Here is a 65,832-nt window from a genome sequence, read left to right as displayed (position 1 = left end):
GAGGGTACTGGGGACGGAACAAAGCCACTCCCAGAACTGAGTAATAAAGGCCGCTTATCCCAGTGGGGAAATGCCCGGGCAGTTACTTTGACCTTCGCAGACATGCCGTGGCGGGATATGTCAGCCGTCGGCTTGTTTCCCCTGGTATCGACAATGAATATTGCGCGCGTAAACGTTAACATTCAAAGATTGAGTAATGGTATAACGTCTATAGCGTTCGCCCTTTACTTTTCAACAACAAAGCGCACAAATTTTTTTGCGCAAAAAAAATAAATAAGAAATCGTTGTCTCTATTTTTTCTTTTTTGATATACGGAAATCTGTCCCCCCCTTAAAACCACGCTCTGGGACCGCCACTGTCTGTTCACTGCAGGCCTTGCACGAGCGCTCCATCCCGCGGCACTGCCCGCACTTCGTTGTCTTCTACGTAGCACAAATTCGTTCATTCGCTCCAATTCGAGTGCAGTAAACATTCTTTAGTTATTGCTTTTGCCAGAACTCCTAATCACCTCGGCTAAAGTTCATGGCATCGATGAATCTCGACAGCCTCTGAATGTTCTTCGCCCTTTCCTTCCAGGGCCGCTTCCTGCACATCTGCCTGCATCCCGTGTCACAGCGGAGCCTCACGTGGACGCCGTCGGCAACGCCTTGGACGCAACCGACAGGAAACCCGCCTCGGAGGAGGACGAAATCCATGGAGGGTTCGACTCTGTCTCCGATTGAAAAGGTCTACATGGGAACGGCAGCACTTATTTAATGCTTCAGCAGCTCCAGTTCTTTTGTTTTTCTGCAGTTCTTACTAGTATTGTAACCATCTTTTTATTTGGGCAATACAAGTTTTAGGAAGCTCTTATTTCCATTCAAGCTTTAAGGCATCCTGTTTCTTGCTGACATTTAATCCTTAGCCATTGGAGTACATGTACAGATACTATTTTTGATAATGCTTCTGTCATTACTGGCAAGCCTGTTATTGGACTCCAAAGGTGGATTGCGGTGAATCATGATGTGTGCATGCTACGGCTGTAATGCGATTTTCATTTTTATGCGTCGAACTTTTTAATAAATATTTGTACTTGGTGTGCTGTATCCATGCACTTTACGAAAAAGGCTCGTTATCCTCTTTTCGACCACACCAACTGCGGAACTGCGATTCGAAACTATGCAACCCCACGTGGCCACTTCGTGGAAGTTGCCAGATGGTGGCGCCACCTATGAACGAGAGAGCCAGCTATCGGTGGTGCCCTATAACTTTTTGTTTAATGTGTTGTTACTGATTTTTAATCCTGTAGGCCCATTTGCGAGGCCTTATAGCAGGGGGGACCAACACAATTTGTACACTCAGTCCGAAGCTACAACCAGGCAAGCAGCATAAAACGCAATCACACGGCGGCAAGAACAGAAACATGATCAGATCAGAGTTACAAATGAACTGTTAGACTATGTTGAATAGGGGTAAACATTTGTTTATTTATTCAAAATACCTTACAGGACCCAGAAGGGCATCGATTGAGGGGGGCAAAAGGACGAATTAAGTACTATAGGAACAATTAGTTAAATCAGGGTCCATGCGGGCCCTTGAAAACCTTGAAAACCCTTGAATTTTGGTGTGGTGAGGGAGATGGCCGTGGAAAAACACTAGTATACTTAAGAATTTTTTTTTGCACAAGTTATCTTGTTGGAGATAACTTTACCGGAGCTCCACCTCTGTGACTTTCATCGCCGAAGCGAAAGGAGACACTGCAGACCCGGTTCAGGCACGGAACCTGATGCTCCGCAAGCGTAGGGAGCCTACACAGTTGCGACGCAAGTTGTTCACCGGCACACAGCAAGCACGCATGCGTCGCTCCGCTAACGCAACGCACGATTCACCTAAAGCCGTTCTGTGAAATTTTCTGTCCACCATAAAAAACAAACGAAGTTATAGAGGCTTCAGCGTCACCCACAGCTGTGCCTCCATGCAGGAAATTTTCCTTCATACGGGCAACAGTGATCGAGCACCGCTTGGCTTGCTACACATACATAAAGTTAGCACCAGAAAATTGGAAACAGCTTTGTTATTAGAATGATTTCGAGCAAAGACTGAGCATGGTGGCTCAGGTGCCAATCTCTTTGAAATGACGCTGCACACAGGCACGTCTGGTGACGGACTACGCGGCTGCTTGGCCGCCGTAGTCGTTCCTAGGCCTAGCCTGTTTCGCACTGAAACCGCAGGCAACGGCGCGTCTAAAGCGGATAGAGCTGAATGAAAGGTCTGCTTTTGGTACGGCTAGATGCCAGAACCATCAGCGTGTAACAAAATAGAGATGTGGTCGAGTTCTACGACGCTTTCAGCGCCAAAGCTTGCATACGCAGAACAGATGTGAGGTGCAGCTGCGGGTAGAAATGGCAGAAATTTGTTGGTAATACAGTTACCGCTCTTAGCAGCAACTCTTTATTGCTAAAAGGCCCTCAAGAGAGGTTTATTTTTCGCGTTAAAAGTCTCTTGTGCAAGAAATGCTAGATACGCGAGATGTAAGAAATGTTTCTTGAATAAAATTCTGTGTTGCTAAATTCTTGATAGACATAGTTGGGGGTCCTTGGAAGTCCTTGAAGATCCTTGAATTTCATGGCTGAAAACCGGTATGAACCATGTAAATACAACTTGCAATATGTGGGGACGCTTGGAATCATATTTGCTAGCACTAAGTGAACACACGAGACAAGAACACAAATGCGCAGGACAGACGCTAGATCTGTCCTGTCCCTAGCGTCTGTTCTGTGTATTTGTGCTCTTGTCTCGTGCGTTCACTAAGCGCTAGCAAATATGATTCCAAACGTTTTCCAACTAGCCAAGTTTCCGCCTTAATATGTGGGGACGTTCTTTACTCGTCCCTTGTGGTTACCTTCCCCGCAATGCACCCTCAAGTCATCCCTCGTAGTGCGCTTCCCCGCAATGCACCCGGTTTAGCCGCGTTAGTTACTTTAACTGACAAGGGAGGGCGCCCGCGTCGCAGCGACGCTAAGGCCTCTCAATGAAGCAAAAGTAGCGCAAAAGCTTTGAACTTTCCGACACTCCTCCTCTCCTAGCGCGCCGCCGGATAATCGAGCCTCCCATTAGCTGAGGCGCCGTGGTCACGTGTTAGCGCGCGCTTTTGGGCTCAGCAGCAGACGCCGGCGCCATTATTGCCGGTAGGAATACCTCTTTAAACGCCGCTAATTTCAAACAGCTTTCACCGAATAACGCGCTAAGCCAGTAAGCCTAGCTTACTAATTTTTTCTGCTTTTTATTTTTTTTTTCAGAACAGCCACGCGCACATGACCCCGTGTGTACCTTCTGGTTGTGTAAAATGGTGGCACTAACGCAGGATAGAGGTGTCGTTCACGCAGTTCATCTCATTGGTTTACAAAGGGGCTACGCGAGCTATAGGCGACAGCAACAAGGGTGTTCTCGCGTGCTCCCAAGTCAATAGCACACGTCTGTCCATTACTTACTCCTCTGCCTTGTTGTTTACTTTCCTTTACAAAAGCAGTTTATGGGTGTGCTCAGATGACGACGGCAGTCATGACCCCATGACCTTTTGTAGCGAAAGGTCCACTACTATAGCTGGCACGCAATTCGCCGCGAGCCTCCGCATGACCTTGAAACGACCTTGAAATAACTCATGGCTGGCGTTGCTATACGCTGTAGTTCAGAAAAAAACTTGTATCACAAGAGGCGGTAACATGTTTTGTGATTTCGGAAAAATCCACGTTTGAATCCACGCAGAACATTCCTCGGATGTTTGTAGAATGACATTTTTCTGAGTAATTATGTGAAAACTTTTCTGTGTGACGCAGCAGAGAAAAAAATTTATGCCTTTTGTAACTTCGCAGTGAAAATCACAAGCATTCTTTAAAAAGTTATGCGTTAAGACCAGTTTTAAGGATGAAATGGCACACTAAGGTGTATAAACTTCAGGGCAAAAATTTTACTCATTTCATATCGTTCCTTGGAGGGACGATCAGTAATCTTACGCAATACGCAAAATCATTTGGTTTACCCACAACGGTTACGTTGATTCCTTAAGTCTAAGGTGAGGCTTCACCCATGCGACAGGATTTTTCTATATGGTCGGATACAATTCAAGGACGCAGCAGCTTATCTCCGTCAAAGAACCCCCCCTTCCAGCCAATGGCGTCGGCTGATTCTCATGAGCATGCTAGCACGACAATGTAGGAAGTGGCAGATGCAAGGGGACAGTTTCTTCCCTCCATGGTAGGAGTACATAATTAAATAGTTTTAAGGCGCAAAAAAACGGACAAGACACATAGGTAGGTGACAGGACGAAGCGCTTCGTCCTGTCTGTCTTGCCTGTTTTTTGCGCCTTAAAACTATTTAATTATGAACCAAAACCAACTAGCCCAGCAGCAAGTGCTCTTAGAATGGTAGGCGTAACTCCTCTCCCTGCATTGCCACGTTGCTCCCTGCATTGTCAGGCTAGCAGGCTCATGAGAATCGGCCGACGCCATTGGCTGGAAGGAGGTATGGACCACGTGCGGGTCGAGCTGCTCCCGGAGACAGCGTCACTTATTGTTTTTTTTTTCCTTTTGCTTCGTGTGCCCGCTGAACAGTATACAGGTATGTAGGCGCAGCGTATGGCATTAAACTTAGTTGTAGCCAGTGCTTTGTGGTGTTCTTCTATCGTGCTTGTCCTTTTTTGCGCGCTGTGCAATTAGAAGCATGATATACCAACTAGCCGAACAATTCGTTTTTCTCAAAGGAGATCATCCAGCCAATGGCGTTGAGAGATTTCAGTGAGGCTGCGCTAATCCGACAAAGCCGTTGTTATTCCCCAACACCTGCCGTTACCTGCGATTTCACGCTATAGTCGGATAGAACCCAAGAGCAAAGGGGCAGACGCCGTCCAAAAGAACCCCACCAGCTCTTTCATGACGATGCAGTTAATCCAGTTAAACCGTACATGAGGGAAGACAACAGCCACTGAAACCAAAGTGTAAATCTCTCCTTTCCTTTATATGCTCAGCCGAATAAGCCGCGGTTATTTCCCATTCATATGGGCATTAACCGCTGCTTGTCTTCGATGTAGCTTTGGACTGAGTGCACACATTGTCTATGCCCACTTGCTATAGGGCCTCGTGAAGAGCCCTGCAGGATTAAACATAACTAAAATCAAATAAAACAAAACGTTGTAGGTCATATTCAAGCAAACTTTGCGCAGAATAAGAGAAACACGTACACACACACGAGCGCTACAGGCCCAACGTTCTGCTCCACTAAGTTGTAGGTCACCATCGAAACCTGGCTGTCTTACTCATAAGTGACTTTACCATGTGGTAACCTCCACGAAACGGCCACGTGGGATAGTAGAGTTTGGAATGGAAATTCGGCACTTGGTGTAGTCGAGAAGGTATGCCTCCCATCATCACCTTTTTTTTTCGGTCTGGGAGACGATAAAGAGTCTTTGCAAACGGATACAGCACACCGAGTACAAATACTTATTCAAAAGTTCACGGCATAAAATTAAAATCTTATTACAGCCGTAGCATGCACACATCAGACCTGATTCACTGCAATCCACCTTTGGAGCCCAATCGCAGCCTTTCCAGTAACGACCGAGGCATTGTCAAAAATAGTATCTGTACATGTGCTCCAAATAGTAAAGGTTTAACTGTGCATGTCAGGAAAAAGAGTGCCTTAAAGCTTGAATAGAAATTAAAGCTTCCCGATACTTGTTTTTTTTTTTTCAAATACAACATTGGTTACAATACCAGCAACAACAAGAGAAAAACAAGAATCTGGAGCAGCTGAAGCATTAAATAAGTGCAGTCGTTCTCATGTGCATCTTTTCCAATCGGAGAATACAGTCCTACTCTCCACGATTTTCGTTTCCCTCCGACACGGGTTTCCTGCCTGTTGTGGCCAAGGCGGTGCCGACGGCGTCCGTGCGCGGCTCTGTTGTGACACGGGATGCGGGCAGGTGACCAGGAAGCAGCCCTGGAAGGAGAGACGAAAAGCATTCAGGGGGCTGCGGAGATTTGCCAATGCCATAAACTATAGGCGAGGTGATTAGTACACTTCTGGAAAGAAGAGGTCGGGGGCCTATTGCGACCCGCATGGTGCTGCTCTCAGTCAAAGAAGAAAACGCCGAAAATGTGAATGTAAAGAATAGGTGCAAGCATAAAAAAAAAATAAAAATGCTTCGGAATATGCGCGCTTGTAGAACAGCTTTTCACGCAAGCCAAGAGCTGATGCTTCTGAACAATGAGAGCTGCGCGCCATCTCGCCAAGAGCTTAACAAGTTCTACCCACAAAGAAACATCGATGCATAACGAGTCGCAGTAGAATTGACGGAAAGGTTTCTCATATATGCAGCTTGGTTGGCTCCATTCCAATCCCTTTAAATCCGCGTGCATAAGGAATCCACGCTGAACACAGTGCAAAGCCCACATCGCGGAGTACCAGCAACGGCGCCAAGCGTTGTACAAATCGAGTGTGTGCAGGCCGCCAGCACTCAGGTTTAGCTGTAATGTACTTAACGTTGCTCGGTGCAGAAACCGTTTTGCGATGTCGCCACTCTCGACCCATTTCGCTTTCTTAATTTCGACGTCTACAGGAATCCGTTCTGTCTTTGCTGACATTGATCTTTGTGTGTAGCGGTAATATGCGCACCAGTTTTTGGCAGGATCAATTATATCGCGGACCACGGAAGCACGACTGACAGTTGACACGAAGATTTTGTTCTTGTGAACAGAAGGTTTATAATTTTGTTTTGGGGAAAAAAATCGCTGCAGCAGCGTGCAACGAAACTCTGTGGTGTTCTGAGAAATTTTAATGTCAATAGTACTTCCTCATCAGTACTTTATGTCATCAGTACACATACTATATAGAGATGCAAGACAAGGCCCACCTCTTGTCATGAACCCGTGGTGCATGATGGCCTCGACGCTGGGCCGCCTTGCGGGTTCCGGTTGGAGAATCCACCGGATGAGGGCGCTCGCGTCGGTGGACACGGTCGAGGGGATCGTGTATTCGTTCCTCTTGATTCTGGCGTAAATCATCGCCTTCGACGACGAACTGAAAGGGGGACGCCCCACCAGCAGATTGTACCTGCGGAGAGCAGTTCGCGGCCTGTCAGTGTCCGCACCGTCCGGCATCTCAGCACGTCACAGCTCGAAGGAGTGCGGGCACAGCAATGCCACAGGAGACCCCTGCCAGCTAATATCCCCATGAAATGGTAACCTAAGTGCGGGAAAACGACGCTCGTGATGCACCTAGGTGCCTGGATTTGAACGCGAAATGGATTATCTCATTGTTTCTTAACATGAAGAGGGACCGTACAGTGATCTTTATGAACAATATTTTCTCTGCGCCATCCGTAAGTTGCTTGCTGGAAGATACGCATACCCGGTTGCGTACCTGGGAATCACGGCAGACACTTTTCAAACCAATTTTCTCGACACATGAACGTCGCTTTCCGTGTGGTGGCCGGCGTCTACTATTCCCGACATCATATGCACGACAGCAGAAGGACTTTGCAGACGACTGCCCGCCAAGTTGGCGGTAATGAGGGTTGCAAAGAAGAGTTTGGGGTTTACTATAATTAGCGCCCTATTTACTGATTCTTAGCTTTACTCGCAAACGAAAATTAAAGCATTACGAAAGCTCAAAACAAATAAAAAAATAAGAGTCATGATATCTACCGCATATATGAGCAAGTGTTTTATCCCGATAAAAGCATACCTGTCAACATCGTTGAATGAACAAGCATAATTCTCCTCTGCGGGGTACGGTACCTGACTAGCTGAAATACGAAAATTATGGCGCCTGAAATTTTTATCACTGAATCGGCAGTTTATATATAGCGTCTATAGCTCATTCGTAAAATTCACATCTATTTCACTAGACGGGACGCGACTGGGAGCAGCGCGCTACGAAGTTTGAGCAAAACCAATCACCACCTTCAACTCTGGCCCTACTTGCTTTGCCAGCTCGAGATATAAGTAAATGCCACCTGTATGATACCTGACTGATAATACCTGTGTTATAATACCTGTATGATAATACCTGTATGACAGGTATTACGAGCTGTCGTTGTTAGCATTAACGTTGTTACGAGTTTCAAACATATCTGCACAATCAAGGGATACTTACATTATACATCCGACGGACCTGATGTCCACTTCGTGGCTGTAGCCCATCTTGGTCAGCATCTCGGGAGCCATGTAGTTGGCGGTGCCGCAGATGGACCTCTTGAGTTGCCCCTCGTGGTGGAGGCGGGTGGCGACCCCAAAGTCGGCCACCTTGAGTTGCCAGCCCCTGGTGAGGAGCAGGTTTCCGACCTTCAGGTCTCGGTGGATGACCTTCTCCTGCACCAGGTACTGGCAGGCGAGGAGCAGCTGGCGCATCAAGTACTGCACCTCTGCCTCGGTGAGGGTCCTGCGGTGCTGGAGGACATCCTCCAGAGACTGCGAAATAAATGCGCTAATGAAGCCTGCCGACGACCCACGAAGGTGAGACACGCTTAAGTACATGGCAGAGAAAATGGGCATTCCTTCAGGTTTTAGACTGGGGCATGCCCACTTTAGCACACTTGTTCAAATCACGCCAGTCTGAAGAAACCTTGATTGGAGTATTCGTTTTTGGTGGTACAAAATTCAATGTCCACACGAGGACACCACAGTAATAAATGACAGTTTTAGAAACAACAAAGCCAGTTTGCAGTCTTTAGCTTGGTTCGGTTTTGGGGAGTTTAACGTCCCAATGCGGCTCAGGCTATGAGGGACGCTGCAGTGAAAGGCTCCGGAAATTTCGACCACCTGGAGTTCTTTAACGTGCACTGACATAGCACAGTACGCGGGCCTCTAGAAATTCGCCTCCATCGAAATTCGACCGCCGCGGCCGGGATCGAACCCGCGTCGTTCGGGTCAGCCGTCGAGCGCCATAACCACTGAGCCACCGTGGCGGCTGCAGTCCTTGGCTGCGCCCTAAATTATGCTTCCAGAACGCAATGTGGCCGTTCTCACTGAATTTGCCGTGACAAATACAGGCCCAAATACATACTGGCATAACATAATTTCACACAAGCGGTTTGGATGATTGAATACCCTTAATATCCTATCATCAGGCCTTCAAAAGTAAGCAAGTCAAGTGCCGACAGTTGTGTAAGAGCCGAGAAGTAAAAAAAAAAACGACGCCACATTTTTGATTTAATGTTGATTTTTGCTTTGTACAAGGTTATTATAATACGCTGACACTGCCATGCCAGCTTCACGCACTGGACATTTCCCTTCGGTCAATAATGAATGAATGAATGAATGAATGAATGAATGAATGAATGAATGAATGAATGAATGAATGAATGAATGAATGAAGTGTACTCTTACCAGCAGCCTCGTGTGAGCAGTGCTGGACAGAATCCTACTATCATAGCATGTCCAACATATCTCGGACAAAAATTTTGATAATTAGAAAATTTTAAGACACTGTTGTGCAAATACTGTTGGCAATATTCATTCCTCTGATATGCAGCAATATATTTCTTCCAAAGTGTCTCCACGATCGCACCGAACAGTTAAGACTGCCTTGGAAAAGCAACGGGGAACGTTTTTGCCGATAGGAAAAATGTTAATAGCCAAAAAAAATTCAAGAGTGCCGACGGGAATTCTGCGGTTGTATTGATTGTTGTCGCAGGGCAGTGGAGTGGCGCTTAAACGCTGCCCCATTGCTCCCGGAGTTGTATGAAGACTCATGGGGACTTATGATGTGAACTCGAGAATTGCCAACTCCGCAAATCTGAGCATTAACCCATTAAGGTTATCGTGTCATACCCTTAAAGCGGAGCAGTCTCCCGTCCAGTTTTAATGGGAAAGCATTGCTAATCCCTCTGCGAGAACACCCCGCGGCCTGTTTTGTAGTGCGTGTACTCGCACGTGGCAGTAAAAAATCCCAGTGATGGCCAGAAAACAGGCTGGCGTCACGAAAAGGACGTATGATGTACACATCAATCCGAACGTCGCAATTTCAGGCAGTCATATACACGTCGCTCGTCTATATGTGCTGCCCTCTGGACGATCTCTTTGTGAGCGCCAGTTTTCCCGACAACAATAGTACCAAAATTGTGACGCAACCGTTTTTCGTACAGCGTTCCAGGAGGCGTCAGATTTGTCGTCGCGTATAGCTTACATGCGCTAGTCAAGTTGAAGGCTAGCTCTCGCGAAAGGAATTCGAACCAACGACATATGCGCCTTCAATTGTTTGGCTTCCCAGACCTTCTACCGCTGTCCTTGAGACGCGGTTGAGGTGTCCACCGAAGTGTGACTGTTGTTGCGCAATTACATTTCCTCAAAAACCAATTTACGTATACCCGCGGCGGTATATCTGTGGTTAGGGCGGTCGGCTATTGAGCCGGAGTTCCAGTATTCGAACCCGGCCACTGCGGCCGCGTTTCCATGTATGCCAAACGCAAAATGCGCCCGTGTGTAGTGCGATGTCAGATCCCGGTAAAGACCATCACGTGTCCGAAATTTTTTCGGAGCTCTCCACGACGGCACCTCTTTCTCCCATTGTTCTTTGCCTCTCTCCTTCATCCGTTCCCTCAAGGCGCGGTCCAGGTGTCCACAGGGGTGTGAGACGATTACTGCGCCATCTCTTTTCCTCAAACACAAATTCTCAATTTTGATTTTCTTATCATAATTTTGTTCCAAACGTTTGTCGTACAGCGTCCCAGGTGGTGTCATACGCGCGCGCGTTTGCGTGGGTGGCAGTAGCATCCAGGAACAGTAATGCCTTCGCATTACCACACGTATGCAGTCTTACGTGTCTCTGCCCAATTTCGTTGTCCCTGGTTTCATTATGTTTGATACACACTGACTAGGCCGTACGGTTAACATTTTGCTGTCCTGTCCAACTACTGTAGTGACGCAACTCTGACTGCACTGGTATTCTGAGCAGTAAACTAACCTTGTGGAACTCAGTGGCTGTGGTGCTCGGCTGCTGATCCGAAAGAAACAAATTCTATCCCAGCCGCTGCGGTCCGATTTCGACGGGGGCGAAATTCGAGATGTCAGTGTGCTGTGAGTAGTCAGGAAACGTTAGAGAATCCAAGATGGCCGAAATTTTTCCGGAGTACTCCAGTATGGCGTTCCTCTAAGCCTGAGTTGTTTTGGGACGTCAAGCACCGTTGAACAAAATAAAAGCGAACCTTGATAACCTTAGCAGCATCTTACAATGAACGCGAAGAAAATCAGTGAAAATGGGAACAACCTAGAGCATGAACGTTGACGCACCTGCATTGTGCACAGCTCCAAGATGAGGTATACGTTCTTGTCATCAGAGTGGTTGTGGAAACCAACCACGTGTTTGTGACGCAGGCTTTTGTGGATGTTGATTTCCTCTTCAAGCTGCAGAGAACAATTGAATAAATAACCTCGGAAAGGTTTTACTAGGCAGAAACAAATGTGCAGAAAGTGCTGGGCTAAGCTACTGCTGATTATTATTAAGAAATCCGTAAGGATGATTAAGGTAACCGGTCACTAGAACAGGATCTTGCAATACCGTATAGGTATCTGATTCTATTTGTGTTAAAGGAATGAAGTGCATATTTTGTCTCCTGCTTGTGACCCTCCTCTACAGACAAATAGTTTCATGGAAATTTAGAGAAGCATTAAAATGACGTGGAGAAATTGAAGTTGGCCTGTCTGGTTACGTTAGCGTTACGTTACGTTACGTTACTTTCTACGAAAACTGAGGTTAGATAAGCATTAGAAAAGACCAGAAACCGACCCAAAGGGTTCGTATTCTACACACTATCCATTTCTAATGAATTTGGTCCAGTCGTATCGGTCACTGTCGTTCGTTCTTGCTGCTAAGTCTTTCAATCGTCCCTGGGACATGACCTCACTCAACTCCCTCGAGTGGGCTCCAAGTAAAAACAGCAGATCGGTCGCTGTAGCGTCGTCGGAGTGTAACGTCCAGGAAAGGATGGCCGCTTTGGCAAGGTGTTGCATAGATCTCTCCGAGAGCAGCCTCTAGGACCTGGAAAGGTTCATGGGCGAACGCCACCTGCCATGGCCAAAGACGTCCAGCTGGGACCTGCTCGAGGTTCTGCTCGACCTCTCCGGAAATTGGAACATGCACCTGTGGTTCCAGGTGACCTTCGAGCTTGCCGCAAGCCGGAGAGGAGAGCCAGTTATGAAGATTAGTCACAGCGCCGCCTTCCTCGCTTGGGTCGATTCCATGAGGACGTTCGCCCTTCAGGGGGCTGGGGAGACGCGGTCGTTGCGGTACCCGCAATACGTCCTGAAGATGCTGCGCCTCTTTGGCACTCCCGAGTCGCGGGTTGGTGAGCTACAGACCAGAATCCAGACGATGGACCTGCTCACGCTAGAAGCGCTGGGGCCGGCCCTCACAGAGAGTGAACCGAGAGTTCTGCGGGTTGCAATTCGAAATATGACCAACACCGCGACTCCCGGAATCGCCGCCGGACGCTTGCTGCTGTTGCTCAATGAACACTTCATCTGGGCGCGGCGTTTCACTGCGGACGACATCGTGCAAGTTGAGATCCCCAGCCTCCTCAGGTGCATCGTTTACCTGCTGCGACTCAAGTCCGAGACGCGGGAGGCGCTGACCACAAGTCTGGGCCTCCACTTGGCGACCGAGCTGGGCTGGATGGCTGACGGGAAATAGCGGGCGCCACGTTGGATGTGATGGGCCTGCCATCATCAGCGCACACGCACCGCTGTCTTATGCAGGCGGAAATCGCTTTAGTCGTTGCCTGGCTGAGCCTCTTTTCTAGGCATCGGGGATCGGAAGCGCTTGTCCAGAACGTGCGCGATGTCCTCGCTGACGTAGTTGCACGTCACTCCCAAACCACGCTCGAGTTTCGGGTCAAGTGAGACACCAGCGTATGGAACAAAGAGAACTATTTGACCGACGTGCTCGGGAGACCTACTGCCAGGTCGAGTTTTTTCACCTACTGGCTGAACCATCAACGCGGCTTGGCGATTCGAGACGGAAGGTCTCGCAAATGTCGTCAAGCCTGGACACCATCTGAGCCGGCGATGGAGCTTCCAAGCACCACTCTATATTGCCGAAGACTACCTCGTGTTCCCCCTCTACCATCCGGACCTGCCTCCGGCCGTCACCTACGGTTGAGCCGGACGCCTCATCGCTGACAAAGTGCTGAGAGGACTGTTCCACGACCAACTTTACAACCAGCAGAAAGGAAGCAGTCACAGTGGTGGCAACGCAAGCGCAGCGAGATCATCACTGCCACAGTTATCTCCCTATCAGTTAGACATCAAGGCACTCCTAGCTGCCCTGAGTGCCCACAGACTTGCCTTTATTCGACGCTCGAAAGGCGACCTCCCGGAAACGCCGAGCCTCGCCGATGACAGGCTGTTCTTCGTTGCCTCCTGCTATGCGCTTTGTTCGGGCGCTAACTACGTGGACGAACTATATGGAGACGCAAGTCGCCGTTGCAACGCGCCCGTTATTGTGCTGCCGGAGTTCGCGGCGGCCTTTCATTGCAAAATGCCGGTTCTCGAATAAGGGATTCGAGACACGGCTTTCTGTCCCCTTCCGCTTCAAACTATAGTAACCGTATTTAGGCCTACCGTGCCAGTCTTGATACATTGGGAACATTTATTTTGCCCGACATGTGGCAATGCGATGTGCAGTTATTTTAGGCACGTTTGTGCACGCCATAAACCATCTGCGTCGAGGACGACTAAAAATGTTTCGTTTAAAGGCTGGTCGTTTTTTTGTGAGCAAAATCGTGTGACTGCATGGAAGTACTCCGTCAGCTATGTTACGACGTGACAGGCGCAACTTACGTACCAGATAGCTAGTGTGTGTACATAATTACGCATGCCCACAGTACCGTTAGATATGACATTCAAGCCTAATTCGATTTTCAAACGAGCACAAATTCTCTTTAGGAAACATGGATGCAGCCCCGGAATACAATTCTGTTAGACATTCGACCGTAGAGGTAACACATAGATCGTTATGTAAATAAGTCACCTCTCATGAGTGAAATCCCTTTCAAATTTCACACATACAACCTGGGCCTTCTTGGCCAAACGTTTTACTACAGATGAATTGCCGGTAATAACCCTACTTCTGTAGTCATGATAGGTTTCTGAAGGCTTTTAAAATGCGCCGGAACAGATGCCTGCACCCAGGCCTAAAATATTTGGATAAACGCTTGTAATTTGCTCGGCTCTCATCATGTACCGCGTGACGCAGAACACTCAAAATCACCGCAGGAATTCTGAGTATTTGGCGTCCATGGGAAATGAATGGGCTGTACCAAATATATATAGGTTTAGTGCAGGAGGAATTAAATAGCTCACCAACCCTAACCACTGCCAATTCTCAGCCCCATACAAGACTTCACCAACGGACCCAACCCAGCCGAAGAGGATAGGCAACAGTGTCAGTAGGGCCGGACCTCACGCTGATCAAAGTTACTGGGTACATTAGATAGCAAAACCTAGAGGAGATACTCGGAAGAGACCACAGTATCGTAGAAACCGAGCCAACCACAGCCCGGACATATTTCAAAGAACGCAAGATACGAACCATTGATTGCGAAAAGCGAAAAGAAATTGCGCGAGAAAGGCAGCGAGTACGAGTCAGAGGTAGGTTGAGCAAAACCAAAAATTGGCAGTGGTTTAGCTCTGGTTAAACCTGGAGGAATGCGAAAGCAACGAGGAGAGAGAGAGTGAGGCGATGGAGAGCGCGCGGCAGCGGCGGCGGCACGCTAGCTATGCGCCGCTACTGCGCATGCGCAACTGGCGGCCGCGCGCCAGCAGTGCGCCGTGTGACGTCACTGCTCCTCGCGCATGCGCAGTTCGGCCTTTCGTCAGCTCCGGCGACTCGCGTGGTGTTGCTTTTAACCCAAAAACACTTCAGGGATGGGTCCGACAGCTTTCAACAGATGTTCGGGAGACATCCAGTCATAGAAACGTCATCGGAACATCCAGGTATTTATTTACTTATTTACATACCCTAAAGGCCCTTTTCGGGCATTACATCGGGGGGTGTACATTCACAAGAAAACGATAGTATTCTACACTTAAATATACAAACACAAAAGAAATCCAAAAACACAGACATAATGGATAGAGAAAATTCGAATGTAATGGTACACAGGAATGGAGCCTTCCTGCTCAGAATTTATTTGTAAAAAACGCTTTAGTTATTGCACAAATGCGTCATGGTCTAATGTGAAAGCAATGGCACCTGGTAGCTTGTTTCAATGATTTATGGCGAGGAACAATGGTGAATGACTAAGAGAGGTGGGTGCGTGCAAACAGTGGTTCAATTTTGAGAGCAGCGGGGAAAAATACGGTGGGCGGGTCTGATATGGGATGAAGTGTATGAAGAGTGGCTGTGATACAAACTGTGAAAATGTGATAATAATGCTGGTATTCTTCGCTTTTCAAGTGATGGTAGCTTTAGCAACGCTTTGATGGCCGTTATACTAGAATGGCGTGAACAGCCCCTCGTTATAATTCTCGCTGCTTTATTCTGTATCAACTCGGGTTTCTTAATTAAGTACATTTGATGCGGGTTGCAAATTGCAGATGCGTATTTTTGAGCGGACAAAAGTAGTGTCAGCTATAAGCTTCGTGGCTGGGTTAGCTTGGTGCAAGTGACTCCCGATGATACCAAGTGCTTTAGATGATTTAATAACAATTGCATCGATATGATTGTTCCATGTTAGATCAGACGAAAGAATAACATCTGTGTATTTAACTGTGGAGAAATTCTCAATGGGAATACTATTCACGGAATAAAAGGGATTTTGAAGCTTACTATCGGCGTTGAATAATTTAGTCTTTGTTTTAGAGACGTTGATTTGCATTTGCCACTGTTGACACCAAGAGGTGATTCTCTCATGATCTGTCTGCAAAGAGTTACTGCCGTCAGGGTTGGTAATTAATCTGTCTGTAAATAACATAGCCGTCGTCAAATAATCTAGTAGTAGAGGTAAAAAGGTCACCTTTATCGTTAATGTAGACCAGGAACAGAATTGGCCCAAGCACCGAGCCTTGCGGCACGCCAGATTTTACCACGGTTGGGGAAGAGCAATACCCATTTACACAGACGTATTGATAACGATTGGTAAGAAAGTTAGTGATCCAGGTAATGATATGCCTGTTAAGGTTGAGAGAATTTAGTTTCAGTAGTAAACTAGAATGGGGTACCTTATAAAACGCTTTCGTGAAAGAAAGAATTATAGCGACAGTTCTTAAATTAGCGTGGACGGCATGGTGAAGGCCGGCTATTAATTCAGACAACTGTGTCTCACACGAACGACTATGTAAACCATGCTGATTAAGGGTAAAGTTTTTTCCCGTGTAAGTATTCATTATTGGAGCTCATATGATATGTTCTAATAGCTTGCACGGTATACTGGTCAAGGAGATCGGTCTGTAATTTGTTTGCATATAATGGTCGTCACCCGGTGTCATGAGATTGATGGAACAAGGCGGTAAAAATGTGAGATATAGCCGGTTTTGTTAGGTTTAGTAGTTTAGGGCATATAGCGTCAGGACCAGGCGACGAGTTAGTTTGCAATCTGTCAATAGCTTTTTCTATCCTTTCAGGAGAGATTGTAAGACTGTCCATGGTGGCACTAACAGAAGGGAAGTTGAGATCAGGGGTATTTGCACCTCCTCAGTGAATGCGGAAGTAGAGAATAAATTAAATTGTTTGGTTGCCTGCGATAGCGAAAGGCGCTCGTCGTGCTTTATAATTGATATAGAATTTCTAGCTAAAGACTTGGAGTTTATTACCTTCAAAACTTCTTGATATTATTTTTTAGTAGGCCCGACATATCGTGATTAAAAAATTTGCCTTTAGCCGCTTCAGTCTCTTTTTTGCATACTGCTGCATGTTTCCTGTACAGCTCCCACCCTTATAAAAATGGATATTGAATTTCTGATATAATTGTGATATCATCCTGATGAGTTATCAGAAATTAATCACAAAAGCAACACCTGTTGTGTTTTTGCATCAGACTGACATCATAAATTCTTGATGAGTTTTAACATTAACTTTTTTGCATCAGATGCACATCATAAATTCTTGATGAATTTCAACATCAAGTTTATTTTCATCAGATTGTCATCATAATACCTGATGAACTTTTGCATCAGTCTCACATCACAAATCCTCAAGTTTTGAGCTTCTCTGGAAAAATTCTCAGAATAATTTTTGATGCATTATGGCATAACAGTATGGTCCCCGCACTGTGTCTGAACTCTTGCGCTGTCTAATTTGTGTGTGCTTTTTTTTACACATCTAGGTAAGCCCAATGCATCACAATAAGTGCATATCTTTGGCTAATTCTGACTCCATGGCACATGCAATGGCCGGTGAGGCACCATTTCCACAGGGCCATAGTAATGCCCAAGTGTTGCAAAATGTCTATGCATATTAATGAACCCCAAGTAGCAGATACTGAACTGAAGTTATCCATTCTGGTGTTTTTTAACCCTAACTGCAAACATATACTTTACTGCAAACACATACTTTATCGATGTTTGTAAACCGTACCTCTAAATATTTGCAAATCTGTGTGAAACGGGCACATCCTAGTTCGAGAAAAAAAGGGCATGGCATGGTGCATTTATATACTTTTATTGATGGCAATCAGTGTGTGTAAAAAGAATTTATACATGTAATTAATGTCCTACAGCTAAAGACGCATTTGACAAAAAGGTTTACAAACAAGAGGTACTATGAAAACAAGCGGCATACCATAGCAAAAATTTATGAAATTCTATTACAAGGAAACAACAAAGCACCATACTCCCATTACAAAACTCTACATACACAAACCCACATTGGCATGACCATCTAATGCACAGTACGTATCCATGCCATAAATTTTGGGCACCTACATATTAGTTTGATACAAATCTAGCAACATGGTACCCCATGCAGAGAAGATCCTACGAGCAAGATGAGGGTGACGCACTCAAGCATGAAATTATTTTGCTCTCTAAACAATGGTGCATGATCACTTTAGAAAATGATGGCACGATGAATATATGCCAACTTGCATGTTCGAAGCATACAAAAAAAATTGTAAAGCTTTGCAATAGGCTTCATATTGTTTGTCATATGGATCACTAGGCAAGCATTACATTGTATGCCATATACTCTACAAAAATTATTTTGTAGCTACTGTGACATCAATAACTTTAATAAAATTTTTATTGCTACCTAATAAATCTGTGTACGCACAAAAATGCTATCATAAGCACTCTAAACATGAATGATTTCTCTGCAAGTAATTGATAACCATGTTCAATAAGTGTGGAAATCAGGACCACTCATATGTAAAGCACAGCAAAGCAATAAAAGCAAATGGAATTGCAGAACACAAATTTACTCTGCAAAAACAGTGTTAACTTTACCCTGTTGAGAGGTTATTACACTAACAAAAATATCCATCAGTGCTATATTAAATTTGGTTGCTACATAACCACTCAATTTCTACACACAAAAACACCATGATAAGCACTGTAAACATGAATGATCTCTCTACATGTAGCTGATAGTAATGTTGAGCAAGGGTGAAAATCAAGACTATACACACATAAAGCACTGCAGCAATAAAAGCAAGTATCCTTGCATAATAAAGTTTGCATTTATAAACTACATAATACTAATTTCACGCTACTGAGCATGAGTGAGAGCATGGGGTGACACTAGTGCAAAGTTCAATGTGCGCAAAACTAAAACTTGGTCTCCTTCAGTACCAGAAGACACTTTGCGTGAAAGCATGAAACATATGTAAAGCATGAAGCATGAAACATAAACATAACACTAAAAGTGCAAGAAACATTACTGCATGTCAAGGCAGTGAAACGTTCATGAAATGAGCTCATGTGTGAAAGCGCATTGAAAAGAACAACCTGAACATTAATTTGACTCTAAAACACACTGTTCAGGAACCGCAGCCAAGACTGTTTTTCCCGAACAGCATAGGACAATACACTTCCTTACATCCAAGGCACTCACAGTAGCAAACTCATCTCTTTCCTGAACACTTACAAACTGAACAGAGCCACAGTCAGCAATGCAAGATAGAAACACATTGAGAATGCTAAACTTCCTGATTCTAAATTGTACATGGTCATTTTTCATACAACACCGTTGAGCACAGGTTGTCAGGATATCAGTCACACGCCCAAACACGTTTCCATCAGCAAGAACATAGGAATTCTTTCTTTTTGATTTGTCCATTGACTGTACACAATATGTAAAAGTACCAACTGTAGCTTTTTTGTATTTCACAGTGCGCCCTTCACGGCTCCCCTTTCCATAGAGGATTATGCCGCCGCACTGTGAACTAGCCTTGCGTAAGTTGTATCCTTTCAGCAAAGATCTAACAAAATGCCTAAGTTCACTATTTTTCCAATTCATTGTCTTCGACAAGATCTGTGGAAGGCTTTGCATTATACAGAATTTTTCTACGATCTGTAAATGAGCATATCTTGTGCCGCTAACAAAACGCACGAGTTTCCCATTGACGGATTCAAATGGGTAAGCGGAGAAACCCCAAAGGGGTCCCCACTGCATCACGTGATCCACCATGTGGATAAGGATGTGGGCATTATATGTCATAGCATGAATTCCATACAGTTCTTCATATTCTTGTAAAAAGTCTACCATAGCTTTCTTCACAACCTCAATCTTCTCCATTGGTATGCATGACTGCAAACAAAAGTGCATTATTTTTACGAACTTAACCCAGTTCTTGTAATAAACATTGGGCAAAAACTCCTTCAGGACGACAGGGGAAAAATAGAGCATCCACTCTCTCCACTCAGACGCCTTCCAGAATTTCATGTCAGAAAGGGACCGTGGGAGCCTACTCATCTCCCATATTGGAGTTAGCTGCCTTAGCTTGGCATTAATCTGTGGCAGATAACATCCAATGCTGTATTCCGACCGTCTCTTATGCCCAAACCACATAAATGCTGTGGTTCTGACAAAACCGTTGCACACAGTGTGCATATAATCAACAACAAATGATGAAGGGAAGCTGAAAAATGCCATTAAAAAAAGAATATTAGGGCCTTTCACGCCTTTGTAAGGCTCACCCCTCTTCTGTGCCTCTTCGGCCTGCTTTTCGAAGCGTTCTTTACTTCTTAATTTTGCAGCAGGCTTCTGCATTCGGTACACACGAGTGTGACCTCGACCTTTATCAATAACCTCTCCACACTGCTCACACCAAGCACACCCATGAGCACCATTGAATTGGTGCATATTCATCACCATGCAGCGGGCTACAGTGTCCACACTACATGGCCCAGGATAGACACGACATACCTTGTCCACTCCAGCCGGAGTCGTCCAAGGTATGCCCTCTGAACAAAGCGTATTCATTGTTTGCACAAAGGGCCCAAGAAAGCTGTTCATATTTGGTTTTTTACTTCCGAACCAAAGACCAAAAAGCAGCAATTTCTGAACCCTTAATTTGTATGGCAGCTCATTTATCTGGAGCAGTAACGGCCACACACTGTGTCCTGACGATTCAAACAATGGCACGCCATCAGTATTCCAGGTAACTGACACATCATCATCAGTTATTGGCAAACTGCTGTATCCAGCACTTTGGGTGATGTCACCCACATCATACCGAGGACCTGTGCGGTTCTGTGCAAGCTTGCCGCTCAAGAGCAACTCTCTAATCTGTGACTCAATGTCCACAGTAATGAAGAAGGATCCTGATGCCAGAAGGTCGGCACACTTGTATGCTGAAGAACATTTGTGGCACTTGAAATTTTCTGCTGCGCACGGAAGTACAGCCAGGTACTCGGCGCAATTGCTGCAATACAGATGTGTCGTGCGCTTGCACTCTGACAGAGAGGTGAAATGTTTGAAAAAAAGATACTTAGACCTAGGAAAAATTGCACTCTCTGGCATGTGTGCATCAAGAACTTTGAGGAGGCTGTCTGTTGCTTCTTTTGATGCATGATGTCGCAATATGTGGGCCATCACCATCACAAGGCTTTGGCCCTTTGACAGCTTCGCTCCAAGGGAGAGTGGCTCTTCCTGAAAAAAGTTAGGATAACGGGTGAAAAATGAATACCCTTTAGTCACTTGGTGCACTGCAGCAATAATTTGAACATGCTTGATGTTATAAAGTACAGCAGTGCCAAAGCACCTAACATTTCAACAATAACCTCACCTTAGAACCAAGGTGATTCAAGAGAGCCAATATGGTCAAATCTTGTCCCACAGGCAAATTTACCGACATGTGATAGTAAGTCACAGGTACATATTACATAGTCACTGCACTTTTCCAAACATTTGTTGCAACAATGTCCCAGGGCATTGACACCAGCATTGAAGAATTCTGCATGCAGCCCCTAAAGCCATTCTTTGGTGGCTTGCTGAATTCTGTACTGGGCACCTGCGAAATATGTCAACGACACTGGTGCTATTTTTTCTATTTATGTATGAAATTCTAGCAGATTCAGTATCACATATGTAATTTGTTCTGCTGCTTTCAGAACAGAAATCAATTCTAGGTTAGCTGTACAGGCTATATGAGTAGTGGCAATTAACGCTACTGTTAATGCTTTATTCCAGGCCTTTTTTTTAAATTTTTATGGTTTGCCAGCTTCCTTAGTTCCACCATGCCACTTGTTGGCCTCTTTCAGGTGTTGTAAATCATTTTCGGATGCTTCAGCGAACATGATCATGGGACGAGGGGGGGAGGGGGGGGGGGGGGGGCAAAGCTTGGGGGCTTGCTTTGATTTTCTATCGCACACACTGACCACGGCGCCAAAGGAGACAGAACGCGTGCATCCCGTCGCGGCTTACTGCACACATATCAAACGCGCCTCCGATGCGTACAATTGGTTAGTTGTTTGGGGAGCGGCCAAGACAAAGGCGGTGATTTGCTGGCACAATTCTCGAAGACGGCACATTTAAAAAGCGTCATTTTCTAAATTTTTACTACATACTTCAACGTGACATTCCAACATGAGACACATGAAGTCCTGCAGGCTTCACGAAAAAGCGAAAACTGGACGCGCAAGGCTTACTTCTAGAATTCAAGTGCAGCAAGACAGCTGCTCGCAACTGAACTACCGCGAGGCTTACCATTTCGTTCCTTGCTTCGGAAGCGTCCTCATTCTCGGGGTTGCAGCCGTCGTCGTCGCTCGATGACGAGCTGTCCGAGATGTCAACCAGGCTTTCGTCTGCAGTGTGCAAGCGCTCATTGTCCGAGGTCACGGCCAAGTCGTCACTATCACTAGGTTCTTCTGTTGTCACGGAAGCAGACAACAAACTTCTGTCATCACTTCTGCTGGACAGTGGAGCCAACGGCGAGTCACTGTCGCTGTCCGATTCGTTGGAACTGCTTCCTATTTCGCAAGCAGTACGCTCGGCTCTATCATCTCGTAATTTATGCCTGTGTCTCGTACGAGTTGGCACCTCACATGCGGCATCAAAAAGATACTGCTTATACTTTTTCCTCTTCGGCATTTCTACACGTACCTATAAAAATAAATGGCTGATTCACAAGGACACACTGTGGTCCCTGTACTGTGGTTACAGAGAGCACAGCAAAGAAATACCCGCATGCAAGTGGAAGAAGTCCAATTATAGTAGAGGGGACGGCTGATGGGAAGAATGAAAGGGGAAGTAGCATTGGGGGTAGGGTTATATATAGGCGGTAGGGAGGGCGATGGAGTGAGAACCCTTTTTTAAATAGGGCTGGTAGAGTCACTCGATAAACTTGTATAGTGGTTGTCACCGCCACACGTACGACCGCGGCCGCAAGAGGCAGCACGTTTGTTCTATACCGGCATTCCTACCGCAGTCGGCCACTTCCAGCCTTTCGCCATTTAGTCACCTAGCAGTTAGCATTTAGTAGATTTTCGGACTGCGCACTATTAAAAAAATTGTTGCTGCCCACGGAGGCTTCCGCGTCGTCTGCTCGACGCACACGCCTCGCCGTCGCCTCACCGAAGCGCTCTTTTATTTTCGTTTACACGCGCTCGGCGTAGAGTGGGTATGATAGCACGTCTCATGATACATTATTCCGCTGTGTAAATGCAATGAGCAATTCCAGCAAGCCTGAGAAATGTCGCGAAGTTCCCGTAAGCCACTGCTGTATTCTTACGGCCATGCAGTCGAATTCAACCCCCTGGAAAAACTGCCAAGCAGCTGCTAGAAGCAGCAACAGTAGCTATCAAATGAAGCCTCAATACAGAGGAATGCAAGCCAAGATTAAATAAGATATACTGTTAAAAAGAAAGAGTTGTTCGAGCAGGCAAGGCGCAAACTTCATCACGTGCAAGAGTGCTGTGGTGCTGTATCGAAACTAAACGTGATCCAGTCCGAGTCGAAAAAGCGTGGGTTGTGCCCTGGCCAGCGGCTACTGTTCTGTTCAATGTTTATTTATTCTTCACAAAAACTCAGAAATTAAAATAAAATACTAAAAACGCAAATAAAGTACATTGTTTGAAATGAAATGTAAAAGTTGCGGTGTTCGTCTTACGATGAATCGCAAGTACGTATCATAGCCAAAGCCTGTTAGCACGTGTTAGCACGGTTCGGGCGGGACGCGTTGCTTATTCCGCTTCTTTTTCTTCTCTTCACCTCTTGTGTTCCTCTTCTGTCTCTTCTGTTCCTCTTCTGCCATGTCGCACATACTTATCAAGTGGACAACTGAGGAATCATGGGACGTTTATCCCGTGCGTTCGATAGTGGATGTCAGTCTCGGCTTCCGCCTTATGAGCGAAGAGAACGCTATTGAAGAGCTTCGTGGCACACATGTCAGCGTCAACTGGAAAGCTGGGGAGCCACCAGCTACAGCAGAGCTGCTCGATTTCGGTAAGCGCAAGCGTTTGCAACCGTTATTGCTAGGCACCGCGAATGCTCTGGATTTATTTCTTCTGGTAAAATAACGCAGGCACGCTGAAAGTGATGGAACGGCGACGTTCGCGGGCCGTGAAAAGTGCCGGCGCCTCTAACAGCCGTGGCAGTGAAGGTGAAGAGCCGCCTTCAAAAAAACCGAAGGTAAATCTACCCATTATTGTCGACGTTTAGTAGTAACCCTTTCTGCTTTCTTTTTCTGTATTGCAAGGGGCCACATAACGTCAGCACATCGTAATCATTGCTGTGATCTATAGTCTATTGCTACAGATTGTAACGCATAAAGGTTGTTAGCTGCGAGATAGATTTAAGAGCATTAGAATTCTTTGCCGTTGCTAGCCGATTTTGTGCCTGCTTTTATTTTTCAAACGCACACGTTTTCATGTAAACAGTACCTATTTTTATGATAGCGTAGGTTGACTACCAAGCGTCAAGACGGCGAAATTTTATTTTCTTACAAGAGATTAGGGAGAATGGTTTAGATGTCTTCGTTAACTGTTTATAAAAAAATACCGGCCTCGTATCAGCATGCCATCTTAAATTTGTAATTACGAAATTGTGAATAAGGAATAAAAGGCATATTTCCTGGTGTGAAATTATTAATTTTTATTTTTCAAAGTATTGAGACATTTAACAAGAGAAACTCTTTATTTAGCAACTGTGTTTGTTTTCAAGCAACATAATATAGAAGGAAGAGAATTTCTTTACTTTAGTGGAGTAACACATGTCAACATTGCCTGGAAGCCCCCTAATGTAGGTTGTGCCTTAGGTCACTTGATATGAGGTATATGTGCATGCTGTAAGCTACAGATGCATTGCAATCAAGTAACTGTACACAGCTGTGTTATCACATGAGTTATGTGAAACAAGAAGCATGAAAAGGCTGTGTGCAAGCAGGTATACTACTTGATTAGACATTGTCATCCATGACGCGTGAAACAAGATGTGGTCCTTCATCACCCTGTTTTTATGTCTTGTAATTATGCAATGAAACATGCAGGCATGCAAATTTTGTGTTGCTTTCATTTTGACCACAAATCGCAGCAATCACACTAGCCAAACTTGCTTTGGGAGAGAAGCTCCAAGTGCTATTTGTGGTAATGGGGTTATAAAATTTATGGTTTATACAGTTTCATGTGCCGTGCGACTCAGGCTACAAGGGACATCATAGTGCAGGGCTCCGCATAATTTCGACCCCCTGGGGCTCTTTAACATGCACTGACATTGCACAGTACACAGGCCTCTACCATTTCTCCTCTATTGAAATGTGATCGCCGCAGCCGGGATCGAACCCGTGCCTTTTGAGTCAGCAGCCAAGCACCATAACCAGTGATCCACGATGGCGGCTGGTTTTAAAATTTTCTGCAAGTCAGGAGTAATGGAAAATAGACATCTAATTTTAGTTGCTTGTTTTCTTTTTTAGAATGAATACGTTAGACACTAGGATGCATGTTTCACCATGTGGCATTCTTTTGCTACCTCTGAGTAATTTATAATTGAATTTCTTCTTGATGCTGTTTCGGTTTCATCAGCGGAATGATGGCCGTGATGTGTTGGGAGTGTTATAGGTTATTTGAGGCACAAAACAACTGCAGTATAATTGTTGATTCTTAGTTCTGTTTCAACACGTAGGCCAACCTGCTTCAAAAGCTGGAATAAGAAGCGACATATCAGCAGTAATGTTTCAGTTTTTCCATGCCTCACATCACCTAAACACTCCTAAGCGTTACAGCCACCGTTTCATTGATGAAACCGAAGCAGCATCAAGAAGTAATTTAATATTATAAAATTTAGTGGTCATAGGCAAACACCATGTGAAACACCATGTGCATTCTAATGTGAAAAGCATCATTTGAAAGAAGAAAACACGCAGCTGAAATAAGGTGTCTGTGGTCCTTTAGCAGCGTTGCCAAAGCTGACTCCAGCCTCTATGAAGTATGTGGTTTGGTGGGCACTGTCTAAGGCTGCTTGGCCGCCACGGTGGCTCATTGGTTACGGCGCTCGGCTGCTGATTCGAAAGAAGTGGGTTTGATGTGGGCCATGGCGGCCAAATTTTGGTGGTGGCAAATTTCTAGAGACCTCTTCACTGTGCGATGTCAACGCATGTTAACCCCAGGTGGTTGAAATTTCCGGAGCCCTTCACTATGGTGTCCCTCATATCCCGAATTGCTTTGGGACGCTAAACCCCCATAAACCCACAAGGCTGTTCAAACTAGTCTGTAAATAAGCTAGGTGACAAAACTTGCCAGCACATTCAGTTTTTATTGCATAAGCAATACTGCGACAGGTTTCGAGCCGTCGTAGCTCCCGTCGTTGACCTTGTACAGCTTTGCTTCAGCCAATTACGCAATTTACCCGGTTTAACAAGAGCGAAACCACTGCCAATTTTTTTATAATTTCTTCTGTGTGACATGGGGGTTGCCTGAGGAGAGCAATACATTTGTAAAGTGCAGAGCCCCATGGCTATGGTGAATTGGGGCAGAAAAACTTGATGACTAAGCTGAGCAGGATAGTAAGTTTCGAGTAGTTGGTAAGGTTGGTAGCAGCATTGAGGTGTTTGTGATGGCAGTACTCCTGTCCACTGCACCTTTTCCTTACACAAGTCATGTGCTCTAGCATATTTGTAGCCCAGGTAAAGACGTGGAGGCTGTGCTTGGGCAGACCAGTAAAATCAAAACAAAAAAAACTATGGCACTGTGTTGCTTCTGGCATCAAAACATTTTTTGATGCCCGACGCTGGTTGTGCCATACCAAACCTTAATTCATTTACTGTGGTAGTCCAGCCTGCTGTGCATTATGCCTGAGAATTACAAGATGGAAGCTAATGTTCTCTTATCAGCCATTATTGCTTATGCTGATGCAAGAGGTCAATCACCATACAAACAGCATTGTAGTGGGTCATTCAGTACTGCGGCTTCATGCGTAGCAGTAATTATAGAGACAATTGTGGTTGCCGTGAATCAACTAAGACAATTCATCCTACATCAAAATTCTTCTGATCACAACTGTGTAACATATTCACCAATCTACATACAAACGCAAGGGACCGGGGCCAGTTGGATCCTTTCAACATTAGCCTCTGCTGTACCCATGGCATAGTCACTTCGAAACAATTGCCAAGCTTTCCAGCACTACAAATAGAAAAGTTAAGATGAGTGGGCAATTACACCCTGAAAAGCACAACTGATTACACTTGAAAACGGGAACATTACACTGCCATCGGTTCCTATAAAGCCTAGACCGCACGTGTGTGTCTAACAAAAGAGAAAGCTAAATATTCACGCCCACAGCACATGCCGTCCACTTAATCTTGGCAGCATTAAGTTGCAAATGATATTGGGCAAAGGCGCCATTCAGGAAAACAACTCCGAGGATATCCACTGTAGTATTATGAACTCGGTCGTAGGCGCCTTTTCCACCATGTACACCGCAATAAGAGTGATCGCTATTCAGAAAGCTTCGATAAAGCAGTACAGGTGGGCATGGTTAGCTATTGGAGTAACTAATTTTTTTAATCTCCCGTCCAGTTTTTTAATCTCTGAGGCAGAAAACAATAAAAATTCATTTGGGAATGCGGTCTACTTCACGCCAAAGGGCGAGCGTTGGGAGTGTCTGCTGTCTGCCCCCGGCCTAGGTGCCATCACCGTCAGCGCCTGGGATTAGTCAAAAGGAACGCTGGCATAGGAGGAGGAGGGAGGAGATGCCGTTACTTTTAGTTCATTGAGGTGCTTTATGCATGTGTACTTTTCACAGCCTCTTTGAAAAAACTTAAGCTGTCCCATGGCTTAATCACGCAGCACACTATTCATGCAATCACACAGTATTGGCACAGTATTCGGCATGAATACGTGACATGACCCACTGGTGACCCACACTGCAGTTATAAAACACTAATTAACCCCAAGGCATTGTAACAAACTATTTTTGGACAGTTGTGCTTGTGCGACACATTGTGTCTTCCATTGCGTTTTACTGCCTTAAAGACCCCATCTTTTTCTGATATCCTAACTAATTATCCCATCTGTTGCTTTCCTTTTTACGCCCCCTCTTCCTTTTCGCTAATTCAGGGTAGCCATCTGGTCTGTGCTTCTGCTTAACCTCCTTGCCTTTTCGTTTCGTCTCTCTCTCTCTCTCTCTATATATATATATATATATATATATATATATATATAATTTACTGCTCACAGTCCAGTGCGTTCTATTTATGCTTCTTTTGGACTTGCACAATGTCCTGCTTAAACAGTCATGTTTATAGCTTGTTAGTAGTTTTTACGGTATGATTTTTTTTCTTGTCCATTCCTAGCAGCTGTAACTGCATATGCATGCTTCGCATATAATGGTGCAGCTTGAAATTGTAGGCAGTTAATATTCCTTATGGTAAGATACCACTTTGGTTATTAGCTGCAGCTCTGTTTGAACATTCATTAGCGAGTTTGTTCATTAATAGGCGGACCCTTAACCGGTATGGTCCCCCTATTCTGAAGCACCCTGGTGACTCGGGAGTTCAGCTGGTTGTGTAAGCATGACAAGACAGAAAATAACAACTGCATTGCAGTGGATGCTAGCTGCCACTACTATCAACAGTGGTAATTCAACTGGTGCTTTATGGTGTGTCGTCTCTCTTTAGAATGCAACAGAATGCTCCTGCGACGCCCACAAAAAGGTGGAGCAGTTGCAGCAGCAAGTAAAAGAGCTGCAAGAGCGCCTGCAGGTGGCGGAGAACAACTACGGTAAGTTGCTCTTTGAAGTAAAAGACACTTTCGCTTGTTGCATTAGTGCACAAAAAAAGGCACTGTATACAATGCATGCTAATGCACTTATTTGCAAGTACTGTCATGAGAGCGCAGGACAAAAACAGCTTAGCTTTGCTCCTGATTTTGTGATATAATAATGTTTTCTCCAGTTATAAAAGTCGATAGCTGACTTCTTTGTTTGTGCTTGCTGTGTGTTTTTAAATGTTTGTTTCCTTCTGTGTTCAGATTCCTTCAAGATGGTGAAGGGTCTGAGGAAAATCACCCGCCGCCTCGAGTCTTCGCCAGCTGCCGCTACCGCTGAAGCCGAGATGGTAAATGCTTTTTCTTTTTCTTTTGGTGCTCATGATGCCAGAAATATGGCTGTGACCTAAGACTGAATTCTAGGCTAAAAACCAAATAAATAAATAAGTAGTATTTTGAGATCTGCAACACCCATTCTATTGCAGTACATGAGGCCACTGCTTTGCAGCTGCACAAAATCCTTTGGTATAACTCAGTATATTGACACAGAAAACTACAGCAAGCAGCTTCAAGTACTACATTATTGTGCCTCACACACAGCAATTATGTGATTATAAAAGTGCTGATACAGCAGTGCTGGCAAGTGATTAACCAAAGCTACAAAAACTACAAAATAGTGTGTTACTCTTCATTCAGTTGAATGATAATATTATTACAAGCTGGGGTTTATTTACATTCTCTCTGCTAGCTCGAGTTCTTGTATCCAGCCACATGTTGAAGGCTATGGCTGCCACTCTCAGAGGGGAGCAAATCGTTACCTACGGATAGAGTCATGCCCTGTTTTTAGAACTACCATTTATGTGGGGGATTAGAGTTATGGACAGTTTTACAGGCTCCCAAATATTTTTTAATGCATTTACGCTTTCTTTATATGCAAACTAGCTGTCTTGACAATGGAGAGGGCGAACTTACATGGAGCCGGGCTCCATTGGGGTCCATGTATGTCTCTTGTGTTAATTTGGACAACGATAAGAACGTAACTTTGACCTTCCCTGTGTTATGAACGCTCTAAAGCATTGTGAAAGTGTAAATGCCTGAGTGAAGGCACGATTTTTGCTTTTTCATGTTTTCCGAGGTGCCCAGTCAGCATCTCTTCCCTTTGTCATATCGCATGAAGTAATGTGAAGATAACTCTCTCAGGAACTTGTGCTCTGCTGCATTAAACAGCTGTCAGCCCACCTAGTACACATATGTACTAGCGATTTATGGTATGTGAACAGTCATAGCAGATGTGCCATCGCACAGTGCGATGCCATCACTTGTCTAATGGACCACTAGATGCTTCAGACTGCACCGCATTATTTAAAAGGAAAATGGCTACCAGAATAATGCCCCAGATTGTCTAATTTCAACTTCACTGCCCACTACTATGCACAGAAGCAGACCTTAATTAGCTTTCTTTTTCAGAATTTTTTCTTCACAGGACATTATTACGCATGACTTGCTTTACAAACAATATGTCTCAGGAACCAATATGTCCATATTAACGAGGCATGGCTCTATTGCCTTGTCTGATATACAGTCATGCCCTTTTAATATGGATGAATCGAAATGTGGACAATCTTTATGAGGACCAATCTGTTCTAACATATTTGCGCCTCGTTAATATGGAACTACTTTCTGGATAATGGGCACGACGAAAATTCACAGAACTGATTGGGTCCCATGTATGCACGCTGTGTCGTATGCACAATGAGCAAAACAAAAGCTAGCTTGACTATAAAACTGAATGGTTCTTTCCTGTCCAGTGTTTCGTGCACAGAGCACCAGTAGAAGCCTGTTAATGCAGTGGTAAAATGTGCAAGCTTGGACAGGTTTGTACACCAGTTGACTGACAGATGGCGTACATAGACATTTTGGTATGACAAGCTGTGTTGTTCAGCCTCCCCCTTGCTTCGCATTTTTTTTTTTTGCAATGGGAACTGCACAAAAAAATTCTGTTGTGTTGTCGCACATACAGTCAGCTTCTGGAGAGGGCGCTAAAATACGAGTTTGAGAGCATTTTCTCTAGCTAAAAGTTTTATCACACAGTGTTCCGGCCATGCAAGTGAATATCTTTTCTTGTCAAAACTTTTATTCTCAAAAGCGCAGGGCAAAATTTTCTGAGTATAAGCTTAGGGGCGTCATTTTTCAAAGCTGAAGAGCAGTGCCTCTACTAGACATGTAGCATCCTGCTAAATAATTTACCGATTTTTAAGGCACAGTAGTTGTTTTTATGGATTTGGTATGAGAGATGGGACTATCAGCCATCTTAACAGTAGGCACATTCTCATGAGATTGCATTTTAGAAGTATACTTATGTAGAAATAAAAACTACTTGTTGGCTGTGCAGCTGTTCATCTTTAATTTTCTCTTCCCCCACTTTTAAATCGCAGCTTACACACTATTTGCCTCGTGGCTATCATATAGGTTGGAAGGAACCATAAGGTCATCCCAGGTTTCTTATCTCGATTTCTTTATTGTGCAGGTGAACATCGGCAGTGGAGTGATGGTGGAGAAGGCCACCCTGCAGAGACTTCACTCGCACTGTCGTGGTGCCCCGACGAAATTCGCGAGGGCACTGATGCGTGTGTTATTCACGAAGGATGAGATGGAGGGCAAGTCCCTGTATGGTAAAGGATGCAATGTTAATAAGGGCGCCCCACCCAAAGAGGCACTGGACCCAGTGCGTGTCGATGCCCTCATTTGTAAGTACTGCCCTGAGAGCTCAGCACAAAGCCAGCATCGATTTGTTCCTGATTTGTTTACATGCAGCCGCACTAGGATCGCATGGTGAAGGTTTTTAAGTGTTTTCAGTGTGTTCCAGCAAGTTTAAATTGAAATAGCTGTGGAACGCATTAAGCTGGTTAGACACTGTGGGGTACAGTCATGCTCAGTATGACTTGGAACGCTTGAGCGTGTGGCCGGAATGCTTCCTGGATGCATGGTGAGGTCAGCATGCAGAGCGCTTGAATCCTGCTGCTTGAAGCAGCATGATTCTTCTATTGTGATAATCAGCTCCTGCCCCTGCATCATCTAAATACTCTTCTTGTTCCTTTCGGGCAACCCCAGCATCGTCTAAATACTTTGTGTTCCTTTCGGGCAGTGCTGTGCATTGAAGCATTGCGGCCACACGCTCTCACATTGCGAGTCATATTGAGTGTGATAGTACATATAAAATGTTTTAGGAATGCTTGCAATCAAAACAAGAAACGAACACAAAGAAAAAGAACACAAGGCAAGAGAGACGTGCACTGACTACCAGCTGATTTTATTGCACAGAATTCCCAATGGAATAGCATGATCAATGTATCACTTTTTTATGTACCGTATATTGCCGCGCAAAAGTCGACGTTTTTTCTTTAAATGTCCTTCCAAAGTTGGGGGGTCGACTTATAATCGGAGTCTTAAAGCCGGCCTATATGCGGGGTCAAAAGTAATTTCGTCTGAGTCACGGATAATATCACGCCCCGTGCGCTCGTAATTCCATAATACTTGTCAGACACGGTGCGAAAATGGATTTGCTTAAAAAAATTTTGAATGTAATTGAGATATGCACCAAAGGTTTGTTTTAATACGATGGCAACTTGTTATCGACAAACCGTGGGCATTCCACGGAAAAACAGCCAAAGCTGGGCGCGCTGGCAATGTTTAATACAAATGGGTGGCTACAAATCCAATCCAATCCAAAAGTAGACCACACGTGACCAGTCACATGAGCCGAGAAGCATTTTCGCGTGTTGTTGTGTGCCTTTCGCCATTTCTGCACGTCATTTTCCACGAGCAGCATCTCGGCGCCGCTTCCGACGACCAGCAGGAGCAGTGGCTCATAAGATGATGATCGCGGCTGTGTCCTCACAAGCGACGACGAGTCAGAGATGTCTTGTGAACGAATAGATGTTTCTTTATGACTCGGCTTTCTGAAAAACTTTTTGGGCGAGCTAGGACCGCAGGGTGTGGCAGCGCCAACCTAAATTCAGAGCCTTTTTCTTTGCACAAAGGGGGTGGTGAGTTGGGGGGTCAACTTATCACCAGAGTTGACTTATAATCAACAATATATGGTAGTCACTGAGATGCAAAGAATGCATCCAGGAATTAATCGGAGCCCTTGGCAACCACAAAGAAAAAGAGCAGGAAAGCGGAGGAACGTAACCAGCTATCCGACATCAAAAAGCAGATGGACTAGAGAGCCATGACGCAACAAATAACATGAATGTGATGCAAGTTGTATTGGAAGATGTGTCAGTAAGGCCGTAGCAAAAGCACAGCAAAAGTATAAGTGGCTTAATTTACTGACACATTTTGCAGTCCTCCCTGTTTCACATACTGTCCCATTACTGATTGTGTGCATCTGTATGTGATTGCCAAGGGTTTCGATGGGCTCCTTAGTGTATTTCTTCTGCGTGTGTCAGTGAATGCTTGAAAAGAAAGAAGTGAAATGTTTAGCATGTGCTTCGTTTTTTGCATCTCATTTTTTCCATTCTAGCGTTGGATCAGCTTGCCCAATCCACTTTTCAGCTTAAACGTATCAACTAGGCAGCAGTTTTTTTTTCTACCGTCTTTGCACAATAAGTGATTGAATGAGTTACGAAAAATCATGTTCTATTGATGAAATATCCATATAAAGGTGCTTTTATAGCTTCATACTGCGTGCGCCCTTGTGTGTTGTTCTGGCTTATATATACATCAAGCGTTCTGGCAAATGCGTCCAAAAATTTCTAAAAATAGGGTGGTCGAAGTAGAAAGGCAATTTTTTCATGAATGTTGTCAGTAACAGATGAAGGTAGTTATTTTGGAAGCAATGCTAATTAGGTAGCTAGTTAAATTTGATAATTACCTTTTTGACACACCAGTGGTTAGAGCAAGAGATGTGAAGTTTCAAGAAATTTTGCACCTTTAAATTGTGCCTTCATAATCACAGTATTACTGAATGTTGAACATGGTGCATGCGCAGGTCATGGTCAAAGTTCTGCATTGTCGTCAGTATGTACCCATTATGTCATTTTAATTTTTTCTATTTCAGCATACGTCTGCGGCAAATTTGATACTACTGTGGTCCAGGTGAAGAATTCGCTCTCGTCTATGATTTCGCGTGAATTAAAGTAAGAAACCAGATTTCTTGTTTGTCGTGTTGGTGGCTAGTGTCATTTCATTTCTGGATGCACTTTGCCACTGTATTATACATTAAGTGCATCAATCAGAATCACAACTAAACAATGAGCATCACATCTTAATCAGAAAATCAGTTGCCAGTCTTCATCACAAAAGACGCAGAAATGTATCATGAACTCAAAGTAAATGCACCACAAATACATCAGAATCTCAACAGGAGAAAAAGCATCACGTCTTAATCAGAAAATCGGTGGCCAATTTTCATCACCAATACATCACAAACTCAACACAAAAGTAATCAGAAATTCGTGATGAGTGTGATATCAAATGTCGTTGACTTTTAATCAGAAACTCATCACCCATTTTTGTAAGGGCAGTTACCTTTCGAATTAGGCTGTTTTGCTCTAGAGTATAAACTTTTCTGTTTATTGATGCATCGCCTTACCTGTGAAGTGAACCATTTGTTGTGTGTTGACGAGGGGATGGTAATTTTTGAATATATTTATCTTTCAATTAAATTAGCTTGTCATGAACTATCTTCCAATTTTCCGCACTTTCACAGCAGCGAAATGTGTTTAGGAATTCTTCAGAAAATTGACGAAAGTTCGCTCAAGATTAGGTCAACATTCGCTCGCGCATTACCACGTAGATTACCTTACTTTGCAATTCAGGCTTTTTAATTGGTGGCAGTGGCGGTCCCAGCGATTGCTTCTAGTGGGTGCGGGTGGGACGGGGGGGGGGGGGGGGGCGGACGGACTTCCTTATACCAAAATATAAAAAAAAAATAGAAACAACGATTTTTTATTTAACCTCTATTTGTATAACAATTTTGTGTGCACTTTGTTGACAAATCAACGGCGAACGATAAGATGTTATACCATAACTCATGCTTTGAAAGCTAACGGTTACGTGAACAATATTCATATGTAATTCATATCTATTTATGATTTATATGTGAATATTGCTCACGTAACCATTAACTTATATAATTAATATATATTTACGCGGCGGTCGAATTTCGATCAAGGAAAAATTCCAGCAGCCCACGTACTGTGCGATGTCAGTGCATGTTAAAGATCCCCAGGTGGTCGAAATTTCCGGAGCCCTTCGTTACGGCGTCAATCATAGCTTGAGTCACATTGGAACGGTAAACACCCATAAAACACACAAACAAAACAGATGTATTTATCTCACAATATTTTAAATTCAATGATAGTGCAAGTCATGAAGCGCAAAACTGTGAGGGCACGTCAGGACCACGATACCTCGACAGTCACGTACGAATTACCCTCTTATAACTACCAACCTGTTGCATAACTAAATAATGTTGTGCGATAGTATTAGCTTACAACGTGTCTTACTAGCAGCAGAAAACTGGTGTGACAAATGGCAAATGTCTTTAAATATGGTTAAGTGTAAGGTCCTGCATTTCCATAGACGCTCCAACTTAATACCACGCAGCTATTTTGTCTGCGGTTCCCGTTTACATGCTACAAAAGCATAGAAATATTTTGGATTACACCTGTCTGGCGATTTTACGTGGTCAACACACATCAATCACATAACTGTAGCATCCAGCCGATCCCTTCGCAATCTTCAAAGCTCAATGAAGTTTGCCCCAGCACATGTAAAATTACTAGCCTACACCACATTAATGAGCCCAAAATTAGAATTTGCATCCGCCATTTCGTACCCGCCGCGGTGGCTCAGTGGTAAGGCGCTCGGCTACCGAGCCGGAGTACCCGAGTTCGAATCCGACCGCGGCGGCCGCGTTTCGATGGAGGCGAAACGCAAGAGGCGCCCGTGTGCTGTGCGATGTCAGTGCACGTTAAAGATCCGCAGGTGGTCGAAATTCTTTCCGGAGCTCTCCACAACGGCACCTTCTTCTCCCGTTCTTCTTTCACTCCTACCTTCCTCCCTTCCCTTACGGCGCGGTTCAGGTGTCCGCCGATATGTGTGAGACAGATACTGCGCCATTTCCTTTCCTCAAAAACCAATTTACCAATTTTTACCGCTATTTGGAACCCACATGAGGAATACCTTTCTGACAGCATAGAAACGATCAAAATCACGCCATTAGATTTGTTCATTCCGATTATTCATCCTACAGAAGTGCAACCGATCTGAAGAACCGATCCAGCTTGCCATATTGCCACGTATCATTGTATTGTTTGTTCGTTCACGCTCAAGGCTGCAGGAAAGGGCTGTTATTATTTTTGTTCGTGACGCGAGAAGCGACCGGACTTATCTCGATTGTTCACAGCCATGAACAGCTGCATCTACGTGTTTCTAGATTACTCTAGATGATCTCGACCTGTTATCTCGAAGTTTCCTTGCCGGCTTTAAATTGAACGATGCCGCGAGCAGCGGGCATTCGTAGTTCGACGATTGACGAGCACGCTTGTTGCTTACGCCGCCACTGAGTGATTCAGTTCTTTTGAGGGCGCAAGTCAGCCCAAATAAAGAGCTTCGTTTGAAAGTATTTCTGGTGTCTTCCTGACCGCTGGACTGCCGTCACTACAACGTGACATCTGGTGGAGGTGCTGGGTAGCCTTTCATGTTCCGGACACCCCCTACAAGCCGTGACGCCAGCCCTCTGAGTCATCAACCGCAGGACCTGAGTCCAGTCCACCGCGCTAGCCGACGCCTGCAAGGGGACGCACCAGAGTTCGGGAATCTGCCGGACCCTACCCGGAAACGAAAGCCAGCAGCAACGTCCACCATGAGCTTGCCCCAGACGACGACTCCAATCATTCTGCAGCAGCCCCGGGTGCCACCAACCTTCGACGCTTCGCCTGGCTCCGACCCCGAAGAATGGCTGGAGCAGTTCGACCGAGTGGCTGTCTTTAACAACTGGGACGATGCCATGAAATTTAGGTACGTCTTCTTTGCCCTGGAGGGACCAGCAAGAGTCTGGTTTGAGAATGAGGAAGCCAGCCTCGCGAATTGGGCAACCTTCAAAGAGCAGCTTCTCAAGACTTTCACAAACGTCGTGAGAAAGGAGAGAGCCCAGCAGCTGCTACAGTCTCGCATACAACACCCAAACGAGACCGTTGCAGTGTACACTGAGGAGATGAAGCGTCTCTTCCGGCGTGTCGACTCGAACATGAAGGAAGAAGAAAAGGTCAAGCTGCTTATGCGAGGAGTTAAAGAACAACTCTTTGCCGGCCTCGTACGGAACCCACCGAAAACCGTGGCGGAATTCATAGAAGAGGCCTCCACGATGGAAAAAACACTTGACGCCCGAGCCCGCCAATATGAGCGCCAGCAGCGCGTTTTTTCAGCAAACTGCCTGGACGCCGCTAACAACGATAACCTGCGGGAGGTTATACGCCAAGTAGTACGAGAAGAGCTCCGACGATTGCTGCCAAATGGAACGCAGCCGCAGGTTTCACCACTTGCTGACGTAATCCGGGACGAAGTTCAACAGGCCTTGGGTGTGACGCCGACACCCACGCAGCCTCTGCAGCCCCCAGCCATGACTTACGCCGCAGCTGTGCGCCGTCCTGCACCTCGACGACGGGACCCAAGCCCCTATCGCCCACAGCCAGCTGCGTTGGACCGCCGCCCACTCGCCCCAACCCGCCCGTCCTACGAGCGACACGCGCAGCCGAGGAAATGCGACGAGTGGAGAACTCCCGACCAGCGCCGCCCACTATGCTTCCACTGTGGAGAAGCCGGTCACGTCCTCCGGCACTGCCCATACAGAAGACTGGGCATCCGAGGGTTCTCTTACGACGCTCCACGACCCCGACCCGGCCAGCGACCAGCCGAAATCGAGGAGTTTTTACGTCGGGAAGAATACTCATCGCCGAGCCGCCTATCACGTTCCCCGTCGCCATCGTCCCAGCGCTTTGTATCTCCTAGCCGAGGTTACGCCGTGCGTGGACGCTCCCCCAGCCCCCGAAGGTTAAACTAAATAAAGCAGCCTCTGGAGGTGAGGTTGCTTCTAAGCGCAATCACAAAGATCCTCCATCGACGAGTACTCAAGACCATGCCACGACGACGAGACCGACGACGACGACGACGACGCGGCCAGAATTGAAGCTTTTACCGCTGCCCAGTGAAGTAACGTCGCAGTATGCCCACCGCAGCCTCACTACTCGACGAAGCCGTGATCGGACACCGAAGACAACGTACAATACGAGAACGCGTACAAGTGACCTTGAAGTTACGGTCGTCGGTCACGCGGTTACTGCCTTGGTGGACACGGGAGCTGACTACTCTGTCATGAGTGGCCCACTCGCTGTCCGACTCAGGAAGGTAACAACAACCTGGGATGGCCCGCTGATCCGCACCGCAGGTGGCAACCTGATTACGCCGTCAGGACGCTGCACCGCGAGAGTTACTGTAATTGGGAGAACCTATGCGACAACCTTCCTAATCCTACAGCAATGCTCGAGAGACGTGCTTTTGGGAATGGACTTCCTGAACGAACATCGGGCGATCATCGACCTTCGATCTAAGTCGATCAAGCTTTCCACGGAAAAAGCCATACCTGTTGCGACGAGCGTGACTCATCACGTTGCCTTAAACGTCCTCGATGAAGCATTGAGCGTGCCACCCCGATCAAGTGTTCTCGTCGGCATAGGTACTGGAGACATCGAAAATGCCGAAGGCGTTATCGAGGGGAACACCCAGTTACTCCTGGATCGAGGATTGGGCGTCGCGAGGGGAGTCGCCGAAATCCGAAATGGCCAAGCCCAGGTGTTACTAACCAACTTCACCGAAGAATACCGGCATCTAAACAAAGGTACGACGATCGCTTTCCTCGACGAGCTAGCAGACATCAGAGACGTATTTGCCCTACCCGACCAACCCGCAGAACTATCTGACCAAGGCCATCAACCCACGTTCGACATCAACCCGGCATTACCCCGGAGCAGACAAGACCAAATACGCAGTCTTCTTCAAAGGTACACCGATTGCTTCTCATCAGCATCGAATGTGCGACGAACCCGGCTTGCCAAGCACCGCATTGTCACAGACGAACACGCGCGACCACTGCGACAGAGCCCCTACCGCGTATCGCCGCTAGAACGCCAAGCTATCCGCAAGCAAGTTGAGGAAATGCTTCGTGACGACGTCATACAGCCATCGAGGAGCCCCTGGGCAGCACCGGTCGTCCTAGTGAAAAAGAAAGACGGCACCCTTCGCTTTTGCGTCGATTACCGCCGCCTGAACAACATTACGAAGAAGGATGTCTACCCCCTCCCCCGCATCGACGATACACTGGACCGGCTGTGCAACGCTAAGTACTTCTCATCGATGGACCTGAAGAGCGGCTACTGGCAAATTGAAGTTGACGAAAGAGATCGCGAGAAGACTGCGTTCATCACGCCAGACGGACTCTTCGAGTTCAAGGTGATGCCATTCGGCCTCTGCTCTGCCCCAGCGACGTTCCAGCGAGTAATGGATACGGTGCTCGCAGGCTTGAAGTGGCAGATTTGTCTAGTCTACTTAGATGACGTTGTTGTCTTCTCCTCAAGCTTTGAAGACCACCTCAGAAAGCTTCGGATAGTGCTGGAAACGATCAAGTCTTCAGGCCTGACACTGAAACCAGAGAAGTGCCACTTCGCCTACGAGGAGCTGCTGTTCCTTGGTCACGTCGTAAGCAAGGATGGAGTTCGCCCAGACCCCCAGAAGACGGCTGCGATCGCAGAGTTTCCACAGCCTAATGACAAGAAGGCTATACGCAGATTCCTTGGATTGTGCGCTTATTACCGACGATTCGTCAAGAACTTTTCGCGCATCGCTGAACCTTTGACTCAACTTACCAAGGCTGACGTGCCTTTTAAATGGGAAAGGCCACAAGAGGAAGCTTTCAACGAGCTGAGGCGCCGCTTACAGGCCCCTCCTGTGCTCGGGCACTTTGATGAAAACGCCGAAACCGAAGTTCATACCGATGCAAGCAGCGTGGGCTTAGGAGCGGTCCTCGTTCAGAAAAATGGCAGACAGGAGAAAGTTATCGCGTACGCTAGCCGTTCACTGTCGAGAGCCGAAGCCAACTATTCGACGACAGAGAAAGAATGCCTCGCCATTATTTGGGCCACGCCCAAATTTCGCCCCTACCTATACGGACGACCATTCAAGGTTGTGAGTGATCACCATGCTCTGTGCTGGCTAGCCAATTTGAAAGATCCCTCCGGCCGCCTTGCTCATTGGAGCCTGCGTCTTCAGGAATTCGACATAACTGTAGTCTACAAATCTGGCCGCAAGCATTCCGATGCAGACTGCTTGTCACGAGCTCCTGTCGACGCAGCACCCGAAGAGGAAGATGACAACGCTTTCTTAGGACCGGTAAGCGCCAGCAGTTTCGCGCAGCAGCAGCACTCGGATCCTGATTTGCAAAGCCTAGTTGATTATCTGAAAGGCAAGACCGCATCGCCTCCCCGAGGGTTCAAGCGGCAACTGTCGTCCTTCGTCCTTCACAATAATGTCCTCCTGAAGAAGAACTTCGCGCCGAACAGGGCAGTGCATCTTCTTGTCGTGCCCAAAAATCTCAGGCAAGAAATTATGCAGGCATGTCATGATGAGCCGACTGCAGGACATCTCGGGATTGCTCGCACGTTGCACCGCATCCAGGAGAAGTACTATTGGCCACGGCTAGCTACCCACGTTTCCCATTACGTGAAAACGTGCCGTGAGTGTCAGTGACGCAAAACGCCTCCGACTAGACCAGCCGGACTCCTGAACCCCATACCACCGCCAACTAAGCCCTTTCAGCAAATAGGGATGGACCTCCTCGGCCCCTTTCCGACCTCTTCATCAGAAAACAAGTGGATCATCGTGGCCACCGACTAAATGACCCGCTACGCCGAAGCAAAAGCGTTGCCTAGTGGTACCGCAACAGAAGTCGCAAAATTTTTCGTCGAACAAATTCTCCTGCGACACGGCGCCCCGGAAGTGCTCATCACAGACAGAGGAACGGCGTTTACAGCGGAGCTCACGCAAGCCATTTTAAACTACAGCCAGACAAGCAATCGGAGGACCACTGCCTATCATCCACAAACCAACGGACTCACAGAGCGTCTGAACAAGACCATCGCAGACATGCTCTCCATGTACATCGACGCCGAACACAAGACGTGGGACTCCATTCTGCCCTACGTGATCTTCGCTTATAATACTGCCGTCCAGGAGACAACCAGGTTTACCCCATTCCAGCTGGTATACGGCAGGAAGCCGACGACAACACTCGACGCAATGCTCCCGCACGTTTCCGACGAAGACAATCTCGACGTCACCGCCTACCTTGATCGCGCCGAGGAAGCCCGAAGACTTGCGCGGCTTCGCATTCAAGACCAGCAGCACACCGACGCCCGACGCTACAATCTGCGCCGACGAGACACGCATTACAAGCCAGGTGATCGGGTTTGGATATGGACGCCAGTTCGCCGCCGTGGATTGAGCGAAAAGTTGCTGCGACGCTACTTTGGCCCGTACAGGGTTCTCCGTCGGATCGGTGACCTCGACTATGAAGTCATCCCCGACGCCACGACAGCATCTCAGCGACGCCGCCCACGCCCGGAAGTCGTACATGTCGTACGCCTGAAGCCATATTATGAACGCTAAAGCACTCGAAGTTTCATTTTCCGTGTTTATTTTCATTTTAAAGCATCGAGACGATGCTTCTTTGGAAGGGGGGTAATGCCACGTATCATTGTATTGTTTGTTCGTTCACGCTCAAGGCTGCAGGAAAGGGTGTTATCATTTTTGTTCGTGACGCGAGAAGCGACCGGACTTATCTCGATTGTTCACAGCCATGAACAGCTGCATCTACGTGTTTCTAGATTACTCTCGATGATCTCGACCTGTTATCTCGAAGTTTCCTTATGCCGCGAGCAGCGGGCATTCGTAGTTCGACGATTGACGAGCACGCTTGTTGCTTACGCCGCCACTGAGTGATTCAGTTCTTTTGAGGGCGCAAGTCAGCCCAAATAAAGAGCTTTGTTTGAAAGTATTTCTGGTGTCTTCCTGACCGCTGGACTGCCGTCACTACAACGTGACAATATGGGCTTGGCAGCACCGCAGCTATGTCAGCCACAACTCACCTGCGCCGTTTGTTCGTCCTGCAGGTATCCATCTGCCTCCTGCGATGCAGTGACTCTCGCCCGAGCGAACCCTGGAATCCAGCTTGGACCACAGCCCGGCTTCCAACGGTAGACCGTCTGACCCCCGTACCGCTGCATCGCATCCGTCCTGCGGACCACATGCCAACAGCAAAGCCCCGTCAGTGCCCGGCAACGCCCCTTCAAGAACGAGCTCCGAGATTATCGCTGCCACTGTCAGCTTCAGCGATAGCTAACCACCGGAAATCAACCTCCTCGCCGCATCACCCCTTTATAAGCCCGGCATCACCCCGCGCCGCCTTCAACGGGCTTGGCAGCACCGCAGCTATGTGAGCCACAACTCACCTGCGACGTTTGTTCATCCTGCAGGTAAACACTTCATTTTTATTTATTTATTTATTTCAAGATACCCCTAAAGGCCCTCTTCAGGAGGGTATTACATAGGGGGTGGTAAAAATTTCAACTTGAATACATAGAAGGAACATTAACATGAGTAACAGGGAAAAAAAGAAGCAAGAAAAGAGCAATAACTGGTAGTCAGCAAGAATCGAAATGTGGCGAAACAACAAGAAGCAAAATAAACAAAATGGAAAAAAACAAGACAAGAAAACAGAAAGATAAAAACAACGGAATAAGCAAAACGAAAAGCAAAACTCGAACACATTGCGGTGAGCAGAACAGAACTAGAAGATAACTACACATCGCTTTGATTTTTTAAATATTCATGAAATGATGTCGCATTTGTTTCAGTTGCGATTGTGCAAGGCAGCCGGTTCCAATCAATAATTGTTTTGGGTATGAATGATTTAGCAAAACTTGAAGTGTGACATGTGATATTCCCTATTTGCACGCCGCACTCGCTATGCGGCTTTAGTAGTGCTGCCAAGCCCAATGGTATTGGTATTGCCTGTGATTGCTATCATGTTATCATGCGCTAACTAATTTTGTCAGGTGACGTAGAACTCAACCCTGTTAACACCACTCGCCACGGCGATAGTCAGTCACCCAACGATATACTTCAGGCCCTGAATGAAGTCCAATCCAGTCAAGCCACGCTCCTAACCGAAATGAAATGCATCCTCCTTAAACTCTCCGAAAATGACCAAACGTTTGCAGAAATCAAGAATCGACTGACCAAAGTTGAAACCGACTGCTCATCACTATTAGCAATAAAGGAACAGGTAGACGACATCCAGGCGCTGTCTGAGCGAAACGCGAAACACATTGCCACTATCACAGCTAGTCTTGATATCTCAGAAAATCAGTCCCGAAGATCAAACCTACTTTTCTTTGGCCACGAAGATAACGAACAGGAAACATGGGCCCAGACGGAGGCCACTGTTATCGAACACTGCAGCAGAAATTGAAGCACGACAATTCTTCCTGTGGACATTGAAAGAGCCCACAGATTAGGAAAGTTTAGGGCGGACAGGAATAGGCCGATCATCGTTAAATTTGTACATTTTAAATTGAAGGAAAAGGTTATTTCATGCGCCAAAATGTTAAAAGGTACAGAGTTTAGCATATCTGAGGACTACTGCCCAAACACGGTCAAGGCCAGCAAGCATCTTGTGGAATTCTGCAAAGCACAAGACGAACAAAAATTCAAACTCCGACATGAGAAGCTAATCATCTGGAAGAAAACGTACACGTTTGATTACAGTAGTCAGAAGATAGTGCCACACCCTTTAAACTCGTAAGAGCTAATCGTCCCCGCTCTAGCCCTTCCAACACTTCCTTTTTATACACTAACTTTAGAAGCCTCTTGCCTAAACTTGATGCTCTTCGTAACCAGCTTCACACCCCAGAGTCTAACCTCCTTATTCTCATAGACACATGGTTAAACTCTTCAATTGCCGACTCGGAGATTCTTTTTCTTTCTTCTGATTTAAATGTTTTTCGCCGTGACAGAACTAACAAAAGTGGTGGTGGCGTTCTAATTGCTACCCATAGAAGCCTTCAATGCATCGAAATTAAAACTTCATCCGCACTGGAAATGATATTCGTTCTCAGCAACTCCTCTTATTCCCCCTTATTAATCGGCACTTGTTATCGTCCCCTAGACGCAAGTAGTTCTTTTGTCGCTTGCTGCGAAAGCAATGGAGCGCGTGCTTGGAAAGGAGAAAGTAAAAGCGAAACCTCCTCCCCTCCTTAGCAATCGGCGCGGGGGGCGCAGCTGTGCATAGCAACCGTGACGTCACACAGTAGCGGTAGAACGAGCGCGCGCGCGTCGGCGGTGGCAGCTAAACCTCCGCTCCTTCGCCAGACGTCTCGTTGCAGTCGAGTGAGTGAGACGCTTGGCTCCGAAGCGGCCCAGTGATTCCGCGCCGAGCGGCTCGGGGAATCGGCAGTGGGTTGACCACAGGGCTTTCACCAAGCACACTTTAGAATTTCCAGTGTGTCTACGCTATGTCAGTGCACGTTAAAGAACCCCAGGTGGTCTAAATTATCCGGAGCCCTTCACTACGGCGTCTTTCATAGCCTCAGTCGCTTTGGGACGCTAAACCCCATAAAAGCAAAAAACATTTTTTTGAGGAAAGGAAATGCGCAGTATCTGTCACCCCCAGTTGCGAAACCAGTAGAGCGGGGGCTTGGAAAGCAGAGGGTAAAATTTGTAAATTTGGTTTTTCAGGAAAGGAAGAGCGCAGTATATTTCTCCCACATCTCTGTGGACACCTGAACCGTAGGGAAGGTGCATAACTGCCCTTTTGGAACAGTGGACACCTCAATCGTTCTTTAAGCTACGTTGCGGTAGTGACAGGTGTGCGCTGCATGCTTCGGCATTGACAACGTTGTACCAGAGACGCTGCCACCTGCCAGGGTCCGCATGACAATGCCCCGTCTCACGCCCGTTTCACCAGACCATGCAGCGGGGCCACTCTGTGGCTCCCAAACTCTATTTCAGGAATTAAAAGTTTTCACCACCACCACCACCTACCAGGGTGGGTGGGGACTTTAATTTAGATATAAAGACAAGCGGGAATTTCTTACCACTTATGCGGAAGAACATCCCGTTCCTCTCGCTCGTAACGGCCCCCACATCTGTGACAACCTCGCGAAATACTTGCGTAGACCTCGTCTTTGAGAACCAGGCATTGGTGCAGCAAGTCGAGCATATATCCATCTATTTCTCCGTCCACAAAGCTTCCTTCATGACAATCAAGAGCGGTTAGTGGACTGTTTCTTGATGAAGGAATATGTGTGAAAAGTAACAAATTGTCTGTAATTGTACACACGTGCCTTGCTCGAATTTTTTTTCCCTCATTCTATCGAAAAGCTGATGAGCTCCGCTCAAATTTCGCATTAGTAAGTGACGTATAATCGTCGTAGCATCGTCGCAAAAGGAGCAGGGGACGGCAGAAAGTAAGGTGGGCGGATGAGATTAAGGAGTTTGCGGGGATACAGTGGCGGCAACTGACAAAGGGCAGGTTAATTGGAGAGACATGGGAGAAGCCTTTGCCCTGCAGTGGGTGTAGTCAGGCTGATGGTGATGATGTGATCGTCGGCAATTTCTTTCGCAAAGTTAACTGCACGCTACGCCCACGGGTAGAAAATGACGCGCGTAGTACCTCAGTCGTATACTTGCACATATAGCAGAATGCCACGCGGGCCGCCTGCGGTTCCAACGGCTGCCGCTAGGAGGATTTCCGTGGCGCCCGTATCGGCGGTGCGCGCGGTGTGTACTTCCGCGACCGGCGCCACATTGTGCTGAACGACCAAATATGGCGGCCGCGATTACCCGCCAGTACTTTCCCCGTTCTGATGACATCAGCCAGTGATGAGCGCTGAACAGGTTTCGTGAGAGACTAATCTCATTCGCAGGAGGATTATGCTTCACCCCGTCGCAAGCGCGAGTGGACGTGTGCCTTCAGTTTTAACGCCGAAAAGCGTTCTCGGGCTCTGGAATCTGCTTTTCGCCACTTCTTCGCCCACGCTGCACATCTACAACCTAGGTAACAGTGAAGATCACTCTCGTCCATAAATGCCTGCACTGTCGCCCTGTGTTTGGACACGTGTGAGATGCCAGTACCGCAGTTGATGTGGTCGAAAAGCTGTGCCTCCCACTGTCATTTTTTTTTTTGCTCTGGGAGACGATGAACAGCTTTCTTCCAACAACTGCAGAAAGTGCAGACGGACACAGCGTATCGTGTACAAAAGTTTATACACAAGTTCGCCGCATAAAAATTAAAATCGCATTACAGCAGTAGTACACATCAGAAATGATTCACAGCAATCCACCATTGGAGCCCAATCGCAGCCTTTCCAGTAACTACCGAGGCATTGTCAAAAATAGTATCTGCACATGTGCTCCAATGGTTTAACAGCGCATGTTAGGAAAAAGGATGCCTTAAAGCTTGAATGAAAATAAAAGCTTCCTGACACTTGTTTTTTTTTTCAGATACAACATTTGTTACAATACTAGCAACAACAACTGAAAAACAAGAATCTGGAGCGGCTGAAGCCTCAGATAAGAGCAGTCGTTCCCATGTGGATCTTTTTCAATCGGCGAATACAGCCCTACTCTCCACGATTTTCGTTTTCCTCCGAGACGGGTTTCCTGTCGGCTGTGTCCAAGGCGTTGCCGTTGGCGTCCGTGCGAGGCTCCGCTGTGACACGGGATGCAGGCAGGTGGGCAGGAAGCGGCTCTGGAAGGAGAGGGCGAACAGCATTGAGGGGGCTGCGGATATTTGCAAATGCTATAAGCTATAAGCGAGGTCATTAGTATACTTCTGGAAAGAAGAGGTCGAGGACCTGTGGCGACCCGCATGTTGCTGCTCGTAGTAGTAGCATGTTTATTTGGCCGTATTATGTACAATATGCCCTCGAGGTGAGCCTAAAGGAGGTAGACCAAGCATGCCTCCTGACAAGGCCTACACCCCGATTAACACATCATGGAAAAGGTGGCCGAGTAGACAAAAGAAAAAAAACAATGAGCAACATTAGCACAATAGAAAACAGTGAATGATAGACAATAATAAATACCAAATAAGAGTAAAAAAAATTTCATAATATGCACATTCGGGTAAAGAAAGGAAGACAACACACACAAAAAACGAAGTATAGAGAGTTAGCTGAAAGGTAACCGGGGAAAAAAAGAATCCTCGGTTTGTTCTTACATACAGACACACTATACCTTTCTAAATGAATCTCAACAAGAGACTGATAGGCATTATACAGTGTTATAATTTAATTTTACCATAATTTGTTCTGGGTCTTGCAGTAGATAGGGGAGCTGAACGTAGACCATACGCGTCATTTCTCAGAGAAAAGAAGAGAACGTCTAAAATGTGAACGCAAAGAATAGCTGCGAGCATTAAAAAACTAAAATAAAAAAATGCCTGGGAATATGCGCGCATGTAGAACACTGCTTCACGCAAGCCAAGAGCTGATGCTTCTGAACAATGAGAGCTGCGCTCCACCGCGCCAAGCGCTCAAGAAGTTGTGCCCACAAAGCAACATCGATGCATAATGAGGCGCAGTAGAATTATGGTGTCAGTAATGGCGCCAAGCGTTGCACAAATCGTAACTAGTGTGTGCAGGCCGGCTGCACTGATGTTTAGCTGTATTGTACTTAACGTTGCCCTGTGCAGAAACCATTTTTTGATGTCGCCTCTCTGAACCCATTGCGCTTTCTTAATTTCGACGGCTACAGGAATACGTTGTCTTTGCTGACTTCGATCTATTTCTGTGTCGGTAATATGCACAGCAGTATTTCCCAGCATCAATTATATCACGGACTATAGAAGTAGTGGTGACAGTTGAGGTGGAAAATTTTGTTTTTCAGAGAAAAAGGTTTAGAATTTTGTTGTTAGAAATGTTAGAAATTTTCATGTAAATAGTACTTCATCACCAGTACTTTATGTCTACAGTACACACATCACGTAGAGATGCAACATGAGGCCTACCTCTTGCCATGAACTCGTGGTGCATGATGGCCGCGATGCTGGGCCGCCTTGCGGGTTCCGGTTGGAGAATCCACCGGATGAGGGCGCTCGCTTCGGGGGACACGGTCGCGGGGATCCTGTATTCGTTCCTCTTGATTTTGGCGCAAATCCTCTCTATCGACGACGAACTGAAGGGGGGACGCCCCACTAGCAGCTCGTACCTGCGGAGAGCAGTTTGCGGCCTGTCAATGTCCGCACCGTCTGTCATATTAGCACGTCACAGCTCGAAGGAGTGCGGGCACAGCAATGCTATAGGAGACCCCTACGAACCAATCGCCATGAAATGGTAACCTAAGAGCGGGCAAACGACGCTCGTGATGCACCTAAGTGCCTGGATTTGAACGTGAAGTGGATGATCTCATTGTTTCTTAACATGAAGAGGGACCGTACAGTGATTTTTATGGACAATATTTTCTCTGCGGCATTCGTAAGTTCCTTGCTGGAAGATACGCATACCCGGCTGCGTACCCGGGAATCACGGCAGAAACTTTTCAAACCCATTCTCTCGACACATGAACGTCACTTCCAGTGTGGTGGCCGGCGTATACCATTCCCGACCTCAGAGGCGCGTCAGAGGAAGGACTTTGCAGACGGCTGCCCGCCAAGTTGCGCTAATTAGGGTTACAAAGAAAAGTTTGTGCTTTACGATAATGAGCGCCCCATTTACTGATTCTTAGCTTTTCTCGCAACCGAAAATTAAAGCATTATGAAAGTTCAAAAACTATAAAAAAGGGTCATGATATCTATTACAGATATGCGCGAATATTTTATCCTGTTAAAAAGACACCTGTCAACATCGTGGAATGAACAATCGCAATTCAGCTCCGCGGGATACGGTGACTAGTTGAAATACGAAAACATTATGGCGCCGGAAATTTGCTCTCACTAAATTAACAATTTATATATAGCGTCTATAGCTCAGTCGTAAAATTCACGTCTATTTCATACGACGGAACCCGACTGCGAGCAGCGCTATAGAAAGTTTGAATAGAACCCATCACCACCTTCAACTCTGGCCCGACTTGCTTCGCCAGCTCGAAATACAAGTAAATGCCACGGCCATGAGTTCTTCCCTCGTTACTGACACCATGATCCGAGACAGGCAAGAATTTGTCAGTTTCTGCATACACATTTTCGGACTGTAGGCTCAACCTTTTATATATTTACGGTCGAGTGTACACCTGTACGATAGGTATGGCGAGCTGTCGTTTTTCGCATTAGCGCTGTAACCAGTTGCGAACATCTCTGCGCAATCAAGTGAGACTCACAAGATGCATCCGACGGACCATATGTCCGCTTCGTAGCTGTAGCCCTTCCCGGCCAGCATCTCGGGGGCCATGTAGTTGACGGTGCCGCAGATGGTCCTCTTGAGTTCCCCCTCGTGGTCGAGGCGCGTGGCGAGCCCGAAGTCGGCCACCTTGAGTTGCCAGTCCCTGGTGAGGAGCAGGTTTCCAACCTTCAGGTCCCGGTGGATGACCTTCTCCTGACCCAGGTACTGGCAGGCCAGGAGCAGCTGGCGCATCAAGCACCGCACCTCCACCTCGGTCAGTGTCTTGCGGCACAGGAGGACATCCTCCAGAGACTGCGAAATAAATGCGCTCATGAAGCCTGCGGACGACCCTTGAAGGTTAGACACGCTAAAGAACATGACAAAGGAAACAGAGATTCCTTCAGCATGATGAAGTTAGCGCCAAAAACGAGGACCAAAGTAGGAGAGAAGACACAACACGAACGCTTTGTTGTGTCTTCTCTCCTACTTTGGTCCTAGTTTTTGGCGCTAACTTCATCATGAATAAGATTAAACTCGCCCAACTTTCCACCTTGCTACTGTAGATTCCTTCAGGTTCAAGACTGGGACATACCCACTATAGCACACTTGTTTAAATCACGCCAGTTTGATGAAAGCTTGACTGAAGTAATTTTTTTTCGTGGTACGAAATTCAGTGTCCACACGAGGGCACCACAGTAGTATATGACAGGTTTGGAAACAACGAAGGCAGTTTGCAGTCTTTGGCTTTGTTTGCTTTAGTTTGGTTTAACGTCCCACAGCGACTCAGGCTATGAGGGACGCCGTAGTGAAGGGCTCCGGAAATTGCGACCACCTGGAGTTCTTTAACATGCACTGACATAGCACAGTACGCGGGCCTCTAGAGTTTCGCCTCCATCGAAATTCGACCGCCGCGGCCGGGATCGAACCCGCGTCTTTCGGGTCAGCAGCCGAGCGCTATAACCACTGAGCCACCGCGGCGGCTGCAGTCTTTGGCTGCGCCCTAAATTGTGCTTCCAGAACGCAATGGGGCCTTTCTCACTGAAATTGCCGTGACAAATACATGCCCAAATACATGCTGGCATAACAAAATTTCATAGAAGCGGTTTGGATGATAGAATACTCTTGATATCCTGTCATCAGGCCTTCAAAAATACGTTAGTGAAGTGCCGTCACCTGTGTAAGAGGCGATAAGTAAGAAAAAAACGACGCCACATTTTTGCTGTAATGTTGATATTCGCTTTGCACAAGGTTAAAATGCGCTGTTAACGCCACTCCAGCTTCATGCATTCAACGTTTCTCTTCGGAAAGTAAATCTGCTGAATGAATGAATGAATGAAGTGTTCTCTTACCAGCAGCGTCGTGTGAGCAGTGCTCGACAAAATCCTACTACCCTAGCATGTCAAACATTCTCGGACAAAAATTTGACAACATCAGATAACATTAGCAGCATCTTAGAATCAACGCGAGGAAAATCAGCGGAAATGGGAACCACCGAGAGCAGGAACGTTGACGCACCTGCATGCACAGCTCCAAGATGAGGTACACGTTCTTTTCGTCCTCAAAGTGGCTGTGGAAGTCAACCACGTTGTTGTGCCGCAGGCTTTTGTGGATGTCAATTTCCTCGTCAAGCTACAGAAAAAAAAATAATTAGTCACCTCGGGAAGGTTGCATTAAGCGGAAAGAAAAAAGTGGTTAACTAAACTGTTGCTGATGATTATTTAAAAAAACCCAACGCTGAAATGAAAAAAAAAAGCCGTAATTATGATTGAGGTAATCGGTCACTAGAACGGGATCTTGCAATATGCGTCTCTACTGCTATTTGTGTTGCAGGAATCAACTGCAAAATTTTTGTCCACTGCTTGTGACCTTCCTCTGCAGACAAATAGTTTCATGGAAATTTAGAGAAGCATTCAAATCAGGTGCACAAATTGAAGTTTGTCTGTCTGGATACGTTACCGTTAAGTTACTTGCAACGAAAATTGAGGTTAGATAAGCTGCAGAGAAGGCTAGAAAACGACTCACAGGGCCGGTATTCTATAAAGATACACTATCCATTTCGAATGAATTTGGTCCTATCGCATTGGTGACTGTTGTTCATTCTTGCTGCTAATGCTTTCAAGCGTCTCTGGGAAACGACCTCACTATTGGATGTCACCGCACTACAGCCAATGGTTGGATTGGTTGGTTTAGTGGGGTTTAACGTCCCAAAGGCTATGAGGGACGCCGTAGTGGAGGGCTCCGGAAATTTCGACCACCTGGGGTTCTTTAACGTGCACTGACATCGCACAGTACACGGGCCTCTAGAATTTCTCCTCCAAAGAAATTCCAGCCGCCGCGGCCGGGATCGAACCCGCGTCTTTCGGGACAGCAGCCTAGCACCATAACTGCCGAGCACTGAGTCACCGCGGCGGCTAATGATAGGGTTGATTCTGATGCTAGAATGTTGTAACAGTTTGACTGAACAGTGACCAAAGCGACAGGACGAAATCGAAAGTGGACAATGCATGCTTATTGAATACGGCCGCCGAGCCCAAATGCACGAAATGTTTGGGGTTGGAACCGGCTTGCTTTGCCGAATAGTCATTTTGACGCATACGCGAGCAGGGCGAACTTTATGGGAGGACGAAGGGGGTTACAGCAGCCAATCCGCAATCACGCGAGCTTCCTCTTGCGTTGGCGAGATGGCGCTACCCGATTTGAATATGCGCGCCAATCGTATGTCGCAGCAAATCATTTGTTGCTTTCGTTTTCGTATTATTCGGTGAGTCGGCCCAAATCGCTTCACTAGCGTGCCAGAAAAAGCAACAAAGACAATGTTTTGCCCTCAGTGTCCCCTTAACAAAAATTCTACTAAAAATGAATAAAGAGAATATACGATATCCACACATATACTCACAAATTGCTGGAAGATCGTCAATGTAAGATGACTCTTGGAGACGATCTTGCCTGCGTACACCACATTCGTCTTTTTGTCCACGAACTTGAAGCACTCCGCATGTCCCCCCTGAAAAAGCAATGCCAGCCTTGTTACATGGTTGTCCAAACGAATACTGGGCGAATGCTGTCGCACTGGGCGACTGAAACACTCAGGCGAAGGGCTCCTTCACTCGAAGGTAAAATGAGCCTGGAGCCTAACAGCACAACATATATCCCCAAACATAGGCATATGGCCAGAAATACGTTTCAAAGGTATGATTCAGTTTACAAAGAATAGCAGACTGGAATGATTATGATGCAGTCGTTACATATTAAGAGTAAACGTGCAAAAATGTGGTGCTTCAGCGGAATTCGCCAGTAATTGTTGACAATAGACTTTTTGAGGCATAAATTAAGATGTCTTTCATTGGCACAGCAATGCCAGCTGTGGAGGATGTCAGAAAACGGGAGAATCGTGTTAACTAGTAAACTGAGCAACATAACTTCCAACAAAGCTTTTACAGCAGCATCTGTACCCGAGTTTCCCCGTTTTGCACAGTTGTGGTGCTCCCGTTCACAAGCCCTGCTATACTCCGTCCATTTCTCAAACGAGGAACCCGCCTCAGTGGTTATAGCGCCCTTACTGTTGAGCCTGAGCACACGGGTTCGAATCCGGCTACGGCAGCCGCCTGGATGCGAAGCGCAAAACTCGCACGTGTGAGTGTGCTATGTTATTGAACGTTAAAAATCCCCAGCTGGACGAAATCATTAGATGGTGGGAAGTTCGGGAACACTCCCATACAGAACATCTTTTTGTTCTCCTTACAAACACTCCGTACATACAAACAATGGGTCCCGATACAACTAACCCCCAGGTGTGCGGCTGCCTAGGTATGATTGCTGACGCGTTAGAACTGCCAAAGAGCCAAGAAGGACTTCGGGCGATCTCCTGCAGGACTCTCATGGTGGAGAATCCTTAACCCTATTGCATTAAAGTTAGAATAAGGCGAACCTGTCCCCCTAACCGATCGGGGTCGCACGTGGTCGAAGTTATTCCGCAGCCCTACACCGAAGCACCTCGTTCTTAATTACTCCTTCCCCGAACAGCGCGGTTGAGGTGAACGGCTTTCTTTGTGCAGAACGCTTTCTTATATAAACAGGCATTGTCAACTCCTAACAGAAAAGCAACCGTATTCTGACCACAATATAGAAGCTTCTGCAAAAAGTAATCGAACACTGAAGTTTGATTCTCAGCTGTTGAGTGGAGCCCTGATAAACAGTGCCCCTGAAGAATAAAACGTCTCGAAAGGTAAGCCTAAGAATAGTACCCACCTTAGATTTTACGCACTTTTTAAAAGCCGCCTTTTTCAGTGCAAAGACCTTTTTTAGGCATAATATTGCCAGCGGTCTATTACGTCGGAATAGAGCTAAAAGGTGCTAACTAGCAGGCCGGTTATTAAATATTGAATAGTCAACTTTTTAACTATTATATCGTAAGGGTCTTCAATTAGTGAAAGGTGTGGAACCCACCGTAAGTGATGTCCGAAAGAGATTTTAGAATTTCGAAAAATGCTGTTGCCGTCTGCGCTGTGGCCCAACCAAGTTTGGCCATTTTGACGAGATACGTGGACTGGAGAGGTTGCTTTTCCTGCAAGCTTCTCGAGAGTTCTATTTTGGCGCGATGTAGGGAAAATTTGTTAAGCACAGCGGAGGGTAACCGTGCTTTCGAAATTCTAAACACTGATATGGATATTGCTAACGGTGGGCAACACGTCTCTTAATAATTAAGGAATCTAACAGTAGTAGTGAAAAAGTAAACTATTCAGTAATGGTTAAGCAGCCAGCTTGTTCGCGCATCTTGACTTTATTCTGGCGTATTCAAAACACCTCTGATAATCCTATGCTGGAAAAACCGCTCTTATAAACCGAAAGGTCTTTTGCTAAACATTTTTTAAAATCTTAGGCACACCGTGTATATAGAGGTCATGGGACATCATTCGTGCTGTGCTACACTGCTAAAGTCCGTGGCATTGGTTAAGTTTGGCGTAAGCTGTACATTAATCTACTCCCACAGCGCACGGGCCGTCAAGCCTTTATTATGTTTAACCCAACGCACGAAGCGACAGCAGCATTAATATTCTGGTTTATTTGAAGGGATGTCGTTATAAACAGGCTAGACTGCAAAGGTATACCACCACGTTCTGCTGTATGGAACGTACCGCACCCGTTCTCTAAGGACACATACCTTGCCGAGGAACTTGCCAATGGTGTATTCCGTCTGAGATTTCGCGTCGACAACAACGACGGGAAATTCGTCTCTGGTCTTCGCAGCGCCAGTCGAGGTCCCTCTGGCAGAGGACATCACAGACAGAGGGAACATGTTCGCGATTCCACGCTTTCCCCAGCTGCTATGCACACTAACGCAGAAGCACAGCGACTGAGCTCGACACTGCTGTTTCCCACGGGTGCGCGACGGCTCTGAAAAGCTAGGTTCACAGTATACCACGTGATCGGAATGAACGCACGGTATTGGCTGGCGCCACTCGTAGTGTAGTGGTGGACAATGGCCACAACTGGTCGGGCGTGGCCCTCCAAGGAGCCAATGAGACTTCGACTGCTAGCCTATTGTAGACGACCTAGAAACCCCTTTTCTTGCCTTCTTCCGGAAATAAGCTTTCCAGATACCAACCTCCAGCAGGTGATCCAGGCCTTGGGCTGTTTTGGGTGATCTCATCACACCTTCACTAGAACGCGTTACAGATGCGAAGGCGGACGTACACGTCATGCGCTTCACGATAAGCTAGAATGGTTACCGTGAACAGTGTGTGCTTTCTCAGCAAGTCTCAGGTTTCCCTCTAACCCATGAATCACGATTTCCTGCCAGAGTTACAACAGAAAGTTCCATGCCCGAAAATAGAGTTATTTCCAGGCGGGATTTGGCGTTTGCAGATGACGAAATTCGATGTAAGAACGTGTTATCACGCGGTGTCTGAGCCTGTGAATATTCTTAACAAATGGTTTATGGGTGTTTAACGTCCAAAGCGACTCAGGCTATGAGAGACGCTGCAGTGAAGGGCTCCGGAAATTTCGACCACCTGGGGTTCTTTAACGTGCACTGACATCGCACAGTACACGGGCCCCTAGGATTTCGCTTTTTCCGAAATTCGACCTGCGCGGCCGGGACCGAACCCGCGTCTTTCGGGTCAGCAGCCGAGCACCACAAATATTCACCTGGTGCTAAACTTTGAACCAAAAAACATAGCTGCGGTTAAACTACTCTTGAAGTTGGTTAGATGGCGAAAGCTTTGGCGTACCGGGCGACTAGACGCGGCTTGGCGTCTTTAACGTTGAGTACGTTCCAGACATTGGATAGGCAGCGCGCCCACCTTGGAAGGTGGCAGTTAATGGTTGAACGCGAGAGTTTGCTCACCCAATGAACGCTGCGGCCTATTGCTGCAGTGCTGCGTGTCTGGCACAACGTTGTCAGCGCTAACGCGTGCAGCCCACATACTTTCATCAAAATCAATGGAGTTTAGAATGTTTGCAAAGCCAACAACCACAATGGACGCAGACGGCCCATAGGTTCAGTGCCGCGTTCCTGGCACAACGTTGTCAATGCCAACGCGTGCAGCGGACATTTGTTCCTACTGCTACGCAGCTTAAAGCTCGACTGAGGTGTCCACTACTCCAAGAGGGCAGGTATGCGCCTTTACATTTCCTAAAAACTTTTTCGGCGCAGTTCCGAGTGGCTGGAGGTCGTTCAAGGTTAAAGCGACATGGTCGGCGCAACTCGCGTAGACTGCCGTGGTAAATCTTCCGCTTTAAAAGCAGGTTTAAAGCAGGTGTTTGCGCTGTTGAACCATCACTATGAATCGACACCAACTAGCCCAATCTGCAGTTCTTCTACAGTTTCGAAGATATGCTTTTTTAACAATTAAGAGTACAGGTTATTACCTGCCTCTTGCTTAACATAGCATGTAGCCTAGAAACAAACAATACCAGCGCAGTCCCTCACCTCCCACCTATAAAGGAGTACCGCAACGAACCTCACAGAAATCAGCACTGTTGTGAAACGGAGGTAGGTACATGCGACTGGCCAACTTATACCCCGGTCACACGGCCAATTTCACTGGCCATCGAGTCGAGGGCCTTCGACATTTTCGATCGCCATTGGACTGGATGAAGTTGTGGTGTTGCTACACGGCAAATCTCAATGGCCATTGAAATGTCCCTCGCGTTTTTCGCCAGGCTCGTGTTGTACCCCAATCGCCACGTTTCGGTTCGCGCAAATAACAAAAATAATTTCATGAAACCTAAATAAATGTTGAAATACCCTTTTTTTGCACTCATAAGGCGCGTTCATGGTTGTCACGAAAATCCGGCGAGCGAAGCGGATTCCCTTGCAGCAAAAACTACGACCTGTTATGTGTTGACGCCGGGCCGAGGCGGATCCGCCGCACCGCTGCAGTTAGTCGCTTTTCCACATCGCGTCGCCGCTCGCGGCGTACACAAATACAGTGACGCTGCACGACCAAACGCTGCACGACCAAACGCTGCACGAGAGAACTCCACTCAACGTCGATGAGGTATGCCGCCTTCTCGACCTCTGTCTGCGCAGTACCTTTTTCACCTACAACGGAGAATTTTTCAAGCAAACAACCGGAACTGCTATGGGGGCATCAATTTCAGTCACAGTGGCTAACCTAACCATGGAAGACGTCGAAAGCCGGGCCCTCTCCTCCTTTAATCCCAAGCCAAAGTTATTCCTCCGTTATGTAGACGACTGCTTTTGTGTGGTGAAAACCTCAGAGATAGAAAACCTCCAGAGTCATCTAAATTCAGTTGAACCGGCCATACAATTTACTGTTGAACATGAACAGCAGGGCAGCCTGCCTTTTCTGGATGTCCTACTTACAAGGCACGACAAAGGCCTGCAGTCCTCGGTGCACAGGAAGCCAACCCACACAGGACGGTACCTACATTTCGATTCGAACCATCCCATCCCGCACAAAGCATCTGTCGTGACGTCATTACTGAAGAGAGCCGACTCCATATGTTCCTCAAGTGAAGATAAAAGGAAGGAAAGAACCGAGTCATTTCTGACCTCCAAAAGAACGGCTACCCAAGCTCATTCATCCGGCGCATTATCAGGAAGCAAGAAAGGCAAAACAAAATCCGGTCTATTATTTCCTCAGACGCATGCCAGAAGCGGAAACGTGTTTGCATCCCCTACGTGAGAGGCGTGAGCGAGACGCTCGGTCGCATTCTCGGAAAAGAGGGGGTGCTGACAACGCACAAACCGACCAGCACTATCGGTCGCCTTCTCCCCCGCCCAAAAAACCGGCAGCCCAGAGAAAAGGCCCAGGGCGTCGTGTACAAAATTCCGTGTTCCGTCTGCCCGGCGTCGTACATAGGGGAAACGAAGAACTTCGCGGAAAGGATGAACCAACACAAAGCGGACGTCCGTCACATGAATCGTCAACGCAGCGCCGTGGCCGAACACTGTGAAGGGTGTGACCACCCAATTGACTTCGACAGCACCATTGTATTGGAAACGGAAGCTAACCCACGCAGGAGGCTTCTACTCGAGTCGTGGCACATACAGCAAACACGAGAGAATGTTAATCGTTCCCTGGGGACTCTCCCCTCATCCTACGTCCATGGGCTGCGGCCATTGACCCGCAGGTCCTCCACACAGGGGCTTAAAAAGCCAAGCTGCGCTCGCCCGTAGTCACACCGTGAAGAAGGGGCCGAGCCGGTCCCGAAACGTCGTGTTTTTCCTGTATTTTACTTGGTTGGCGTCACTTACCTTCTCCTAACATTAAATTTCCCAACCAGACAGACTTCTGTCGAATGTTTTCTTTTGAGTGAAAAAAGAGCATAATTTTACGCCGTCTACGTACCCAAGCGTATGCATGCTTACGTACGCTAAACGCGAGCCCATTCCCACTTCCAGTTCAGCGTATGCTAGCACAGACGCGAAAATAAACTCAGCCTATAGTGGCGCAATTTAAGAGAGCACGTTGTTGGGCGTGTCGGGCGTACATACTTAAACAAGGGGATTGCGCTAAAGAAGACACGGACGAGAAGGACGCCAGTCCTTGTCCTCTTCTCGTCCGCGTCTTGTTTAGAGAAACTCCCTTGTTTAAGTATAGTGGCGCCATCTGGTGGTCAGGAAGGGAACTATTGCTGTCAACAAACCGACTGTCTCCTTAAGCCTAACAGCGGCAGAATCGTCATTCTAAAGGAAAAATAAAGTAAATTTATCACTTATACGCTTTCTGATAGGCAACGTGAGACGAAGCGAAAGAGCGGTGCCCCATTTATGAATAGTGAACGGCAGGAGCTCAGGAGGAAAACTGTGGAAGTATCCTAACGTGCCATGAATGTTTCTTCGGCTGGGCAAGGTAGGAGAGATCGCTCAGCCAGAGTAGTAGGGGCAGTCGCCGTGGTGGTTGAGGGCATGTTGTCGCGGCGCTGAGTACAGTTATGCCGGTCACCGAAATTGATGCTGGCTTGCGGCCATTCTTCCGGTCAGCCCAATGATTGGTTGCTTTCAGGTGTTCGTCCGTCACTTCACCTTCTCGGTAGCAGCAGGTGAAGGTCCATTTCGGCGACGGGTGTGATTGTGCCGCGGCCGGCGGGGTTCCTTGATATTGGTCACCCATGGCTTCTTGGTCTTCGTCTTATGTGGTGTCTGTTCGGAGCCTGTGTCCCAACTTGTTCTGCTTGAGGACTGACGAGGTGTTCTGCTTTACTTCCGGGAGCGGCGGCAGCGGTGTTAAGTTCAGCGATGCAGCCGGGTTCAGCACAGTCGAATCTTGAGCGTGGTTGAATGTCGCCACCGTCTCCGTGTGCACTGCCTTCGAATTCACTGTGGTCTCCCTCTGCAGAGTCCCAAGAGAAGCGGTTGTCGCAACACCTGAACGATGTCCTTTTGTCAGATCTGCTGGGGCGTGGCCGAGAGCATTATCAGTTCCTTCTTCTTTTTGCCCTATTTTAGGCATCATAGCGAATACTTGAACGGGGAACTCTCATTAGAGCGCTCCAAACCTAATAACACCACGAGCCGAATTTATATTATGTTCTCATAACCCCTTGTTCACTGTTGGGTTAGTAGTGAGAAGTAACCAGACCTGCGGTGAGGGAAGCAATACTCCGTAAGCACTGCATCTCTATAAAAGGAAGCACGAATGGGCTGTGTACTCTCTTTAGGAGTGTTTGACTCAGCCTAAATTTCTATGGGAATGGAATGCCTCTGCACTGTTTCTTTTCCGATATGGAAGTAGCCCCGAACAAGTTGCTCAGACTTCACCTATCAGTCATAATCGCTGGCGCACAGCGCAAGAACCAACGAGAAAGAAGAAAGGGTCCATCATGCGGGTTGGCTACGAGAAACATTTGTTACTAACGTGGAGAACTTGGAACAACTGATATTTTTTTCCCCTTTTGCCGGCAGTTCGCATTTCACAGGAAGCAATACTTGGAGGTCCTCCTTTTGAGGTTAGGACAGTCTTTCCCTCTCCCAGTGCCTCTCTCGTTCGGTGCGAGCGCCACCGGATTCTCATCAAGTTGTGTTTGATGCTAGCTTCATTATTACAATAAGAAGACTGGTCAGTTATCTTGTTAACAGTATATAAAATTCTGCCGGATGTTCAAAAAGTGCACTTGTTCTTTTCGTGGTACATCAAATTTGTTTAATTTATTTCCATTTCTGAACAATAATGTTATCAAAGCTCCGTTTTGTGTGAAAATAGCCTCCATATCCTTAAAGGGAAACTGCATAGGTTTTAGAAATCAACGAGCTTAAGAGGGTCGAATGTGTGAAACTTGGAGGTAAGGCATGCGAAGTCTTTTTGGGCTAGCGCTTGAAATAGTGAAGTAATCGCCGATTAAAATCCGGATGCTCTTGAAGCTTCTCCGCAGCGCACAACACCAAGTGGAGGGCGCATGATGACGTCATCGAAGGTATCGGTACATTTCCAACGCACAAACGCCTGCTTTGAACGAAAAAAAACCAACGCCACCGAAGGCGAACCCTGCCGAGAGTTGTTTGGCAGCGTCTAACGCGTCAGGGCAGGGTGTGGCTGACGACAGCGGTAATTTGCAATCATACCTTCCGTGACGTCACGCTGAGTTTTTCTGCACTCCTCTGGTGCATTGAGGAGAAGCGCAAATTTCAATCGTCGATTACGTCACTATTTTAAATGCTAGTGCAAAAACACTTGGCATGCTTTACCTACAGCCTACATAGATTTGAATTCTTGAATATCTCGAAATTCTCAAAAAAGTGATGCAGCTGCCCTTTAAAATGCTGTGATGAACCGGCATAGGACAACTTCACTTTCTGTACAGTGTTATTTCAAACCTTATCTTGTTTATCTCCTTGCGCTGTAATTTTTTTCTGTCTGCACGTGCCAATTAAACCCTGGATCTGGTATACGCTCAAAACCATGCGTCACTAATTCCTGGGCTAACATTGCCGAAGTTACCCTTTTATCAGGCAACACACGAAATGTACCCGGTTTCTTTCTCATAGATTCATGAACATCGATATTTATTCCTGCAGCACAATTAGGCACAAGTTATGCGTTTCACGTGCAGAACATTCAGCAATGCGCATTCATTCTTACCGCGCACAATATCTGACTGGAACAGTCTGCCTTCACATAACGCAACCACCACTGATCCTGAGAAATGTTTTATTCTGATATCTTCAATACCAATGCTTAACGCTTTGCGTATTATGCCATTTTATTTGTTCATGGTTCCCTTTTTTGCAGGGTATGTTATTAAATTTATTCTTGCATTATATTTCAGTTTGTATACATCATTACTGTAGTAATTTTCACTCATTGCCGCGCTGCCATACTTTTCATTCTCTCGTTTATTTTTATCATCTTAGGTGTTTTATTTGTGGATTAATGGTTGTTTATTTGTGGTTTTGTTTTATTTTGATCAGTTTCCTGTACCGCCCCCCCTTCCCCATGTAATACACTCTCGAGGGCCTTTAGGGGTATTTTGTATACGTAAGTAAATAAATAAAAACTATATCCAACCATAATTCGCGTCGCGTTTATTTGCTTTGCTGACACCCGCACACATTTTTGTATTTTCCCAAGTTTCTGTCAAAGCGACAAATGTCAGAGTAGGTGCTGTCACTACAAGTCTAAAAAGAGAGAGAAAAAAAGCTCTTGTCTTCAATAATTCGCCGCAAATAGTGACCGGCTGTTTGCTTCGTGGTAATGCGAATGTGAGCGAAAGCGCTGATGCCAGGTAACTGTTACTAGGCGCAAAATGTTAGAGTAGTAGGGGGAAGTAACATTCATGGTGTGAGGGAGGCGATCCACTGCAAAAACTGGCATTCAATAAAAAAAAATGTCGACCGGATGCTTTACGCTCTTTCCGAGCTGTTCAGCCTGCCGAAACTTCTTTAGGAATCAAATGCTTCCGCAGTGTTTCTATACCGGTGCAGACGTACCACCAAAGAAGCTCGTTAGGCATGAAAAGTTTGACGTAATGGATGACGTCCAGAGAGCAGCACACCAGCAAGGACGAAAAAAGGAGAGGAAAACCACATTGCCGCATGCCGCGCTCGGTCACCGTCTTGTCTTCCGAGTCTGCGACGAGACAATTGAGAGATATTGCACATCCGGGCTGCTGTCAAGTGCTATACGGTAACACGTCGCCAAAGCAGCGTGCTTGCCTTGCCGCATTTCTTGTTAAAGTGGTCAGCATATTTACCGTACCGCGGTGCTAGAACTCTCTATTCGCAGCAGACGTTACGTTTCTTTTCGGTTGGACGGAGTGGCAACGACGGGCTTTTCTGTGTAATCAGTTTCTGTCCGCCGATTGCATCGTTATGTCTTTAGAATACAAGGCCGTGAAAGAAAAACACTTCAAAAGGAATCGCACACGAGCGGGGGATAGTGGGAGGAGGATAGTAATTTATTTAAACAACCCAGTTCACCCCACTTCGGCATGTCCACGACAGTCTCTTTGGTCAGCGTAGGTAGTGGGGGGCGTCCTCTTGACGGCCAAGTCACGGGTTTTGAGCGCTTCTTTACTTTTTGCATGTGCTGTTGATCTATTCGCAAAGCTCTCTTCAGCCTTCAGGTTGCGTCCCCGTAGTCGCGCACCCCCAACATCGACGAGTCCTTTCACGTCGGCCGCGTCAAGGTTCGAAGTTAAACTAACGGTCCAGACGCTCTTCCGGGGACAGTCCAGCCAGTTCAGTGCCTTCGTTCCGAGTTCCAAGAGGAATGCCGTCGGGTCCATCTTCCCGGCGTTTGGGCGGCATACGACGGGGGCGGCTCACGCCCCTCGGTGGCGGGCCATGGGGGCTTGGTTCCCTGAACCTCCTCCACGACCACTACTCAGACTCGGGTGAGGTTCCCGCGAAGAGCATCGGCAGCGACCCTTCGCTGATGGAGTCGTAAGCGGTAATCCGGCTCTGCACAGGGCTCCCACGACGGTGCAGACCGGGGACATGCCACAGTCCTTCCCCTGTGCCTTCGAAGTGCTCGCATCCATCAGCGTCCACTATTGGACCCCGCTTCACCTCCCGGGCTCGAGCAAAGGACTTGGACGATGGCTTGTGCGGCGACCCACCTGTGGGCATGCGGTGAATGTGGTTGAAGTCATCTTTGACCTCGGCCGCTGATGCCTTTTTGCAGAAGTCTGCCAGTACTCGTGCCTTCTCCTCCTTGGACAGTTCTTCATCACCACCTGACGCCGTCTTAGCGCAACTTGTAGTGCTTTTTTTTTCTTCTTTTCAGGCGGTTGTGGCGTCATCCTCTTCCTGCCTGGTTTTTTTCCAATCCGCTCCCATTTTCAGTCACCGCTCTCGCTCTGTTTGGTTTGCGTATTTAAACCAACAAATCTGCATTCCTTTTTATTTACAAATTATTATTATTATTTTCTATTACCATTGGAAAATTTTATTTCCTTTTATTTCTTTTCATTTTTTACATTTTCAACACCTATCAGTCGCCGTCTGTGTCTTGGCGAATCCCCCGCAGTGAGTACGCGTCATTATCTCCTTGACGACGACAACAACAACATCTGCGACTTGGCGACGACGTACCAAGGCACCGCAATACAAGCATCACCCGGTTCAACCGCTTCGATTCAAATTTCCACTGGCTGCTCCAATTCCATCAAGTGACAGCGCTATCGCTTTGAGAGGTGGCCATCGCCTTAAAATCTCGTATATTAGCCGGAGTGGTGGATTAATTGGTTCAGGATCCGCCTCGTAAGAGGGAAGTGCGGGGTATGATACCCAATGCCGCCGGCTACCCATCGGTGGTGCAACGTATGCAATCTTTCCTCTGGCGGGGTGATATGACTATTTTATCTGGAATCCTTGGGAAACGGGTGTAGAACTCACCCTGTGTAGTCGAAAAATACCTTGTGCCGTCGCGCCCTTTGGTTGGAACCAGCCCTTGCGCCATATGAATCACAATTATCCTCAAAGTCGTTCATATTGTCACCAATGCCGCTAGGTCTAGTTGTCAAATAGTCTTTTTATTTATATTGCTTGAATATTTCAAAGCTGTCCCGCAAAATTTCGTACACTGTACGTTGTCACATTCACAACAACCGCAGTTGCAGTTGTTAGCTGCATGTTGTCATTGAATTTTTTTTATTCTCATCATTATCATCATTGGAGAAAGAAAAACTTTTTTTAATCCTCCTGTACTTCTCATCAGTCTGTGCGAAAAATACTTTCACTGCTTTTAGAGGACACAACAGAAGTGAAGTTGTTGTGATGCTGCATTTTTACTCTCGATCATGTGTGTCGTAGAAGGCGCATAGAAGGTATAAAGGAGTGGGCTGCAACGCCTTGGGCTGTGCAACCACAAATGAGCTCTACTCTATATAAAAATCTCGTTATTAAGTTTAAAGTCGTGAATTTTTACCCAAACCACGGTCCATTTCTAGTTTAGCCAAAAGTATAATACGCAAAAAATTTCGAATCATCGCCAAAGAAATTGTCATAAGGAGTCAACAGCTGAGGCCTCAATTTTCAGCGTCAAACAACCAAAACTAATATTCTTTTTCCAGTAGCCGCACATACCCTACTGCACAGGTGAGGGCTTCTCACTCTCCGTTCGAAACAAAGGAAAAGAACTTATATAAATATACTTTCTAAAAACGAATACACACTATTCTATCTGCCCTACAAGATCATTTTTATGGAATCAACTAGCTTTATCTTTTAGGTATCACCGCACGCAGCGTCAATAATTGAGGTTGAACCCTGATCTATTATATTACTTTAGAAAGGTTTTTTTCCTTTCTGCAGCGGAGCTTGCCAGCATGGAGTCCACACATTTCAAAGATATGCTTTTTTAACAATTAAGAGTACAGGTTATTTATTACCTCCCTCTTGCTTAGCATAGCATGTAGCCTAGAAACAAACAATACCGGCGCAGTCCCTCTCCTGCCACCTATAAAAGCGAACTGCAACGAACCTCACAAACATCGGCACTCTTGTGAAACGGAGGTAGGTACATGCGACTGGCCAACTTATACCCCTGTCGAGGGCCTTCGACATTTTCGATCGCCATCGAACTCGATAGAGTTGTGGTGTTGCTACACGGCAAATCTCAATGGCCATTGAAATGTCCCTCCCGTCTTTCGCCAAGCTCGTGTTGTACCACAATCGCTACGTTTTGGTTCGCGCAAGTAACAAAGATAATTTGATGAATAATAAATAAATGTTGAAATACACTTTTTTTGCACTCATAAGGCGCTTTCAGGCTAGTCACAAAAATCCGGCGAGCGAAGCGGATTCGCTTGCCGCAAAAACTACGACCTGTTGTCATCTGTTGACGCCGGGGCGAGGTGGAACCGCAGCGCCGCTGCAGTTAGTCGCTTTTGCACACCGCGTCGCCGCTCGCGGCGTACACAGATACAGTGAAAAAAGAGCACAAATTTACGCTGTCTACGTACCACAAGCGTATGCATGCTTGCGTACGCTAAACGCAAGCGCATTCCCCCTTTCAGTTCAGCGTATGCAAGCACAGACGCGAAAATAAACTCAGCCTATAGTGGCGCAATTTAAGAGAGCACGTTTTTGGGCGAGTCGGACGCACATACTTAAGGGGACTGCGCTAAAAAAGACACGGACGAGAAGGACGCCCGTCCTTGTCCTCTTCTCGTCCGCGTCTTGTTTAGAGCAATTCCCTTGTTTAAGTATAATGGCGCCATCTGGTTGTCAGGACGGCAACTATTGCTGTCAACAAACCGACTGTCCCCTTAAGCCTAGCAGTGGCAGAATCGTCATTCTAAAAGAAAAATAAAGCAAATTTATCTCTTATACGTTTTCTGATAGGCAAGGTGAGACGAAGCGAAAGAGCGGTGCCCCATTTATGAATAGTGAACGGCAGCTGCTCAGGTGGAAAATCTGTGGAAGTATCCTAACGTGCCATGAATTTTTCTTCGGCTGAGCAAGGTAGGAGAGAGCGCTCAGCGAGAGTAGTAGGAGCACTCACCGTGGTGGTTGAGGGCATGTTGTCGCGGCGCTGAGTACAGTTATGCCGGTCACCGAAATTGATGCTGGCTTGCGGCCATTCTTCCGGTCAGCCCAATGATTGGTCGCTTTCAGGTGTTCGTCCGTCACTTCACCTTCTCGGTAGCAGCAGGTGAAGTTCCATTTCGGCGACGGGTGTGATTGTGCCGCGGCCGGCGGGGTTCCTTGATATTGGTCACCCATGGCTTCTTGGTCTTCGGCTTATGTGGTGTCTGTTCGGAGCCTGTGTCCCAACTTGTTCTGCTTTAGGACTGACGAGGTGTTCTGCTTTACTTCCGGGAGCGGCGGCAGCGGTGTTAAGTTCAGCGATGCAGCCGGGTTCAGCACAGTC

General features: G+C 46.6%; 4 protein-coding genes across 5 annotated transcripts; 1 reads left to right on the top strand and 3 right to left on the bottom strand.

The window, feature by feature from the left end:
• Positions 1–5,531: 5,531 nt before the first annotated feature.
• On the bottom strand, positions 5,532–11,270 carry LOC149356052 (serine/threonine-protein kinase PLK1-like). The gene is made up of 4 exons (XM_089576238.1): positions 11,265–11,270; positions 8,131–8,444; positions 6,887–7,086; positions 5,532–5,973 (listed from the first exon to the last, which is right to left on the bottom strand). Exons 1-4 carry the CDS (start codon positions 11,268–11,270, stop codon positions 5,846–5,848), a joined length of 648 nt encoding a protein of 215 aa, XP_089432364.1. The 3' UTR covers positions 5,532–5,845.
• Positions 11,271–17,612: 6,342 nt separating this feature from the next.
• On the bottom strand, positions 17,613–21,039 carry LOC149356051 (uncharacterized). The gene has a single exon (XM_089584093.1). The coding sequence runs from the start codon at positions 21,007–21,009 to the stop codon at positions 18,922–18,924; it is 2,088 nt and encodes a 695-aa protein (XP_089440219.1). The 5' UTR covers positions 21,010–21,039; the 3' UTR covers positions 17,613–18,921.
• A 1,676-nt stretch (positions 21,040–22,715) lies between these two features.
• On the top strand, positions 22,716–33,764 carry LOC149356050 (uncharacterized). Of its 2 annotated transcripts, XM_089584092.1 has the most exons (6): positions 22,716–23,853; positions 23,933–24,039; positions 28,523–28,625; positions 28,875–28,960; positions 31,138–31,357; positions 33,673–33,764. In XM_089584092.1, exons 1-6 carry the CDS (start codon positions 23,661–23,663, stop codon positions 33,753–33,755), a joined length of 792 nt encoding a protein of 263 aa, XP_089440218.1. In that variant the 5' UTR covers positions 22,716–23,660; the 3' UTR covers positions 33,756–33,764. The 2 variants fall into 2 exon arrangements, with proteins under 2 accessions (XP_089440218.1, XP_089440217.1); XM_089584091.1 differs by lacking the exon at positions 33,673–33,764 and having other exon boundaries at positions 31,138–32,622.
• A 12,587-nt stretch (positions 33,765–46,351) lies between these two features.
• Positions 46,352–62,242, bottom strand: LOC149356049 (serine/threonine-protein kinase PLK1-like). Its single transcript, XM_089576237.1, has 8 exons — positions 62,162–62,242; positions 58,685–58,851; positions 54,210–54,312; positions 51,945–52,052; positions 50,564–50,677; positions 49,047–49,360; positions 47,740–47,939; positions 46,352–46,479 (listed from the first exon to the last, which is right to left on the bottom strand). Exons 1-8 carry the CDS (start codon positions 62,240–62,242, stop codon positions 46,352–46,354), a joined length of 1,215 nt encoding a protein of 404 aa, XP_089432363.1.
• Between the last annotated feature and the right edge of the window lie 3,590 nt (positions 62,243–65,832).

This window comes from Amblyomma mixtum, chromosome 3 (assembly GCF_055824585.1).
Source record: "Amblyomma mixtum isolate Tamu chromosome 3, ASM5582458v1, whole genome shotgun sequence".
NCBI lineage: Eukaryota > Metazoa > Arthropoda > Arachnida > Ixodida > Ixodidae > Amblyomma > Amblyomma mixtum.
Note: the sequence above shows the minus strand (reverse complement) of the source record. Positions and strands in the feature narration are given on the sequence as shown.

What these genes read in the sequence shown, in the direction of transcription:
- LOC149356051 (XM_089584093.1), bottom strand. Translation starts at nt 21,009, where the DNA reads ATGGTGATGGCCCACATATTGCGACATCATGCATCAAAAGAAGCAACA.
- LOC149356050 (XM_089584091.1), top strand. Translation starts at nt 23,661, where the DNA reads ATGTCGCACATACTTATCAAGTGGACAACTGAGGAATCATGGGACGTT. An exon ending in AGCAGAGCTGCTCGATTTCG is followed by an intron (nt 23,854 to 23,932) that starts GTAAGCGCAAGC and finishes AAAATAACGCAG; the next exon opens with GCACGCTGAAAGTGATGGAA. An exon ending in GGTGGCGGAGAACAACTACG is followed by an intron (nt 28,626 to 28,874) that starts GTAAGTTGCTCT and finishes TTCTGTGTTCAG; the next exon opens with ATTCCTTCAAGATGGTGAAG.
- LOC149356049 (XM_089576237.1), bottom strand. Translation starts at nt 62,242, where the DNA reads ATGGACCCGACGGCATTCCTCTTGGAACTCGGAACGAAGGCACTGAAC. An exon ending in CCCGGAAGAGCGTCTGGACC is followed by an intron (nt 58,852 to 62,161) that starts GTTAGTTTAACT and finishes GGGACTCTGCAG; the next exon opens with AGGGAGACCACAGTGAATTC. An exon ending in TCAGTCCTCAAGCAGAACAA is followed by an intron (nt 54,313 to 58,684) that starts GTTGGGACACAG and finishes GTCCTCTGCCAG; the next exon opens with AGGGACCTCGACTGGCGCTG.
- LOC149356052 (XM_089576238.1), bottom strand. An exon ending in AGGTCCGTCGGATGTATAAT is followed by an intron (nt 7,087 to 8,130) that starts GTAAGTATCCCT and finishes TGCTCTCCGCAG; the next exon opens with GTACAATCTGCTGGTGGGGC. An exon ending in CCACGGGTTCATGACAAGAG is followed by an intron (nt 5,974 to 6,886) that starts GTGGGCCTTGTC and finishes CTCTCCTTCCAG; the next exon opens with GGCTGCTTCCTGGTCACCTG.